Here is a 72,089-nt window from a genome sequence, read left to right as displayed (position 1 = left end):
GGAGAGGAGCGGATAGCAGGGTGGCAGGCGGAGAGGAGCGGAGAGCAGGGTGGCTGACTGAGAGGAGCGGAGAGCAGGGTGGCTGGCGGAGAGGAGCGGAGAGCAGGGTGGCAGGCGGAGAGGAGCGGAGAGCAGGGTGGCAGGCGGAGAGGAGCGGAGAGCAGGGTGGCAGGCGGAGAGGAGCGGAGAGCAGGGTGGCTGGCGGAGAGGAGCGGAGAGCAGGGTGGCTGGCGGAGCGGAGCCGATAGCAGGGTGGCTGGCGGAGAGGCGCAGCTGGTGGTGAAGATTGCAGGAGAACCCCCTGGAGAGGCATGACAATCAGGTGTCAACCTGAGCAGTGGAGCATGTAAGATGCACAACCCCACCCCCACATACCTTTCCCTGCTTCCACCCAGGCTGGGATGTAAACTCTGCAGAGGAACTTCTGAACTCTGGAGGCTGCACTGACCAAGGACAGAAACTGCGGGTGGGGGGAGACTGTTGGGTTGCTGGACTTTTAGGCCCTGACGGGGAAAGGACACTGCCAAACTTACTTGGGGGTGGGTCTTTTGCTCATGGTTTGTGTTATGAATCCTGTTTGTGGTGTTTTCTCAACATGATGCCACATTGTTTCCCTCCTTTATGAAAAGGATTTTGCTCCACTCAGACTCTGTGCTTGTGAGAGGGGAAGTCTTGCCCCTTAGGGGGGTGATACGTAATTGTCCCAGGTCACTGGGTGGGGGTCGAGCCGGTTTTACATTGTGTTATTGAAATGGAACCCCTACATACTGAACCCGGCCCTTGTTGCTGCCAACTCAGACAGGCAGAAGAGTTTCATTAGGAAGAACAACATACAATCTGGAGCCACCCCCAGGGCCTGTGCCTCACACACAGTGCTGTGCGCTGTTCAGCCAGCTCCCCTCCGGGCACTGTGAATCCTTCGCACCCTGGAGACTGAACCTTGGCTGTGTGTTCTAGAGTCGCTGGGCTGGCCCGTGGAGCACACGGCAGGCTGTGGGCAGAGGGGGGCTGTGGGCAGGGGGGGGCTCCGGCAGGGGCTGTGGGCAGGGGGGGGCTCCGGCAGGGGGGGGCTGTGGGCAGGGGGTGTGGCAGGGGCTGGGGCAGGCTGTGGCAAAGGGGGGCTGTCGCAGAGGGGGGCTGTGGCAGAGGGGGGCTGCAGGTGGCAGTGGCAGGGGCTGTGGCAGGGGGTGGCTGTGGCAGGGGCTGTGGGCAGAGGGTGGCTGTGGCAGGGGCTGGGGCAGGGGCAGAGGCTGGGGCTGTGGGCAGGAGGTGGCTGTGGCGTGGGGGGCTGCGGGCAGGGGGTGGCTGCGGGTGGCTGTGGCAGGGGCTGTGGGCAGAGGGTGGCTGTGGCAGGGGCTGCGGCAGGGGCGGGCGGGCTGTGGCAGGGGGGGCTGTGGCAGGGGGTGGCTGTGGCAGGGGCTGTGGCAGGGGCTGCGGCAGGGGCGGGCTGTGGCAGGGGGGGCTGTGGGCAGGGGGTGGCTGTGGCAGGGGCTGTGGGCAGGGGCTGTCGGCGGGGGTGGCTGTGGCAGGGGCTGTGGCAGGGGGTGGCTGTGGCAGGGGCTGTGGGCGGGGGGGGGGCTGTGGGCGGGGCTCTGGGGGGCGGGAGACACAGACACTCACACACACGGGGGGGGGGGCTGGGAGCAGCCCCTCCCCCCCCGGGGACTCACCAGGCAGCAGCAGGAGCCCCACAGCCAGAGGTCCGAGGAGCAGCAGCAGCAACCGGGTCAGGAGGCAGCCCACATGGCTCCCGCATCCCAGCACAGCGCCCCCCGGCAGCCGGGAGGAGGAATTACACCATTCTCAGCCAGAGCCTTTCAAAGCTTCCCTCGCAGGGAAGCCACTTAACAAGCGGTTCTAAAACCGCTTCTAAATTTAACAACCGGTTCATGCGAACCGGTGCGAACCTGCTCCAGCTCACCCCTGCTTCCAGGTGATGCCATGGTATCCTCTCTCACTGCAAGAGGGAATCACAGTTATTAGGAAGAGACAGGTAATCGTAATGGGGATTCGATCATTAGAAATATAGATAGCTGGGGTTGTGATGACCGGGAGAACCACATGGTGAATTGCCTGCTGAGTGCAAAGGTTGTGGATCTCTCAAGACATCTAGATAGACTTATCTGCAGTGCTGGGCAGGATCTGGTGGTCATGGTACATGACATAGGAAAAGGTAGGAGACAGGTCCTGGAGGCCAAATGTAAGCTTCTAGATAAGACATTAAAGTCCAGGACCTCCATGGTAGCATTATCTGATACGCTTCCAGTTTCATGCACAGGGCCAGTTAGAACAGGGCCTCAATGCATGGATGAGACAATGGTGCAGGGAAGAGGGGTTTAGGTTTATTAGGAACTAGGGAACTTTTCTAGAAAGGAGGGCCCTATACAGGAAGGATGGGCTCCACCTAAACAAATACAGAACGAGATTGCTGGCATGTAAAATTAAAAAGGTTGTAGAAGAGTTTTTAAACTAAGAGCTGGGGAAAAACTGACACGTGTGTAGGAGAACATAGTTCGGACAGAGACATCACGTAGGGGAGGAGCTATTAATGGGGATTCTCTATATCCTAGTAAAGAGGAGAAGTTGATAAAGTACAGGTAGAATTGAAGAGATACCATCAAATGAAAGAGTCCCATTCAATTACATCACATGAAGGCAGACAATTAAAACTTGACAAATGTTATAAGCACTTGTATACAAATACTAGAAATCTAAATAGTACGATGAGTGAACTTAACTGCCTGGTATTAAATAAAGATATTGATATAAAGGCATCACAGAAACATGATGGAATGATGACAATCAATGGGACACTGTAATACCAGGGTACAAAATATACAGGAATGACAGAACAGGTCATGCTGGTCAGGGAGTGGCACTATATATGAAAGAAAGCATAGAGTCAAAATCTTACATGAATCAAACAGTACCATGGAATCTCAATGGATAGAAATTCTATGCTTGAATAATAAGAGTATAGTAGTAGGAATATACTACTGACCCCTGACCAGGATGGTGATGGTGATTGTGAAATGCTCGGGGAGATTAGAGAGGCTATAAAAAAACTGAACAATAATGGGGAATTTCAACTATTCCCATATTGACTCAGGGTGGGATTCAGAAAATAAAGTTTCTAGGCACCATTAATGACTGGTTCTTGGAGCAGCTAGTCCTGGAACCCACAAGGGGAGAGGCAATTCTTGATTTGATCCTAAGTGGAGCACAGGATCAGGTCCAAGAGGAGAATATAGCTGAACTGCTTGGTAATAGTGACCATAATATAATTAAATTTAACATCATTGTGGGAGGCGGGAGGGAAATACCAGAGAAGCCCACCACAGTAGCATTTAACTTCAGAAAGGGGAACTACACAAAAATGAGGAAGCTAGTTAGAAGAAAATTAAAAGGAACAGTCACAAAAGTGAAATGCCTGCAGACAACATAGAAACTTTTTTAAAACACCACAATAAAGGATCAAATTAAATGTATACCCCAAATTAAAAAGAACAATAGAAGAACCAAAAAAATGCCACCGTGCCGAACAGCAGAGTAAAAGAAGTGGTTAAAGGCAAATATGCACCCCTTACAAATTGGAAGTCAAATCCTAGTGAGGAAAATTGAAAGGAGCATAAACCCTGAGACATCAAGTATGAAAGTATAAGAAGGCAGGCCAAGAACAAATTCGAAGAAAAAAATTACCTAAGAACACAACAACTAGCAGCAAATTTATTGTAAGTACATCAGAAGCAGGAACAATCAGTGGGGTCACTGGACAATCAAGGTGCTAAAGGAGCACTCAAGGAAGACAAGGCCATTGCAGAGAAGCTAAATGAATTCTTTGCATTGGTCTTCACTGCAGAGAATATGAGGGAGATTCCCACACCTGAGGTGACAAATATGAGGAACTGTCCCAGGCTGAGGTGTCAATAGAGAAGATGCACAACTGGATGCACACCCAGTTAAGCACAACTGGAAATGGGCCAGTGTTCCTAAAGTGCTATATAAGTACCACTGAGTTTGAGTTCCACCAGATAGTGACAGAAGTGGGCATACAACTCTGATCCTCCTGACTCCCAGCCTAGTGCCTAATCTACACAAAAGGAAGTTTTATTTAGTAGAACCTCATCCTCCTCCACCAGCTGTTTCAAAGTTCAGAAATGTGAATTTCCTAGAGAAAATGGCTTTGAGATTTTTCACATTCTTCCAGAGAGTGACACGTGTGTTTCTCTCGATGTTGTCACCATTCATAGTACTTAGTGCCAGAATGGACCATCATGATCATCTACTCTGGCCTCCTGTCTAACATGGGCCACAGAATTTCCCCTAATTACTCCTACATCTAACCTAAAAATTCTGGCTGAGCTAAAATGTATCTTTCAGAAAGAAATATCCAGTCTTGTTTTAAAGACTCCAAGTGATGGGGAATCCACCACATCCTGTGGTAAATTGTTCCAATGGTTAACTACCCTCACTGTTTAAAAAAAATGCCTTATATCTATCCTGAAGTTATGTAGCTTCAGCTTTCAACTATTGCATCTTCTTATTCCTCTGTCTGCTAAATTAAAGAGCCCTCATATATCAGAAATCTTCTCCCCATAAAGACCTTGTAGACCATGATCACATCACCTCTGAGTCTTTTCTTTGATAATCTAAATAGATTGAGCTTCCTAAATCTTTCACTGTAAAGACAGGTTTTCCAGACTTCAAATCATTCCTGTAGCTCTTTTCTGAACCCTTTCTAATTTTTCAACTTCTTTTTTGAAATGCAAACACAACAACTAGACACAATAGTCTAGGAATGGTTTTACTTGTGCTTTTTACAGCAGTAATACCACCGCACTGCTCTTACTCAATATTTTCCTGTTTATACTTTCAATGATCACAGTAGCTTTCTTAGCCACCATATCACACTGGGAGTTCATATTCAATCAGTTATCCTCCTGACCACTAAATCCTTTCCAGAGTCATTCCTTTCCAGGATATAATTCCAACCAGATCATTTGACCAAGATGCATTTTAATACAACCAAGTGCAAGGCCATACATCTAGAAACTGTAGGTCACATTTACATACTTCAACATTTTGTAAATTTGCTCCCTTTACACAGAAGTTTTCTGATCTCTAACACAGGCAGATTCAATCAGGAAAAAAACTTTTTGCAAGAAATATCATGTCCACTAATGTGGCACAGCCTTTCTGGAGCAGGCTGTTTTTATAGTGGCGTAAGCTTTTTGCTAGTGTCAGTTGTGAGTCCACATTACCCTGTGTAATTATGTTTGTGCTCACGGTTTAATCAGTTTATTTGTGTCTTGCTCCATTATTTATGTTTATTCAAAGCTAACTAAAAAGAAATATTAAGAGGCAGCTATTTCCCAACAACACCTATCAGGGCTGCCGATGTCGTTTGAAAAAGGGACAGGATCTCCTTTTTGGGTCTCTTCAGCATTGTACAACCAAACCCACTGACACCTTCATGAGAGACAGGGATGTCTTCTGGGCATTTGCTCCACTTGGGCTCACCGGGTTCCCAATAATAAATTGTTTTATAACATTGGGTTAAATTTTCCCCACCCAAGACGTAGATCCTCTTTTCCCAACGGACCACTGCAGCATTAGCAATCCCCTTTGGCAGTTTTGGAACAATCACCGCCTCATTCATGCTGCCATCACCAGAGATAAAGAAACACTTTCTAGTGCAGTGACGGTTTTCTGGTATGAGACCACCCTCAACCCACTCTCTGGTTCTCTTTTCAGCATACCCACCTATAACGTATATCCCATTATTCATGGCAACCGCACCCGCTGAAAAGAACCCATTGTTCAGAGACACCTGAGTCCACGTGTCCGTGCTAACTTCATAGATCAGAAGCCCTCTATGAAATTGCCAAGAGCCAGTCAGGCCTGTTGCTCCCCCTAGTAAGTATAGTTTCTTCTTGAGCACTACGGAGGCAGAACGGCTCAGAGCAAAAGGCATCCTAGATATGGGAGTCCATATCTGCTCTGCTATGTCAAAGCATTCTGCAGAATTGAGGAACTCATGAAACCCACGCCAGCCTCCCATAGCATACAGCCTCTGGTTACAGATTAGGAATCCATGTGTAGCACGGGGCACGGACTGTGACGGAGCGATTCTGGCGGGACCCAACTGAGAGTGCCAAATCAGGACCAATTGCTTAAACAGGGCAGTTACAGCCCTAGGCTGGGGTTTTTCCACCTCTAAGGCAAACCAAACCAGCCAGACAAAAAGGACTTTGGTCTCACCCCACTGGCTAACCACAAGTCACACAAGCAATTTCCTTAGACACTCCAGTCTCCCAGTATCACCACCAGTGCACTCGTCCTGGGGATGAATGGTTATGAAAACCAACACCCCAATAAAAGAAAAAGGTTCTCTCGATCCCAAAGGACCAAGCCCCAGACCCAGGTCAATATACACATCAGATCTTACCCACAAATCACGCTGTTGCCAATCCTTTAGAATCTAAAATCTAAAGGTTTATTTACAAAGGGAAAAAGGTAGAGATGAGAGGTAGAATTGGTTAAATGGAATCAATTACATACAGTAATGGCAAAGTTCTTAGTTCAGGCTTGCAGCAGTGCTGGAGTAAACTGCAGGTTCAGATTAAGTCTCTGGAATACATCCCCCACTGGGATGGGTCGTTCAGTCCCTTGTGTAAAGCTTCAGTTTGTAGCAAAGTCCCTCCAGAGATCAGAAGCAGGATTGAAGACAAGATGGAGATGAGGCATTAGCCTTATATAGACTTTTCCAGGTGTAAGAATCCCTTTGTCTTCACTGTGGAAATTTACAGCAAAATGGAGCCTGGAGTCACATGGGCCAGTCCCTGCATACTTTGCTGAGTCACAAGGCGTGTCTGCCTTCTCTCCATGGGTCAATTGTGTAGCCGATGGCCCTTTAATGGGCCATCAAGCCAGCTATGCCGGGCTAACATCAGCTTTGTCTGGGACACTTCCCAGAGGCAGAGCATAATACAGAATACAGACATTACAGAGCCAATACTTATAACTTCAACTACAAAATGATACGCAGACATACAGACAGCATAATCATAACCAGCAACCCAGAACCTGGTCTTAGACACCTTAGATGACCCCCTTTACCCAAGGTTTGGTGCCACTACAGGACCTTAGTTGCAACCCATGTTCTATATGGTCCCCATTTATATCAATAACGTCACACCCCCAACGCAAAATTGATGCAGGAAGGGATGACAAAACATCGCTGACTGCATCCCAAGAGCCCCCTTTCCTTGGGTCTGTCTCACTACAGCTAGTGTTGGGCTAGAGGCCGTACCAGTGTATAACCGAAATGGTTTATCAAAGTCATGTTCAATAACATGAATGGATCTCTTTACAAACTTAAGGTATAACTTGGTTAGCTTTTGCAGCATGGTTCCTGTATGTTTCAGGTGATCTTGCCAAGAGCTAAAGAAAACAGCTACTTTATCCATACCAGCTTTGGCCAATGTTTTGAACCCAATTAACATTAAACCAATGTAGATATTGATGTTGTTCATAGTACAGGACTTTTGGCATTTAGCCATGAAAGCAATATGGTAGTGTGCCTCAGTTTCCCCTTTCATACAGCACATCAGGTCTGGAATGTATTTTCCCCTGTGAAAAGTTCCAACACTGTTTACAGGCATTAACTGTGAGACATCAGTATAGCAAGGCCCTTTAACATAAAGTGTGTTTTCATGTATTCCTTTCAACATGTTCAAGGGATTTTCCAAAAGATTAGGCACATTATACATTGTTACAGTTAGCATTAGCAATAACAACAAATTGATTGCAAGTGTCCATCTAGAAACATGTTTGTCATGCCACACCCTTGGCTCAATACCATTGGAGTTTGGGCCTTTTAGGGTTAACCTGTGGGTTCCCTTTGCAAAATTCAGTCTTCTCTTTCCTTCTTGTCCTTCAGAATTAAACCGGGATTTCTCTTGCTTAACAGAGATCACTGGCTGATGGGGTGGGCCCTCTGTGCTAACAGCTATTAGCAAGTCTTTCTTCTCCCTGCCAGCCAAGTAATTCGCATCAACACAGACACTAGCTTTTAACTTCTTAGCTGCTATGGATTCCACGGCTGGACTTTGTCTAACAGAGATACCACACAAATCCAAAGAGTCTGAGGGTGAGAGCTGGCTTGCTCTCCCCTGCCTCCTCAAGCATTCAGCCATAAAACTGTTCTGCTTTGAAAAACCAGTAACTGAATCTGTCCTCAGATCCTGAAGCACAGACTGCTCACTTACCGATTCAGCATGGAGACATTCCTGTCCCAACAGCATTGTCTCCCCAACAAGCTGGCTACACACAGCCAGGTGGTTATAGGGCTGCTCAACTTCCTTAACAGCTTCTACTCCACCTGAGACCTTTTCAAAGCTGCCCACACTGGATCTTTCAAAAGGAAAGTCAGTGGATCCATTCACAACAGAAAATTTCTGGCTGTTAGGAACTGAAACTTCCCTGATTAAATCACTTTTACACCCTTCAGTTGCAGTAAACTGCTTGCACAGGCTACCATGAGGATTCCTTTCCCTAGGAGCTTCTCTAAGCAGCAATTCACCCCTCACAGAAATTCTGCCCTTCCCCTCTCCACCTAGGGCTTGCTTTACAGGAACACTTCCCTGAGCAACCACAGCCGCTTTCTGGGTCTCACCTACACTTAGACTCACTTCAGGCCCCACAGGCGGATTTCTACACAATCCCCTTTTAGGCACACCTACAGACTTTCTAGATAACAGGTCAGAAGCAGTCTCCTTCCCTTGGCCATGAACAAGTTCAGGAATCTTTTCCTTCTTGCTACAAGTCGTCAAACTGTCAGTAAGTAACACACTTAAATCACTTTCATGCTCTCCTTGTGCCTTGGCTAGGGTATCTCCCTGATCAGACAGAGTTGCTGCACCCTTTTCCAACCACACATTAGCAACTGGCAAACTACAAGCACCAGAATTGTCTGTTCTCTGGGATTTTGCTATGACACTAACTGGATGCAACCTAGTCACAGTGCCATTCTCCCCAGCAGATACAAACTCAGGACTATTCCCTTCCTGGGCTTTAGCTGTATTTACAACCAACTCCGAGACAACTGAATCACCCTCAACCATCACAGGCTGAAAGGCCCCTTCTGTTTGCTCCACAGACACAGAAGAGCCGGAGACACATTCTCCTTCACCAGACACACAGCTTGGGATTTCACTTCCCTTGTCCCAGCACACAGGGCTGTTCACAGACAACTGCTTGGAGACTGGGGTAGCTTCCTTCATAGGCAAGTCAATACTCCTGACAGAGACAGGCACATTCCCTCCACTGTCACATTTCTCCACACAGGAAACAGGTAAGGGATATGGACACTCATTTTCCACTATCCCTCCCTTCCCAAACTGCTGATTAGACAAAGCCATCAGCTCACAAGGCTGCCTAGGCTCCTCCAAACTTTCCCTACCAGGCACATTGCCTCTCCCAACAGATAAGCTGCTGCTCTTTTCACTACACTGAGCTACTTTTAGCAAATCACAGTTACCCATTTCAGGTTTACTTCTACAAGCTGCACTAGCCACCAATCCATTACCCATTACAAATTTACCCACTCCTTCCTCAGTTAGGGATTTAACCTGAGATACATTTTCCTCCCCAATGAGATCTTTCTGCTCTTGATCTAACTCCAGATTTACTTCTGAAACATTAGACAGACATTCAGAAACTTCATTTACAGACACACTGCTTTCTTGCACAGACAAACAGATATTTCTCCCCAGGTTAGAACTCCCATCTCCCCAGCCATAGCAAAACTGGTTAAACATAGAAAACTGCCCAGAGTAACCCCATATATCAACACAGTTATAAACTGGATTTTCAAGAGGATACAGTTTCTGCCGTTCTTCCCTTGCTTTTTTTACTTGGAGCTGGAGTCTAGCAGTTTCTTGTTGTATTTTGTGAGTCTCCTCCTCAGCAGCCAGCACCTCCAGACGTCCCTTACGAGCTTTTTCTTCTCTCTTAGCAGCCTCTCTCTTTCTCTCGGCCGCCTCTCTCTTTCTCTCGGCCGCCTCTCTCTCCAGCTGGGCCAAGACTTGCTTCTCTTCCATTCGAATTTTTGCCAGTTCTTGCTCATAATCAAACTGCAGGCTGTCTCTCAAGGCTTGCAGTTTCCTTGCTTTTCCTGATGCTTTCTGTCTCATGGTCACTGACCTTTAACCAACCAAACTCTCAATCCCAAAGTTAAAATTTGGATAGCGTGGGGTTCTGACCCAAAGCTTAATTGACCTGGTTCTGTGGATCCAAGCACGACTACGCCACTGTGACGGAGCGATTCTGGCGGGACCCAACTGAGAGTGCCAAATCAGGACCAATTGCTTAAACAGGGCAGTTACAGCCCTAGGCTGGGGTTTTTCCACCTCTAAGGCAAACCAAACCAGCCAGACAAAAAGGACTTTGGTCTCACCCCACTGGCTAACCACAAGTCACACAAGCAATTTCCTTAGACACTCCAGTCTCCCAGTATCACCACCAGTGCACTCGTCCTGGGGATGAATGGTTATGAAAACCAACACCCCAATAAAAGAAAAAGGTTCTCTCGATCCCAAAGGACCAAGCCCCAGACCCAGGTCAATATACACATCAGATCTTACCCACAAATCACGCTGTTGCCAATCCTTTAGAATCTAAAATCTAAAGGTTTATTTACAAAGGGAAAAAGGTAGAGATGAGAGGTAGAATTGGTTAAATGGAATCAATTACATACAGTAATGGCAAAGTTCTTAGTTCAGGCTTGCAGCAGTGCTGGAGTAAACTGCAGGTTCAGATTAAGTCTCTGGAATACATCCCCCACTGGGATGGGTCGTTCAGTCCCTTGTGTAAAGCTTCAGTTTGTAGCAAAGTCCCTCCAGAGATCAGAAGCAGGATTGAAGACAAGATGGAGATGAGGCATTAGCCTTATATAGACTTTTCCAGGTGTAAGAATCCCTTTGTCTTCACTGTGGAAATTTACAGCAAAATGGAGCCTGGAGTCACATGGGCCAGTCCCTGCATACTTTGCTGAGTCACAAGGCGTGTCTGCCTTCTCTCCATGGGTCAATTGTGTAGCCGATGGCCCTTTAATGGGCCATCAAGCCAGCTATGCCGGGCTAACATCAGCTTTGTCTGGGACACTTCCCAGAGGCAGAGCATAATGCAGAATACAGACATTACAGAGCCAATACTTATAACTTCAACTACAAAATGATACGCAGACATACAGACAGCATAATCATAACCAGCAACCCAGAACCTGGTCTTAGACACCTTAGATGACCCCCTTTACCCAAGGTTTGGTGCCACTACAGGACCTTGGTTGCAACCCATGTTCTATATGGTCCCCATTTATATCAATAACGTCACACGGACATTGAAGGGAGCTGTGTCCACTGGCCTTTAAAAGAGTTGAACTCATACAAAGCATCTGAATAAGAATTCCTGCAGATGCCTCCAGATACATAGAGCTTGTCTCCAAGCGCCACACAGGCTGGATGTGTCAAAGATTTCAAGCCTGGAAGCTTTTCCCACTTTTCTGCATGAGGATCGTAAGAGCCCATCAGAAAATCTTCATTCTCCAGCTCTTGGTCCTCCCACATCTGTGAATCTACACACACTATCAGTTCATCAGACATGCCCTGTCTGAATCCCCTGCTCTCGAGCAACCTCTCTTCACTGTCCAACTGCTTCCAGTGAAGCTGAACATCCCCATACCGTTCTGAATCCAGCTGCACCTCCACAAGCTCTCTATCTGTCAGGAGGGGCAGCCGGACACACCTCATCAGCTCATTGAGAAGGGAGCGGCCTGTGGTGGGTTGAAACTGTATCCAGCGACGCACAGCCTGGTACACTTCTAACTCAGAAGCAACTGCAAGGCCATCTGAAGACAGGATGGTGATTAAACTGCTGACGTCCAGACTCAAGAAGTCGTCATCCTCACAGAACCTTCCAAAGTTTAGGGTGATGAGCTGCGTGGTAGCATAAAGGAGAGCTTGGTGGTTGTAAGCCTGAGCCAGTCTGTACAGCCCAATGCAGTTCTGTATGGAAATGGTCTTCAAAAGAAACCTGGGAGGAACAAAGGAAATAATCACTGGGAATGCATCAGCGATTGTTATCACCCCAGGACAGGTTGTCAGCAGGGTTTGAACCCAGAGACCTCAGCACCAAAGAACAGACTTCTCCTACTTGAGTTTAAAGAGGAGGACCTCCATTAGCTCATAGACTTTAAGGTCAGAAGGACCATCATGGTCATCTAATCTGACCTCTTGCACATTGCAGGCCACAGAACCTCGCCCACCCACTCCTCTAATAGACCCCTAACCTCTGGCTGAGTTGCTCAAATCATGGTTTAAAGACGTCAAGTTAGAGAGAATTCACCATTCGCACTAGTTTAAACCTGCAAGGGACCCGTACCCCATGCTAAAGAGGAAGGTGAAAAAACCCCCAGGGTCTCTCCCAACCTGACCTGGGGGGAAATTCCTTCCCAACCCCAAATAGGGTGACCACTTAGACCCTGAGCATGACAATATTAGTAATAGGTGTTACCCTCTATGTAGACTAGCCACTTGAGGGGGCCACAAGACACAATTTACAAGCAAACTACATGCGAAAACCTTCTCCTGAGTTTGACACCCCAACATGAGGGTGGCAACCTTGCTTTTATGGCTATTCAGCTGTAACTGAGTTCGTGAATTTCTTTCAGGCGAAAGGCTCCAGAATGGCAGCTCAAAAGCACAAGTACACAAAGACCCCATGCTGGCCCCCACACAAACTCCTCTCACCACAACCTCTTGCACACTTAGACCACATTTGGGGGGTGACAGGGATGTCTTCATGGCCTGTTAGAACCTCGCCTACTTAGATTGCATCGATTTTTAAGGCCAGAAAGGGCCAGTGTGATCAAGTACTCCTGTGTGTCCCAAAATGGGGGGCACCCGTGGAGGACTAGCTAGGGATGGGAACAAGCCTCTCACTCACTCTCCAGTGTCAACTTCACTTTTTTTTTAAAAAAAGTTGATGTTATGGTTATGAAGACAACTTTCAAAACATGACCCAGGCATGTGTAACTGATACCTGAGTTATAATGTCCTCTGCAGGCGTGAGCCACCACTTCCATTTCACTGGCAGTTAATTCATGTGCCAACGATGATACTTTAATGTCAACATTGTTAACTAGTTCATTGCTCATCAAAGCATCTGAGAAAGGTGAAGAAGAATCAGATTGTGAAGCTCTGCACAATCTGTGGGACTGCTCAGTGTTGTGTCAGGGAGCAGGAACAGGGCAATAACATTTGAGACATTTTAAAATACAATTTCATTTCGTTTAATTAAAATTCGGTTGACCTACCTGTAACACGATAGGTCAGAGTTGCAGAGAGGCATGATGGTTTCATTTTCCCAAAGGGAGCAGGGGGAGGACTCAGCTTACCAACAGTTTGAGAAACTCTGGTTTAGTCTGACCTCCTGCATAGTACAGGTCATAGAATTTCACCCAGTGATTCCGGCATCAAGCCTCTAACTGCTGGTTGGAATAGAGTGGGTCTTTTTGAAAGATGTCCAATCTCCATTTAAAGTCTCTGGGAAAGTCACCAAATCCCTTGCTAAATTCTGCCAATGCTTAATTACTCTCACTGTTAAACATTTGCATAGTATTTCCTGTTTCAACTTTGCTGACTTCAACTTTCAGGCACTAGATTTGCCACATTAAAGAGCCTTCAATTATCTGATATTTTGTTGTGTGGAAGCAGCAAAGAATCCTGTGGCACCTTATAGACTAACAGACGTTTTGCAGCATGAGCTTTCGTGGGTGAATACCCACTTCTTCAGATGTGTGGGTACTTCTAGACTGGAATCAAGTCACCTCTCAATCCGCTTCTGGATAAACTAGATTGAGGTCTAGATCTACAAAGGTACTTAGGTACTCTGGGGTTTAGGTACCTAAGCTCTGGTTCACTCTACAGACCCATATTATTATATTATTGAAAAATCCACACCCTGAGTGACATAGTTATACCAACCATAGGCACCGACTTATGAGTGCTCCAGCCCTGGAGCACCCACGGGGAAAAATTGGTGGGTGCTCTGCACCCACTGGCAGTCAAGTGCCCCGCCCCAGCTCACTTCTTCTCTGCCGCCTCCCCTGAGCGCGCCACAACCCCACTTCTCCCAGCGCTTGCCGCTGTGAAACAGCTGTTTTGCGGCATAACAAGCTGTGGGAGGGAGGGGGGGAGAAGCAGGAATGCGGTGCGCTCCTGGGAAGAGACGGGGCTGGGGTGGGGATTTGGGGAAGGAGTCCAGTAGGGGCAGGGAGGGGGAGGAGTTGGGGCAGGGACTTTGGAGAAGGGGTTGGAATCAGGGTGGGGCAGGGGAGGAGTTGGGGCAGAGGGGTGCCAGGAGAAGTTGGTGCCTATGATACCAACTCACCCCCTCCCTCGATTTTGCATGGGACCCCAGCCTCTGAGCATGCCTGCCAGATCAGCAGAGCTTCTCCCATCAACATAGCTACCACCTCTAGCAGAGGTGGATTAACCATGCTGATGGGAGAGCTCTCGCCCATCGGTATAGAGCGTCTTCATTAAAGCACTACAGCCGTGCATCTACATCAGTGCAGCTGTGCCAATGCAGAGATTTAAGTGTAGACTTGTCCAGTTTTAGGCTCCACTGATGTCCTCAAAACCCTGACTTGGCTGCTGCCTAAGCCCATAGGCACCTAAACTCTCTTGATCCCTAAATTTTTGCTGTAAAAGTTCCCATGACACCGAAGTTTCTGCCTCTGGACATGTGCACTGCTGTCTCACTCTCAGTGTCCGGAAGCCAATCTCCCTGCTAAGCCACAGGGTGATCCACAAACCGGGGACTGGCAAGCAGAGGAGCAGCGATAGTGCTTGCAGGGCCTGATCTGGCAGGCATGCTCAGAGGCTGGGGTCCCAGGCAAAATCTGGCTGGAGGAGCAGGTAGTGCCCAACTTATAACCCGGTGGTCAGAGCACTCACTTAGGCCAGGGTTCAGTCCCCCCTCTGTCTGAGGGGAGAAAGGGTTTGAACCAGGTCTTCCAAAGATCTCAGGCAAGTGCTAATGTGAGACGCCCTCAATCTCTTTTGTTGAAGCTGTTCCACTTTGGATTAAATCATGAAAGATTCATTGGGCCAGAGAGCGACGTTAGGTGAGACTGACTCTACAGCTTGGTGACTTGCAAAGGATAGAAGTCAGGCTAACTGGTCTATAGGTATCCAAGTCTGCTGAGACTGCTAACTTTGAGATCGCCTGATGAAAGGCTGTATATAAGAGGAAAGTATTATCATTATGGTGATTTCATCATCTTTCCCTTGAAAATCAGGCTGACGCCCACAGCTCATTTTATTCAGAATCGCTATTTACATGGTTATGACATTTCATCACAATTGCCCAGGGCTGAATTTGAACAGGCATTTTACCCTGTGAAAGTTTCTTTGATCATGTTACAAATAGTCTAAACCACCCCGAGTGTGATGAGCTGAGTTTTAAATTAATTGTATTGATGCTTGCTTTTACCTGCGTCTTAATATACAATTAACACACACATTTATTTCATTCTAATGCACACTCCTAAGACCACAGGTCCTTTCATGTTACCTGCAGCAGATCTCCACTAGGGGGAGGATCTGTAGCTTGCTGGCTGCTGCAAACAGATCTGGGGCTGTCTCTAGACTAAGTGATAGCTCTTCTGTGTAGATATATTTTAATATGCTTTGGAGGATGGAAGGAGCCATATCCTGCAGCACAACTTCTCCACCCTGGGATTCTTTGCAGGAGCTTGTGAAAATATCCTTAAAGTAAGGACTGACAGCTGCTAGCAGTACTCTGCAGGAAGAGAGGAAACAAAAGTTCCAAACAATAAAACCTGTGTTTACGGGTGTTTCTCACTGTGTACATTAAATAACTCCTTTTTAAAACAAAAACTGGAAAAACATCTATTATGTGTAATCATAAAGTTGGGAATATTCAGCAAGCAAGATTTGAACCCAGGATCTTTAAATCCCAAGCACAGAGCTCTACCACTTAAGCTAAAATGTGAACTATTAGCTAAGATGTAGACCAGCTGCTGAGGGTAGGTCAGAACATACATTTTGACAAGGAGCTAAAAAACTATTTTCTAGACACCAGTAGAATACTGGGTATCAGAGTCCCTACATTATTTCCCTGACTTTAGGAGCAAAGTATTGTCTAGTGATTAAAGTAGTGGTTACAGACAGGTACATAGAATTGGCATCTTCATAGTCAGAGGGTCTGTTACAGTAGAGACCTGGGATCTATTCTTAATTCTGCCAGAACCATGGAGAGAATAACCTTGCCTCTCTACTAGGATTGATGGGTATGGGGCCATGATCAAAAGTAAGTCCACAAAAATATAAACAACAGTGAGTGGAAAAAGTAAGATTAGACCCTATGATTTCCAGCCCAAAACACCATTCCATACACACTCCCTGATCAAAGAGTCAGTCTCTTTCCTACTTGTGAAATATTACCTTTCTTGGCAGCACTGTACAACAAGGGAGGTCAATTCACATGAAACGCAGAACATCCTGCAAAATCAAATGCACTGGAAATGTCCAAAAGGAACAACCTAGGAGTTGCAGGAAATTGTGTTGGTGATTCTCTGCGGTCTGATCTTCCTTTAGAACATAAGAATGTCCATACTGAGCCAGATCAATGGTTCACTTAGCCCAGTATACTGTCACTGAGAGTGGCTAGTGCCAGATGCTTCTGGCAGTTGGGGGTATAGGGACACCTGGAGCATGGAGTTGTGTCCCTGACAGTCTTGGCTAATTAATGTCCATTGATCATAGAATCATAGAATATCAGGACTGGAAGGGACCTCAGGAGGTCATCTAGTCCAAACCCCTGCTCAGAGCAGGACCAGTTCCCAACTAAATCATCCCAGCCAGGGCTTTGTCAAGACTGACCTTAAAAATCTCTAAGGAAGGAGATTCCACCGCCTCCCCAGGTAACCCATTCCAGTTCTTCACCACCCTACTAGTGAAAAAGTTTTCCCTAATATCCAGCCTAAACCTCCCCCACTGCAACTTGAGACCATTACTCCTTGTTCTGCCATCTGGTACCACTGAGAACAGTCTAGATCCATCCTCTTTGGAACCTTCTTTCAGGTAGTTGAAAGCAGCTATCAAATCCCCCCTCGTTCTTTTCTTCTACAGACTAAACAATCACAGTTCCCTCAGCCTCTCCTCATAAGTCATGTGCTCCAGCCCCCTAATCATTTTTGTTGCCCTCCGCTGGACTCTTTACAATTTTTCCACATCCTTCTTGTAGTGTGAGGCCCAAAACTGGACACAGTACTCCAAATGAGGCCTCACCAGTGCTGAATAGAGGGGAATGATCATGTCCCTCGATCTGCTGGCAATGCTGGCAACTACTTATACAGCCCAAAATGCCGTTAGCCTTCTTGGCAACAAAGGCACACTGTTGACTCATATCCAGCTTCTCACTGTAACCCCTAGGTACTTTTCTGCAGAACTGCTTCCTAGCCATTCGGTCCCTAGTCTGTAACAGTGCATGGGATTCTTCCGTCCTAAGTGCAGGACTCTGCACTTGTCCTTGTTGATCTGCACTTGTCCTTGTTGATGGATCTATCTCCTCCACAAAGTTCAATTTCATGAAGTTCAATATCAATTTTGAACCAAATTATACTTTTGGCCTTCATAACATCCCATGGCAACAAGTTTCTGATAGACCATGTGTTTTGTGAAGAAGTATTTCCTTTTGTTTGTTTAAACACGCTGTCTATTAATTTTATCACGTGACCCCAAGTTCTTCTGTTATTTAAAGGGATAAATAAAACTTCCTTATTCACATTCTCCACACCATTCATGATTTTTTAGACTTCTATCAAGTCATCTCTTTTCTAAACTAAACAGTCCAAGTCTTTTTAATCTCACATCTTATGGAAGCTGTTCCATCCCCCTTCTCTGTGTCTTTTCCAATTCTAATATATCTTTTTTTCAGATTGGGTGACCAGAAATGCACCAGTATTCAAGGTTTGGGCGCACCAAGGATTTATGTAGTGACATTATGGTATTTTCTGTTTTATTACCTATCCCTTTCCTAATGATTCCTAACATTCTGGTTAGCTTTTTTGATTGCCACTGCACATTGAGTAGGTGTATTCAGAGAACTATCCACAATGACTCCAAGATCTCTTTCTTGACAAGTAACAGATAAGCAGGAGCAGGAGAGCAGATAATTCAGTCCATATCATTTTGTATGTATAGCTGGGCTGATGTTTTCCAACGTGCATTACTGTGCGTTTATCAACATTGAATTTCATCTGCCATTTTGTCACCCAGTCCCTTTGTAATTCTTTACAGTCAGCTTTGGACTTATCTTTAGTAATTTTGCATCATCTGCAAAATTTGCCACCTCACTGGTCATCCCTTTTCCAGATCATAGAATCCTAGGAATGGAAGGGAACTCGAGAGGTCATCTAGTCCAGTCCCCTGCACTCATGGCAGGACTAAGTATTATCTAGACCATCCCTGACAGGTGTTTGTCTAACCTGTTCTTAAAGATTACACAACCTCCCTAGGCAATTTATTCCAGTTCCACACCCTAATTCCATTCTATACCATAATCATTTTTGTTGCCCTTTTCTGAACCTTTTCCAATTCCAATAAATCTTTTTGAGATGGGGCGACAACATCTGCACTCAGAATTCAAGATGTGGGCGTATCATGGATTTATATAGAGGCAATATGATATTTTCTGTCTTATCATGATGTTTTCCAATGTGCATTACTTTGCATTTATCAACAATGAATTTCATCTGCCATTTTATTGCCCACTCACCCAGTTTTGTGAGATCCTTTTGTAGCTCTTCGCAGTCTGCCTGGGACTTAGCTATCTTGAGTAGTTTTGTATCATCTGCAAATATTGCCACCTCACTGTTTACCCTTTTTTCCAGATCGTTTATGGATATGTTGAATAGCACTGGTCCCAGTATAGACACCTGGGGGATACCACTATTTATACAAAAGGATGGATGCTGAACACTGTGGCTAGACCTACAGGAGTGCTGGGCAGAGTTACAGTTCAGCAGTAAATCTTAGTGCTTCTGGTCATCTTCAGTGCCAGTAAATTTTCCCCAACAAACCCCTCTGATGCCCATCTTCTGCCGCTCTCTGCAAACCCACTGACTATGACAACCTCCCCACTCCGTCCTTATTCCCAGTGCAAGGTCATAAGCCCAAGTATTCACAGCCCCATACGGCTCTGGGAAACAGTGATACTGAGTCAGGTCCGGTTTGTCCTTTTCAGATGATTCCTTCCTGGCATGGTGCTCCTCCGGGCTCCTGTCCTGGGACATTCCTGGCTGGATGCTCTGTCCCTCCACACTACGGATGGCTCTCGCTGCATTGTTATGTGTGGGCCTCCTCATCTGGAGCTACAAGCACACACACCAGCACTTCCTCTCAGGGCAAGGTTTTAAAGGAGCCATGCTCTCTAAACTCCAAGCAGTAATGCCTGTTATGCCACAAAGAAAAGATCCCATATGTTTGACTGTTAAGGACAAGTAGGCACAGAAAGGGACTCTTCAGCCCACGGGTAATCTTATGCCCTCTTTCTTTGCAAGGGAGATCACACTACCGTTCATCACTGCAGCACAATATAGAGCTTTTAATTTTCTTTCTTTATTAAATTTTCTATTCTCTTGGATATGAAATCAGTACGCTGAGGATTTCAAAGAATGACTGAGCACTGGAAATAATAGCCCTATAGACGAACTCCTTACTTTAATGCAGCTAAATCAGTAGTTGTGATGTCACTTGTAGTAGTGTGCACACTGGACATTGCCTGGGGCAGAAACCTGGTGCTCAGGGTTTGCAAGGTAACTGCAACTTTTCAGAGCAGAAAACTACAGCAGATTGAGTTTCACAGGCTGCAAATGTGGAAATATCATTTATCATATGGATATGGGTACTTAGTATCTGATAATACACATTAATGTTCCATAGTACCTTTCATAGCTAAATCCCTAGCTGAATAGATATAGAAATAACAACAGAGGGAGAGAGAGAAATCAATTGACCAAGGGGGGGCTTTCAGTAGAATTTGGAAAGAGGATGGAAAGCTGATGAAGCAATTCTTATAGACACCTCCTGTGGAATTTTACAGAGGATGTTCAGCTTCCTATAGCAGCTCTGAACTATTCTAAAGAATTTAATAGATAATTGTATGCCTGCTACATTGTGTAGGATGGTTCCAAAAATGTACAGGCAAGGGCTAATTTTCTATTAAATCCTAGCAATTTTTAGAGTAATTTGTAGAGAATCCTATTCGGTGACAGATCCTCAGTCAGTATAAATTATCATAACTCCACCTCTCAGTGGTGCCAATTTACGACAGATTAGGACGCGTCCCATAGCTTTAATCCTGTTGGCTACAGTCCTATTACATTCTGTAGAGACATAGAAGGAAGCTGTTCTAGACTGCAGAGGAGAAGGGTCTCACAGCAGTGACAAGACTTGTAATAGGAGAGTGGAGGCCAGTGATCAGAAGAAGCAGGAAGATGAGGGGCCCTATTTTCTACTATGCTATGATGCTTTACCCTGCTCTGGAAGCGTAAAGGGGCAATAAAGCTAGTGTATCTAGCAAAGGGCAATATCCCTGCATAGGAGATTCTCCTGGTTGAAGACCTTGAAGTTACTTATGTTCTTCCCCAGGGTGCTGGTCTCCTCCCTGTGAGGGGCAGCCTTAGCTCTGTCTATTCAAGCTGCCCATATTGTCCAGGTGCCTATCACCATGGTATGAGCAAGGCTCATTCATAAGAGGCCGGTCACACTTCCTCCAAGCATCTCCGTGTTGGCAATGGGAGGATCCCAACAGCTGTGATGGGGAAGATGGAGCAGCCTGTATCATTGCTGTGATCAGTGCTGATATGCTAACCCAGGGGTCAGCAACTTTTCAGAAGTGGTGTGCCGAGTCTTCATTTATTCACTCTAATTTAAGGTTTTGTGTGCCAGTCATACATTTTAACGTTTTTAGAAGGTCTCTTTCTATAAGTCTATAATATATAACTAAACTATTGTTGTATGTAAAGTAAATAAAGTTTTTAAAATGTTTAAGAACTTCATTTAAAATTAAATTAAAATGCAGAGCCCCTCAGACCAGTGGCCAGGACCCAGGCAGTGTGAGTGCCACTGAAAATCAGCTCGTGTGCCACCTTCGGCACCCATGCCTTAGGTTGCCTACCCCTGTTCTAACCCCATCTCTTAAAGTCATCTCTAACTAATATCTTCCTTTGCACAGTATTTTCCATGCAAAATTATGCAATATCAGATCTCCTGCTTATATCTTGGGAAAAGATGGTTGTAAAACTGGGTGGAAGTTTACTTGTTTGGGAGAAAAGCCAGTAATTGAAAGAGATGTATGAAGTGATGTAGGGTCTTAAGGCCAAGAGAGGGTGATACAATTTTCATTTGGTATTTCATTGCTATGTAGGATTTTCCTATGTCAGTTTGCTTTATCCTCTCATCTCAGCAGCCTTTGTTGCTCCCTTGATAACACAGAATATAGAGCTCTGCTCTCCAGCATAAGCTGAGGACAGCAGATAGATAAACAGAAACCCACCTATGGCAGGAGAATTTCCTTCCTTCACACACTAACGTGGCATCACAGAGCAACTGGTGCTGGTACAGCTGCTTTAGACCTGTATGAGTTGGGAAGACAATGCCAAGGCTGCTGTTATACACCACAAGAAAACTTCTTGAAGGAAAGAAGTGAGAGCTCATTCTAAGGAGAATATCTATCTATCTAATCTCTGGAAATCTGTATGGATGATGGGATGGCTGCAGAAGGAGAGCAAAGGATGTGATCACTTGATGACTGTTTGGTGGCTTATGTCTCTGCAATGAAGGCGAGCACCAAAAGGGTGATGGAGAGTTAACTCCCCTTTCGCCTTTAACCAGTACTAAGTTTACTTCAAAAACTAAAGTTGTTTCCATCTCTGCCATTTTCTGGACGGCAGAGACAGCCCTAGGCATTCACCTTCTCTGGAGGCTCCCACAGGCTGGCCCAGAAGATTACACATACACATGAGGATCAGCTAACCTACCTTTGCTTAGCTCCAGTGACTTTGGCAGCTCCTGTTTCTCCCCTTTTTGACTGGAACTCATGACAGGCAGAATGAAGAATGCTGTAGAGAAGGAAATCCTGACTGAAAAGAGAACTAGATTCTCAACAGAGTGTGTGCACACACACACATGACTAAATACTAGAACTCTGGTATATAAAATCATGGTAGAGGGATGGCAGAAATTTCATTTTCTGGTCCCCACACATGTTGTAGTTTGGTTATGGAGCAGCAATGGCCAACTCCCCTCCCCCCTCATTCCCCACTCAGAGATTACTGCTGTATCTGGGCTCAGTAAAGGCAGGTTAGGAATGGAGGAGAAGCTGGACTCTGAACTTCCTGGGGCATTGCAGAAATCCTGCCCCCTTTCCTTTTCCCAGATGCATATATTTATTCTCTGAGTCACCAGCCCTCCCCATGCACTGCATGGACCCTCACTCTAGCTGAGACAAGTTGGATACAGTTCCCTACGGAGTCTGTTAATGTTTCTCTTAGGCTGGTTGGAGAGGGAGGGATGTGCTCATTCCAGAGTTGTGTGAACTTCTTTATCTGCCCTTAATTTCCTATGTTTGTGGCTTTAACATCACTCCTGAAGAGAACACCCTCCTTGAGGAGCATGGGAAAGAGACTGGTAGGACACTGAACAAATACGCTTGTTTCTACCATGATTCCAGGTTTCCCCACTCCACCACAGCCACCACTTCAAACAGATCCCCTCTTCAAAGCCATTTGATTAGATGCATCCCCTTTATATTCATACCTCATAACAGCCTACGATTTTGAGGAATGTCACCCATTTCACTGACAAAGTTTGCAAGTTCCCCATGTTCCACACAAATGGTGTGTCTTCTCACTTGTATTGTGTAAAAGCAGCGAAGAGTCCTGTGGCACCTTATAGACTAACAGATGTTTTGGAGCATGAGCTTTCATGGGTGAATACCCACTTCGTTGGTTGCATCCGACGAAGTGGGTATTCACCCACGAAAGCTCATGCTGCAAAACGTCTGTTAGTCTATAAGGTGCCACAGGACTCTTCGCTGCTTTTACAGATCCAGACTAACATGGCTACCCCTCTGATACTTGACTTGTATTGTGGTAAATTCTTTACATCAGAAAGAAGGAATCGTGAGACTAGGGTTAGAGACAGAATTGTTTACATTAAGGGAAGGAACCCCAGAGCATTTTGTTTCCTGCATGAATTATTATGATGTCCCTCATTTTGGATCACAAAAAAAAGTTAACCAAGGCCTGCAGGACATCACTCTGTTGAAACTGGGACCATCTTTGGGGGTGAAATTGCAGCCGAGAGCAATAGCCCCATCACACAAACACAAAACCTTCCATTTCCCTCAGACACACCTACCTGACTTGTCTATCTTCTTGGTAGCCCATCCTACACAAGCCAACAACATGTGCCTGCGCCACATACACCATCCTGCTCCCCATATTCCATGCCACACTATATACTCATGTCACAAAATTCTAACAGTGAGGTTGGAGCAAGCTACCAAGGGAACTGATGGATTTTCCCTCTCTTGATATCTTCACATCAAGATTGGGTGTCTTTTCTAGAATCATCGAACCATAGAGTTAGAAGGGACCACAAGGGTCATCTAGTCTAACCCCCTGACAAGATGTAGGCTTTGTTGTGTCTAAAACATCCAAGATAGGTGGCTATCCAGCCTCCTTTTGAAAACCTCCAATGAAGGCACTTCCACAACCTCCTTAGGCATCTGTTCCACTGTCCTGCTGTTCTTACAGTTAGGAACAGTAGGACAATATAGGACAACAGTAGGATTTCTGCTTGAGTAAAGCATATCTTCCTAGGCAGGAATAGACTGCCTTGGAATCATAGAATATCAGGGTTGGAAGGGACCTCAGGAGGTCATCTAGTCCAACCCCCTGCTCAAAGTAGGACCAATCCCCAACTAAATCATCCCAGGCAGGGCTTTATCAAGCCTGACCTTAAAAACCTCTAAGGAAGGAGATTCCACCCCATCCCTAGGTAACACATTCCAGTGCTTCACCACCCTCCTAGTGAAGATATGCTTTACTCAAGCACAAGTTATTGGGCTCAACACAGGGGTAACTGGGTGAACTTCTGCAGCCTGTACTATACAGGAGGTCAGACTAGATCAGGGGTCGGCAACCTTTCAGAAGTGGTGTGCCGAGTCTTCATTTATTCACTCTAATTTAAGGTTTCACATGCCGGTAATACATTAACATTTTTAGAAGGTCTCGTTCTATAAGTCTATAATATATAACTAAACTATTGTTGTACGTAAAGTAAATAAGGTTTTTAAAATGTTTAAGAAGCTTCATTTAAAATTAAATTAAAATGCAGAGCCCCCTGGACTGGTGTGTGAGTGAGTGCCACTGAAAATCAGCTCGCGTGCTGCCTTTGGCATGCGTGCCATAGGTTGCCTACCCCAGGACTAGATGATCTAACAGTCCCTTCTGGCTGTAAAATCTACAAATCTATGAATCATGCTAGTTCATACCCAGCTTGGACACTACTCAGGGCCATGAGGAGCTGCTCTCCCTCCTCCTGCATCAGTCACTTGTCCATTAATCTTTAAAAAATGTTATGAAAATGTAAACTGATTTATAAAATGTTTAGCATTATGAGATCACCATCTTCAGCCTCATTTGCATACTATGCACAGATTGGTCAGGTTGGGAGGAGTCTATGTCTGTTTTGCATATATTAGACTGGGAGTGTGTCCGCACTAGGGGAAGGTTGAAGAGAATGCAGATACACTGGAGGTGGGCCCATCAGAGGGGAGGAGACTGAAGAAGCTGCTATAGTGGGCCAGGAAGTGGAGAAATAAGTACTGCAGTTCATGGGACAGAGAGGGTGTTCCTGATCAGAAGGGAAGCAACACCCACTGAGATGTACTGGGGAGTCAGTCATTGTGAAGGTGGCTTCCTGGGAGGCAGGCTGGATGAGAACAAAGGGGGGAAATTCCATGGGGATGGAAGGAGAAGTTCGAGACTGAAAAGGGTGAAGAGTGTATATGTCCTGGGTGAGGTATGACCAGTAGCTCCTCTCAGACTTTGCAGGACATCAGGTACCTGACAGCTGTTTGCCAGGATGAACATCTGCGCAGATATCAGGAAAGTTATTTGCGTGAGGAGAAAGCCCCTAGATACTGTGTGGAATCAGCACCAGCTCTGAATATTGAAGTTCTCTAGCATAGGTACAGTCCACCTCACTGCCTCCAGCACTGTGTGTGGTACTGGGAATGTACCTTTAAGTGGTTCCACTTCCCAGACAGGAATTCTGTAGATGTTCTGCAGAAGCCCATGTTATGTGAAGCAGAGGCAGTTGGAACTGTGTCACTGAATAAAGAGGATCTCTTCCAAGCACCTTAGGCACTGAATGATCACTGAACACCAGATGGTACCAAGAGTAATAGTTATTTAAAAAAATAACCGGAGAGGAAAAATGGAGCATCTGGTAGCTCCACTAGAGCTGCAACTCTCTGGAAATATGGAAAGCTGGAAGAGATTTAAACAGAGCTTCACCCTACTCTAGCAACACCATCAGAGGACCCAACCATATCAGCTACACCACAGGGGCTCATTCACCTGCACATCTACCAATGTGATATATGCCATCATGTGCCAGCAATGCCCCTCTGCCATGTACATTGGCCAAACCGAACAGTCTCAACGTAAAAGAATAAATGGACACAAATCAGACATCAGGAATGGTAACATACATTGTGGATACACAATAAACCCTTCTGTTTTTACGCTGGCTGAGAGTCACTGCAGTCTAGAGATCGGGGTTGCATTGCTCCCTCTGGGTGTGGAGACCCCAGAGGTCCAGAGTGGGTGGACTCCTGGAGGGGCTAACAGAGAGAGAGGCATGCTGAAGGCTGAGATGCAGTCCCAGAAGGCAATAGAGCCAGAGGGCCTAACCCCAGAGACTGAGTGCAACCCTGGAGGAGGGCTGTCACTGGTTACTCCCAGGTAGGGTGACCAGATGTCCCAATTTTATAGGGACAGTCCCGATTTTGGGGTCTTTTTCTTATATAGGCTCCTATTACCCCCCACCCTCTGTCCCGATTTTTCACATTTGCTGTCTGGTCACCCTACTCCCAGGGTCTGTACAGAGCCAAGGGAGCACGGGTCCTGTGAGTCAGTGACAATCCCTATTCATTATTTTGTCAAACCAGCTTATCTTGTACTAGAGAGGGATGTATCTGTCCTTGCTGGAATATATTTATGTAAATATCTAGTGCCTAGTACACTAGCAACAACTTTGCCAAGTTCACATACTGGACGGTGAACTTGTGAGCAGCTGCTTTAATACATGGCCTGACTTTGGTTTACAGCCTCTCGTTCAGGCCTCAGATCTTGCACCAGGCCCAGTGCTCCAGGCTCTCTCTCTACTACAGTGACTTAAGGAACAAGGTTTGGGACTGTAGGGGCCAAAGGGTCTGTATTCTGATAAGACCAGGAATCCCAGCTCCCAGCCTCAGCCCCCAAGTGCTGCACAGGAGGTGTCTGTCTGTGCCTGGGATGGGAGGATGGGGGTCCCACTGGCCTTGGGGGAGAAGCCAGCCTTTCCTTCCCCCCCCCTCCCGTGGCAGAGCCCCCGCACAGACCTGCTGCAGTTCGGAACATTAAAGAGCTGAGGGGGTGCCGGGTGCGTCCACGTGAACTGTGCATACCTGGAAAGCACCTCGCATGGGAAGGTCTGCTAAATTGACGCATCTGCAGCTACGACCATTGCCTCTTGCCACAGCTGCAGGCTGGGATATGTGCATGCCCACAGCTGGGTAGAGCAGCAGCACCCAGAGCAGACGGGGCCAGTCGGGGCCTGTGCTCATGCTATGCATGGCTGGAAGCGGCCTGCCCTCCCCACAGGGGGGCTGGAGGCCTGTGTTCGGGGCCAAGAAATACTTGGGGCTCAGAGTAACATGGGCCTGGTCGCTCTGTGGTCAGGCAATGTGGGCTGAAGCCTGGAGAGCCATGGGCTGGGGGCAGGATGGGGCTGGGGGGCTGGGATGCAGCCCTGGATTAATTATTAAGCTAATGTCATGATTTTTGTGGGGTGAGACTCATAAGTGATGAAGGTTTGGGATGGCAGTACTGTTCTCTGAAACACAACAAAGAAAGAGAAAAGGCGACACTTCGACTGTGCGCCTGTGTGGAGCTAGGAGACTCTCTGACATGGAAGGCCAAATCAAGGCTGCTCATGGCTCAAAAAGCTCTGCCATTCAGTAACTAGCTCAAAGAGAGGAGAAATTAGTCCCTGAGATTCTCTAGCCCGTGGTTATGAAAGGATTTGTCACAAGAATCCTTAGCATTCTAGGGCCTCTCTCGCTCACCTCTTTGGCTTTACAAAGAAGCAGCTTCTTCATTAAATAATTCTAAGTAAAGCAGGGGGAACAGAGCCGGGGGCAGGGGAGGGTCACCTGCGTGCCTCTCAGCAGGAGGAACAGCGCCAGGGACGAAGGGGTTCACCCACACGCACCCCACATGCAAGGGGAACTGAGCCGGGAGCGGGGGCAAGGGTCGCCCGTGCGCCCCTGAGGCAGGGGGAACAGAGCCGGGGTTGTGGGGGCCACCCACATGCCCCTAAGGCACCGGGAACAGGGCTGGGGGAGGGACGAGCACACTCCAGAGCCAGGGGCGGGATCACTTGCACTCCCTCAGGCAGGGGGGAAAGAGCCAGAGCGGGGGAGGGGGTCGCCCTCCCCCCCCTCAGGCAGGGGGAACAGAGCTGGGAACTGGGCAAGGGTCACCCACATGCACCTCAGGCGGGGGGAACAGAGACAGGGGCAGGACTTTCACCAGCGCTCCCCTCAGGCCGGGGGAACCGAGCCGGCAGGTCACCCAGAGGGTCGTCTGCGCTTCCCCCAGGGAGGGGGAACCGAGCCAGTGGGGTTGCCTGCACTTCCCCCAGGCAGGGGGAACCGAACCAGGGGGGGTCATCCAGAGAGTCGCCCGTGAGCCCCTCAGGCAGGGGGAACTGAGCCGGCAGGTCACCTAGAGGGTCGCCTGCGCTTCCCCCAGGCAGGGGGAACTGAGCCAGTGGGGTCACCTGCGCTTCCTCCAGGCAGGGGGAACCGAACCAGGGGGTCACCCAGAGGGTCGCCTGCACTTCCCCCAGGCAGGGGGAACCGAGCCAGGGGGGTCATCCAGAGGGTCGCCCGTGAGCCCCTCAGGCAGGGGGAACTGAGCCAGCAGGTCACCCAGAGGGTCGCGTGGGTGCCTCTCAGGCAGGGGGAACTGAGCCAGGGGGTTGCCTGCACTCCCCTCAGGCCGGGGGAACTGAGCCAGGGACAGTCACCCGCGCACCCTTGAGGCAGGGGAAAACGAGCCGGGGGTTGCCCATGTGCCCCTCAGGCAGGGGGAACTGAGCCAGGGGATTTCCCATGTGCCCCTCAGGCAGGGGCAACTGTCCCGGACTCACAGATCGTGCCCACTCATGGCTCCGTGCGGCCCTTCTCGGGGGTCCACTCTCTCTCGGGGTCAGGCCCCTCCACCTGAGCCTTAGCACGTCTGCCTCTGCCATGGGCCCCCTCAGGGAGTCCATGGGCTCTGGACCCCCTGGGCCTCTTCACCCCCGAAGGGGTTGATGCAACCCTGTTCTCTAGACCAGAGTGACTCTCAGCCAGCATAAAACAGGAGGGTTTATTGAGAGTTGAACACAGCACAGGAAACTCTCAGGGCCTCAGGCCTGGCCTCCCACAATAACAGCACATCCCAGTCTCCCTGCATCCAGGTGGGCTCTGTCTGCTTCCCCTCTCCAGCCCAGAGCCCCCCCTGCTTCCCAGCTGGGCCTCTGATATCCCCGGCCTCAAGCCCCACCTCTGTCCATTGTCTTCTCTCCAGTAAACAGGGTCGTAAACAGGAAGGCCTGGGTCTCCTCTCCTCCCAGCTCTCCTCTGGCTGGAACCAGCTGGCCAGGTCACGGGGTCCTCTCTCTGCAGCCCTTTGTCCTCCCACTGGCCAGAACCGGTTGTGTCTCCTGAGCTGGGGTCCCGAGTCCCTCTCTCGTCCTCTGTAACAACAAACTCCCTCTCCCCTCACCTCGTTAAACCAGTAACATCCAGGGACATTGAGTCCCACCCCCTGTGCATGCAAACCATTGGAAAACACAGAAACCCCAAGAAAACCCCCCACTTCGTCACAGCAACCAAGCCTGGGGGCTTCCCATGCACCCCTCAGGCAGGGGGAACGGAGCCAGGGAGGGTCACCCACATGCCCTTGAGGCAGGGGCAACCAAGCCAGGGGGTTGCCCATGTGCCCCTCAGGCAGGGGGAAACAAGCAGAGGGGGTTGCCTGCGTGCCCCTGAGGTGGGGGAACCGAGGCAGGGGGGTCCCTTGCACACCCCTCAGACAGGGGAAACCGAGCCGAGGGGGTTGCCTGCACGCCCTTCAGTCAGTGGGAATGGAGCTATTGGGGTCACCCATGTTCCCCTCAGGCAAGGGTAACGGAGCCAGGGGGGTCACCCACACATCCCTCAGGCAGGGGAAACAGAGCTATTGGGGTCACCCATGCACCCTTCAGGTAGGGGGAACCGAGCCAGGAGCTTGTTATCAGTACAGCCTGTGAATTTGGCTGCATAGAGATAATCATGGAATTTCTTGGTCAGAGCCCACTTTAATGCTAAGAACTCTAGTTTGTGAACTGGCTAGTTCTTTCAATGATACTAGACTCTTACTAGCATAGGCAACTGGTCTCCATCCATCTGGATGTTCTTGGTAGAGGACTCCTCCAAGTCCTTCCATATTAGCATCATTGTGTAGTAGATATCTTCTTTTAATATTGCCAATACTAACGCACCTGGTGCGTGCTACTTTATCTATTAACATCTGAAAAGCATTCTCACAATTCAGAGTTCACCAATCTCCAAAGGATTCACTGACTTGGTAGTAGTTGGCATCTGGATGCAGAGCCTGGCCTTTTCCTATGAGGAAATACCCCAATGGTGAGTTAATTTAAGGGTCAACAAAGGTCAGTAATTCCCTCTACAAATTGCCTATAATAATTGCAGAATCCCAAGAAAAAGATGGTTACTCACCTTTGTAACTGTTGTTCTTCGAGATGTGTTGCTCATATCCATTCCAATTAGGTGTGTGCACGCCACGTGCACGTTCGTCGGAAGATTTTTACCCTAGCAACACTTGGTGGGTCAGCTGGGCGCCCCCTGGAGTGGCGCCGCTATGGCACCGGATATATACCCCTGCCGACCCATCCGCCCCTCAGTTCCTTCTTGCCGGCTACTCCGACAGTGGGGAAGGAGGGCGGGTTTGGAATGGATATGAGCAACACATCTCGAAGAACAACAGTTACAAAGGTGAGTAACCGTCTTTTCTTCTTCGAGTGCTTGCTCATATCGATTCCAATTAGGTGATTCCCAAGCCTTACCTAGGCGGTGGGGTCGGAGTGAGATGTTGCAGAGTGCAAAACTGCTGAGCCAAAGGCTGCATCATCTCTGGACTGTTGGACCAGAGCATAATGTGAAGCAAAGGTGTGGACCAAAGACCAGGTAGCTGCACGACATATCTCCTGGATAGGTACATGAACCAGGAAGGTGGCAGATGAAGCCTGAGCCCTGGTAGAGTGTGCGGTGAGGTGGCTCGAGGGTACATGAGCCAAGTCATAACAAGTACAGATACACGCAAGTACAGATATACTCCCATGATGAGACCCTCTGGGATGAGACAGGTAGACCCTTAATTCGGTCTGCCACTGCGACAAAGAGCTGGGGCATTTTACGAAATGATTTTGTCCACTCGATATAAAATGCGAGCACTCTACGGACGTCCAGGGAGTGCAATTGTCGCTCCCGTTGTGATGAGTGCAGCTTCGGGAAGAAGACCGGAAGGAAGATATCCTGGTTGACATGGAATGCCGATACCACTTTAGGGAGGAATGCCGGGTGTGGTCGTAACTGCACCTTGTCCTTGTGGAACACAGTATACGGTGGGTGCACCGTTAGAGCACGAAGCTCGGAAACTCGTCTGGCCAATGTAATGGCTACGAAAAAAGCTGTCTTCCAGGATAGGTATAGCAACGAGCATGTTGCCAATGGCTCAAATGGGGGAGACATAAGTCTGGTTAGAACCAGGTTGAGGTCCCATGTTGGGGCGGGGCGTTGTACCTGTGGGTATAGGTGCTCTAGGCCCTTAAGAAATCTAGAGACCATAGGGTGTGAGAACACGGAGCGGCCACTCCCCCCTGGATGGAAGGTAGAGATGGCCACCAAGTGCACCCGCAAGGAAGATACCGCCAGGCCCTCCTGTTTGAGAGACCAGAGGTAATCCAAGATGGTGGGATCGAGGCCTCAGCGGGGGTAACACTGTGTGTCCCGCACAAGGAGGAGAAACGCTTCCATTTGGCCAGATACGTTGACCGTGTGGAAGGCTTCCTGCTACCCAGGAGTACTTGCTGTACTGAGGCAGAGCAACGCAACTCTGACTGGTTTAGCCATGCAGCAGCCACGCCTTGAGGTGAAGGGCCTGCAGGTCTGGGTGGCGAAGTCTGCCGTGGTCCTGCGTTATGAGGTCTGGGTGGAGTGGCACGGGAATCGGGTTGGCTAGTGACAGATCAAGTAGTGTGGTGTACCAGTGCTGCCTGGGCCACCCTGGAGCAATCAAGATTAGGTGCGCTCTGTCCCTGCGGAGTTTTAGCAGGACCTTGTGAACCAGCGGGAACGGCGGGAAGGCATAAAGCAGCCGGTTCGTCCACGGCATCAGGAATGCATCCGAGATCGACCCTGGTGAGAGGCCATGGAAGGAACAGAACATCTGGCATTTCCTGTTCTCGCGGGAAGCAAACAGGTCTATGTGGGGAAATCCCCACCTCTGGAAAACCGAATGAATAACATCCGGGCGTATCGACCACTCGTGGCAGAGGAATGACCTGCTCAGTCGATCCGCCAGAGTGTTCCGAACCCCCGCGAGAAAGGACGCTACCAGGTCTATTGAGTGGGCTATACAAAACTCCCAGAGTCTGATGGTCTCCTGACAAAGGGGAGAAGATCGAGTCCCTCCCTGTTTGTTTATATAGTACATGGCTGTTGTGTTGTCTGTAAACACTGAGACACCGCGGCCTTGTAAATGTTGAAAGGAATGCCTGGCACGCTAGGCGGACTGCTCTCAGTTCTCGGACATTTATGTGCAGGTTCAGCTCCTGAGGTGACCAGAGGCCTTGCGTACGAAGGCTCCCGAGGTGCGCGCCCCAGCCGAGAGAAGACGCGTCCGTCGTCAGGGACACTGAGGGCTGAGGCGGATGGAACGGTAGCCCTGCATACACCAGGGAGGGAGTCAGCCACCAGTTTAGAGATCCTAGAGTGCTCGGGGGAATGGTGACTATTGTGTCTATTGAGTCCCTGCTCGGGCGGTATACCGAGTTGAGCCAAGTTTGTAACGGACGGAGGCAGAGCCTGGCGTGCTTGGTTACGAACGTGCATGCAGCCATGTGACCCAAGAGACCGAGACAATTGCGAACCGAGGTCGTCGGGAAATTTTGCAGACCGTGGATGATTGTTGCCATTGCTTGAAACCGCGGCTGTGGTAAGCAGGCCCTGGCGAGATTGGAGTCTAGGGTCGCTCCTATGAAGTCTAACCTCTGTGTGGGAACCAGAGAGGACTTCTCTATATTGATCACCAGGCCTAGACGAGAGAATAGGTCCCTGACGATGCCCACATGCTGAGTGACTTGTGTCTCGGAGGTCCCCCGGATGAGCCAATCGTCCAGATACGGAAACACGTGTATCCGACGTCGGCGGAGATATGCGGTGATCACGGCCATTCACTTCGTGAATACCCTTGGGGCTGTGGAAAGGCCGAAGGGCAGGACCGTGAACTGGAAGTGCTGATGGTCGGCTACAAAGCGGAGGTACCTCCTGTGCGGAGGAAAAATGGCGATATGAAAATATGCATCCTTCATATCGAGGGTAGCATACCAATCTCCAGGATCCATGGATGGGATAATGGTCCCCAGGGATACCATACGGAACTTCAACTTTACCATAAACTGGTTGAGTCCTCGCAGGTCGAGGATGGGTCTGAGACCACCCTTCGACTTGGGGATCAGGGAATAATGGGAGTAAAACCCCTTGCCCTTTTCGTTCTTTGGCACCTCCTCTATAGCTCCCATGGCGAGAAGCGACCGCACCTCTTGCAAGAGGAATTGCTCATGAGAGGGTCCCTGAAGAGGGATGGGGTGGGAGGGTGGGGTTGAAACAAATTGGAGGTGGTATCCATGTTCCACCGTGCGTAGGACCCAGAGATCTGAGGTTAACTGGAACCACGCCAGGAGGAAGTAGGAGAGACGGTTGGAGAAGGGAGGAGAAGGATCCTGGCCTGTAATTGGTACGCCGTCCTCGGGCGCACCTTCAAAAGTTAGATTTTGGTCCTGCTGGTGGTTTCAAGGGACCTTGATTTTGGCCCCTTTGGGGTCCTGATTGGCGTCTACGGCCACCTCGGCCGCGCCGCCTGTCAAAGTCCTGTCTGTTTCTAGGCACAAAGTACGGACGAGGAGGTTGGGGGCAGAAGGGTCTGCGTTGGGTCACTGGCGTGTGCATGCCTAGCAAACGCATTATGACCCTATTGTCTTTCAGGCTTTGCAGCCTAGGGTCAGTCTTCTCCGAGAAGAGGCCTTTACCATCGAACGGCAAGTCCTGGATGGTGTACTGCAGCTCGGGTGGGAGGTTGGAAACCTGAAGCCATGAGATACGCCTCATGGCAACACCTGAGGCCAGAGTCCTGGCTGCTGAGTCAGCTGCATCGAGCAAGGCTTGGAGGGAAGTTCTGGCCACCTTTTTTCCTTCCTCCAAGAAGGCTGCAAACTCCTGGCGGGAATCCTGAGGGAGTAGTTCCATAAATCTCCCCACCTCCGCCCATGTGTTGTAATTATAGCGGCTGAGGAGGGCTTGTTGATTCGCCACCCGGAGCTGTAAAGCAACCGCCGAGTACACCTTATGGCCGAGCAGGTCCTTTCACCTAGTCTCCTTCAATTTTGGGGCTGCCGCCTGCTGGCCATGGCGTTCCCTCTTAGTCTTTCTCAACCTCGGGGAGAGGGAGTGGCGTCGAGCCGGCCTCGGTGCCGGCGACGGGTGGTGCTGAGGAGCCTTGGCCATACCGGCGCGGTCCGGTGCCGAGGAGGTGCTCCTGCTTGAAGAGTGACCAGTGCTCGGTGCCGAAGGTGGAGGGGTGAGAGCCGCCTCCATGAGGAGCTGCTTTAGCCTAATGTCCCGCTCCTTTTTTGTTCTTGGCTTAAAAGCCTTGCAAATGTGGCACTTAGCTGTCAGGTGCGATTCTCCGAGGCACTTCAGACAGGAGTCGTGCGGATCTCCTGTTGGCATCGGCCTGCGGCAGGCCAAGCACGGTTTGAAACCCGGTGAACCGGGCATGGGCCCCGGCACCGGGTGCGGGGAAGGGGCTATTCCCCAAACCCCTCTTAACTATATTATACTAAATATATCACAAAGTGATAAACTAAGTTGAACTATATAAAAAGTTTTTAACTATATACACAACAAGGAACGAGAACTACGAGTAGCTAGGGAAGTGGAGGTCAGCTAAGCCGCGCTCCACTGTTCCAACGACCGACACGGGCGGTAAGAAGGAACTGAGGGGCGAATGGGTCGGCAGGGGTATATATCCGGTGCCATAGCGGTGCCACTCCAGGGGGCGCCCAGCCGACCCACCGAGTGTTGCTAGGGTAAAAATCTTCCGACGAATGTGCACGCGGCGCGCACACACCTAATTGGAATCGATATGAGCAAGCACTCAAAGAAGAACTCTTCAATTCTTTCAAGGTTTTGGGTCTTGGCCATGCCCTCAAGGCTTCCAGCTTATCCAGATCTGCAGCAGCTCCATCTCAAGAGATTATATGCCTATGTACTTTACTTTTTCCTGACAGAACTGGCATTTGTCTAAAGATAGTTTCAATCCTTGTTCCTGCAGGCAGTCCAGCACTTTCAACAAGCATTCTTCATGCTCTTCCAAAGTATGACTGAACATTATCAAGTCATCCAGATACACCAGGACTTCCAGAAGGTTCACGTCACCATCCGTCTGCTCCATTCATCTCTGGAATGTGGCCAGGACCTTAGATAGTCCCTGGAGTATTCTCAGAAATTTGTAGAATTGTAATGGACAGATGAAGCCTGTCTTTTCCCTATTAGCTGGTCCCATGAATACCTGATAGTGTCCACTTCTCAGATCCAAAATGGAAAACCAACAGCTTCCTGTCAGGCAGTCTAAGACATCATCCACTCTTGGGGGTAATATACTGGTCAGGGATTCCACAGATATTCAGAGTAGGATCATCTATGCAAATGTGTACATCCCATTATTTTTTCTGGCCACAGCAATTGGGGAGTGTGACGGAGCGATTCTGGCGGGACCCAACTGAGAGTGCCAAATCAGGACCAATTGCTCAAACAGGGCAGTCACAGCCCTAGGCTGGGGTTTTTCCACCTCTAAGGCCAACCAAACCAGCCAGACAAAAAGGACTTTGGTCTCACCCCACTGGCTAACCACAAGTCACACAAGCAATTTCCTTAGACACTCCAGTCTCCCAGCATCACCACCAGTGCACTCGTCCTGGGGATGAATGGTTATGAAAACCAACACCCCAATAAAAGAAAACGGTTCCCTCGATCCCAAAGGACCAAGCCCCAGACCCAGGTCAATATACACATCAGATCTTACCCACAAATCACGCTGTTGCCAATCCTTTAGAATCTAAAATCTAAAGGTTTATTTACAAAGGGAAAAAGGTGGAAATGAGAGGTAGAATTGGTTAAATGGAATCAATTACATACAGTAATGGCAAAGTTCTTAGTTCAGGCTTGCAGCAGTGCTGGAGTAAACTGCAGGTTCAAATTGAGTCTCTGGAACATCCCCCGCTGGGATGGGTCGTTCAGTCCCTTGTGTAAAGCTTCAGTTTGTAGCAAAGTCCTTCCAGAGGTCAGAAGCAGGATTGAAGACAAGATGGAGATGAAGCATCAGCCTTATATAGACTTTTCCAGGTGTAAGAATCTCTTTGTCTTCACTGTGGAAATTTACAGCAAGATGGAGCCTGGAGTCACATGGGCCAGTCCCTGCATACTTTGCCGAGTCACAAGGCGTGTCTGCCTTCTCTCCATGGGTCCATTGTGTCCTTAATGGTCCTTAATGGGCCATCAAACAGGCTAGGCAGAGCTAACACCAGCTTGTCTGGGAGGCTTCCCCCAGAAGCACAGCACAAACTTGAAATACAGACAGCATAGAGCCAACATTCATAACTTCAACTAAAAATGATACAGACATATAGACAGCATAATTATAATCAGCAACCCAGAACCTGGTCTTAGACACCTTATATGACCCCTTTTACTTAGGATTTGGTGCCACTACAGGACCTTGGTTGCAACCCATGTTCTATATGGTCCCCATTTATATCAATAACGTCACAGGGAGGCATAAGGACTTCTAGAGTTCCTGATGATTTCTGCGGTCTTCCAAATGTCTGCCACCTCTGCAGGTACTAGTGTCATCAATCGTTCAGGGAAAGGCCTATCATTCAACTGAATGTGATGTTCAACTCCCTTGACACAACCCACATTTCACAAGTGGAGAACACTTGGGGCCTTTGTTTCCATTTTAGTCTCTCTTTCCATGCTCAAGGAATTGGGGAGTTTCCAAAGTTCAACTTCTCTGGGTCAAATATGAGTATAATCTTTGAGCAGTATGGGCCACTGTTGCAGCCAAGTATATGTGTACTACCGCAGTTCCCTGAGGGATAGTGATTGGGTGCTCAGTTTCCTTAGCCACTGGTAGCTTTACTGACACTTTTATACAAGATGAGGTTTTGGCTATGCCTCTCTTCACCATCAATCCGCCCAGCAGCACATCTGTATCTGAAGCTTCACTCAGGATTAACTGATTGGTAGCTATCTGATCCACTTGAGCAATTCCATCCACTAGATGGGTTGTCCTAGCAGGAATAGTAACCGGAGGCCTATATCTTAGTTTGACCATTCCCACTGGGCCTTGAAATCTACACTGGTCTGGGTCTCCCCCTTTAGCTTGATATGCTTCTAAACACAGTGCATGGATCTCCAGGCTTTGTGCTTACTTAGGTCCAGAAAACTCTTTGCATAGCTGAGCCATGGCTGCATGTGTTCCTATTATACAAGGCATTTTGTCTGGATATCCAGTGGGTGGACAGATCAAAGCAAGAGTGTCTCTCTCTTTCTCAATTCCAACCATATCCTTTGGGAATTTTAATTTCACTAGCATGTATCCTAGGTATGGCTACTGGTCATCTAACCTCCAGACAGTCAACCTGATTAGGGGCTTCAGGGGCAGATGGGTCAGATGTTGCCAGTAAAAGGGTTTGAAGATGACAGTGACCTGAGAGCCACCATCTAGAACAGCTGTACACTCTATTCCCTTAATAATAACCCCAACCTCAGACTTTGGTCCACGCAGTTCTACAGGTAAGCCTGGCATAGCTGGAGGCAAAGACTCAGTCTTCATGTCTTTGAGTTGGTGAGAAGTGAAGGTGGTTACGGGACCCATGATGTTCCCTTACCTGGTCCCTCCAAAGTGTCCTGCTGCCTTAAATCATTCCTCAGCTCTCCCAGGGTTTACAGGATTCGGACATCCTCATACATAATGACCATCTTCTCCATTCCAACAACAGGAATGCATGGACTCCAAGAGGTGAGGGTTCCACCGGGCCCTATCATTTTCTTGACCCTTGCCTCTCTTGTATAGCTGTCCATCTCACCTTTGCTCTGGGAGTCGAGATACTTTCCCTCAGGTCATTTGTTGGAGAGACCACTACAAAGTGCTGATTCACTGTCAGGACAGCTACTTTCTCTTGCAACTCAGCGATCTGTTTCATCATAAGGCTACTTTCTGGAGGGGAGTTATACAGAGTGGCTTCCAAAGTATACCTCTCATTTCAGTCTCTCAGGCCTGGTCTACACTAGGACTTTAAATCGAATTTAGCAGCGTTAATTCGAACTAACCGCTCAACCGTCCACACCAGGAAGCCATTTAATTCGAACTAGAGGGCTCTTTAGTTCGAATTCGGTACTCCACCCCAACAGGTGGAGTAACGCTAAATTCGACATGGCTAGCTCGAATTAGGCTAGGTGTGGATGCAAATCGAACTTAGTAGCTCCGGGAGCTATCCCACACTGCACCACTCTGTTGACGCTCTGGACAGCAGTCGGAGCTTGGATTCTCTGACCAGCCACACAGGAAATGCCCCAGGAAAATTTGAATTCCTTTTCCTGTTTGGGCACTTTGAATCTGACGTCCTGGCTGGACATCGGGGCGAGCTCCGCAGCACCTGCAACGATGCAGAGCTCTCCAGCAGAGGAGTCCGGCCAATCCAAGAATAGAAAGAGGTCCCCAGCATGGACAGACCGGGAAGTCCTGGATCTGATCGGTATGTGGGGCGAGGAGTCTGTGCTGTCGGAGCTGCGCTCCAACAAGCGGAATGCAAAGACCTTCGAGAAGGTCTCCAAAGCAATGATAGAGAAAGGATACAGCCGGGATGCAATGCAGTGCCATGTGAAAATCAAGGACCTGAGACAAGGCTACCAAAAAGTCAGAGCGGCAAACGGACGCTCCGGAGCCCAGCCCCAGACATGCCGCTTCTACGAGGCACTGCATGCCATTCTAGGTGGGTCTGCCACCACTGCCCCACCAGTGACCGTGGACTCAGTGGATGGCATAGTGAACCTGGACAGTTCCTCCTCGATGTTCGCCGATGTGGAAGATGAGGAAGGGTCTGTGGAGGACGGCGCAGGCGACAGCCAACACAATACCGCTTTCCCTGACAGCCAGGATCTCTTCATCACCCTCACAGAGATCCCCTACCAACCCTCCCCGGCCGTTAACCCGGACTCTGAATCAGGGGAAGGATCAGGCGGTAAGTGCTATAAACATGTAAACATTTATTTTTTATAAAACAGGTATAAAAAAATAGAAATACTATATATAAAATTTTCAATGAAAAACTATATGAAAAGTAGGTCCACACATATAGGGATTGAACAATAATCCTCCAGGGACAATTCAAGAAAGGTCTCATTTAGGTCCTCGAAAAGCCTCCGCAGGAGGTTCCTGGGGAGAGGTGCCTTGTTGGGTGCTCCGTGGAAGCACACTCTTCCGCGCCAGGACATCCTTATGTAGATGGGAATCATCGCCTCCACAAGCATGGCCGCATATGGTCCTGGTCTCTGCAGGGCTTCCCTTAGCATCCGCTCTTTGTGACTCCGAGGGACCCGCATCAGGGTGATCTCATTCATGAAATGCTGCATCTAATTAGGGCAATTAGTGTATTGTTACTGTTGTGAATGGTTGACTTTTACTTTGCATAACAATGACCCTCGCTTAACAGCCACGTGTTGTAGGCCACATAGGAAAAGCATACATTGATCTTTCCCGTGCACTGGCGGGAGTGGCTGGAAAAGGGTCAGAGTATATGATTTCCAGATTGCCTTTAGCGGGAGGGCACAGCTATCCATTAACTGATAAGCAGAATGTACTGTAAGGCTTACCAGGACTGTCTGCTAGACGGATTCAGCTGTCTCTCCACACTTGTCCGCTCTCCTGTGCAATGCCGCAGCCAATGAGAGCGTATTCCGAAATCTCGAACTTGTCCTGAGATCTCGTGAGACTTGTTGCCCCGTATGGTCTTGTTCAGAGAAACTGACTAGACTGTGTTCACTGTTCGCAAACATGTATCTGTTCAAGGAAATCAGTTACTTTTCCCATCACACAGCTTCGGGTCTTTCCCGGACTGCCCCGGCATCCCCCTCGCAGAGGCTGGCGCAGATTAGGCGGCGAAAGAAAAAGACTAGGGACGAGATGTTCGCGGAACTGATGGCCTGCTCCAGAGCCGAGGCGGCAGAGCAGAGACAGTGGAGGGAGACCCTATGTCAACAGCATCGCACACACATCGAACGGGAGGATAGGTGGCGGCAGGAAGACCAGCAGGCGACTCAAACGCTGCTTGGGCTAATGAGGGAGCAAACGGACACGCTCTGGCGCCTTGTTGATGTTCTGCAGGACCGCAGGCAGGAGGACAGAGCCCCCCTGCAGTGTATCTGCAACCGCCCTCCCCCGCCAAGAAGTCCTGCCCCCCCCTCACCCAAAAGTACAAGACGGAGGGGCGGTAGGGGCCGTGAGAACTGTCACTGCACCACTGCATAGCGCTAATGTACCACACACCTCTCACGCTATAAATTTGTAGAAGTGCTTCCCTTACAGGCTCACCCAGTCCCAAATCCAAGTTTCATCCCCCCACTGTGTATTAGATTATTAAAAGTTGTTTGCTGTTATTCACTGTTTCGGTCACGTCTTTCGTGTCAGAGGATTTTTTTGTGTATGTGGGGGGGGAGGGGATTTATAATTGCAGGGTATAGCCTACATTACCAGGGTACAGACTTGGGGCCATGATCAACTGCAGGCCACACACACACTGCAGTCAGTAGGCACCAGGGTCACTCTGTGTGGTGTATGCTGCCCCGGGTCATTCTGTGATGTGTATGCTTGTCCAGGGTCCTAGCGCCTGCCACCCCCTTAATGTTAAGGCACGCTGCCCTTACCATGCACTTCCACCGTAGCAACGAGCCTCTCCGCTGCCCTGAGCCCCAACAAGAGCCCTCATCCACGGACAGATACTCACCCTTCCCCCACACCCCTCACCCCTTCCTACGCCCAAACCCGCAGCCCACTGCCGTCATCCAAACCCCTATCCAAAGAAGGCACCACTCGCCCCTTCCTGCAAACCCACCCCTTCCTGCAATCCCTCCCCTTCATGCACAACCACTTGCAACCGTCCCCCACCCCAGAGACCTATGTAGGAGCAGGAGGATGTCATTCCTCTATGGAACAAGCGGTCTGTACATCAGTGCACACCGTGCCCAGCACAGTATGCGTCCATGTTTCAACACCTGAACAGAAATGCAAAGTAAAACAAAGATTTATTAATAATGAGCGTAACAATTAATTTGCTTTAAAACGTGCTTTGGAAGTGGGGGAAACTTGGAGAACGGGGTATGTAACCGCAGATCGAAATCGACACATACAGACACAGGCCCAGGGTCAGTTTCTCTTGAAAGCAAGTGGAGAGTCATAGGTTACCCTGCTCTCCGAGGAAACTTGCTTTCAAAGCCTCCCGGATACACAGTGCTTCCCGCTGGGATATTCTCTCGGCACGGGTGTCTGGCTGAGCGTAAACTGCAGCCAGGCGATTTGCCTCAACCTCCCATCCGGACAAAAAGGTCTGCCCTTGCTCTCACAGAGATTGTGTAGCACACAGCAAGCAGCAATAACTACGGGGATATTCTTTTCGCTGATGTCCGAGCGAGTCAGTAAGCTCCGCCATCTCCCCTTGAGACGTCCGAAAGCACACTCCACCACCATTCTGCACTTGCTCAGCCGGTAGTTGAAGAGTTCCTTCTCTCTGTCCAAGGCGCCTGTATAGGGCTTCATGACCCAGGGCATTAGCGGGTAGGCTGGGTCCCCGAGGATCACTGTAGGCATCTGCACATCCCCAACCATTATTTTGTGGTCCGGGAAGAAAGTACCTGCCTGGAGGCGTTTAAACAGACCAGAGTTCCTGAACACACGCGCGTCATGAACCTTGCCCGCCCACCCAACGAAGATGTTGGTAAAACGTCCCCTATGGTCTACCAGTGCTTGCAGCACCATTGAAAAGTAGCCCTTTCGGTTAATGTACTCGCTGGCCTGGTGGGCTGGTGCCAGGATAGGGATGTGAGTCCCATCTATAGCCCCACCGCAGTTTGGGAATCCCATCGCGGCGAAGCCATCTATGATGTCCTGGACGTTTCCGAGAGTCACTAACTTTGAGAGAAGTTGCTCAACGATTGCGTGGGCTACTTCAATCACAGCAACCCCAACGGTAGATTTGCCCACGCCAAAGTGGTTCGCTACTGACCGGTAGCTGTCTGGCATTGCAAGTTTCCAGAGGGCTATGGCCACTCGCTTCTGCACACTCAGGGCTGCTCGCATCCGGGTGTCCTGGCGCTTCAGGGCAGGGGACAGCAAGTCACAGAGTTCAAGGAAAGTGCTCTTACGCATCCTGAAGTTTCGCAGCCACTGTGATTCATCCCAGACCTGCAGCACTATGCGGTCCCACCAGTCCTTGCTTGTTTCCCGGGCCCAGAATCGCCGTTCCACACCATGAACTTGACCCATTGCCACCATGATCTCCACGGCGCGGCGTACCCTGCTTTGTGAGAGGTCTGCGCCACTCTGTGAATTCCTGTCCTCACTGCGCTGCCGGAGCCTCCTCGCCCGATTTCTCAGCAGCTGACTGTGGAAGAGGTGGACGATAAGGTGCGAGGAGTTGACAATGGCCATAAGTGCAGCGATGATCGCAGCGGGCTCCATGCTCGCAGTGCTGTGGCGTACGCGCTGTAACTGACAAGAGAAGGGCGCAAACAGATTTCCCGCCGGAGCTTTCAGGGAGGGAGGGCGTGATTGACGGTTCAATGACAACAGTTACCCAAAAGCACCCTCGACACATTTTTCCCCCAGGAGGCATTGGGGGCTCTACCCAGCATTCCAATGGGCAGCGGGGACTGCGGGAACTGTGGGATAGCTTCCCACAGTGCACCGCTTCCAAAGTCGACGCCAGCCCCGTTACTGTGGACTCAGAAATTCGAATTAGTGTATTTACTGTGGATACACAAATTCGACTTCATAAGGTCGAATCCACAAATTCGACTTAAGTAGATTCGAAATAGTCTTGTAGTGTAGACAAGGCCTCAGGAAGGGTTATCTTCAGAATCCTGTCTCCCACTCCCTGACCTCTCTCATCTGTGTGGCAAAAAATGGGAGATTCCTCTTTCTGTCCTTTAATCGCAACTGGAACAGCATCAATCCAGTATGGGTAGCACCCTTTAACCCTTGCTCCAATCTGAGATAATCCAAATCACTCCCTGCAATTCCTATTTTACAGTGGGCCCTCTGCAGGAGTCATTCCATCCATGCCAGATATTGAGGTAGTTTCTCTCCAAGTTCCTGATGGGCAGTCTGGAATATTAACATAGCATGCTCTCTGTTTTCAGTGCTTTCAAAGCCCTCCAAAGATGAGAGGTATTCAGCAGCAGTTGCATCTGGATTACTGACCCTGAGGACCCTGATAGATTCAGGAGCAGGTCTTTGCAGACTTTCCACTAGTCTCTTTTTTTTTTTTTCCCTTTCACAGCATGTCCATTCCTGTTCCACCTGAAGAGCATGATCCAACCAGGCCTCAAATTCTTCCTCATGCGCAGTGATAGGTTTTATCCTTGAAAAGGTTCTTAGGCTCTACTAACTGCCTGGTTTCCTTGGCAGTCTTCAACTCCGCCATCAACTTGGGCTGCAGAACAGGTCTCCCTCTCTGCCCCAGAGACTGTGCCTGGCCAGATGGCACCAGGTTTACTGCAGTATCCACCCCCCAGCATTCATATCAGGAGCCACACATCCGTCATCACATTGGCTCAAAAGTCATGATATTTTTTAAAAATAGCTTTGGGGTCTTTGTCTTCTGGAGCTGTGCCCTTCAGGAATCACATTGGCATGTTTTTCACTGTCACCACGAGGGCTAGAAACTTACTTGTTAAAATAACGCTGAGAGTCCCATGTAATCGCATGACTCCAAGGGCTGAGACCTAATGGAAAGCACCAAAAATTGCAAGATTTTCAATAAAATCATGAGAGTAGGCAACACTGTTACTGTCCTAGCAGGGCTGAAAACTGTGCTCTATTCCCCACCACTGGGGGCTTCCTTCCTTCCCACTGCCACTGCTAGTACCCACGCTGCAGCATGCATCCCTTTCCTCTTCTCCGAGCTATGCCCTGCCATTTGGGTCACCTCTCACTGTCTAGGACAACGAGGGTAGGCAGTGTCTTTTGCTGATCAACAGCAGAATATGCTGGCTTTCAGATTATGAAGCAAAAGCTGATGGGAAAGACACTCCTCACCCAGTGCTTTACAGCTAGAGCCAGTGGTTCCCAAACTTTAACAACCTGTGAACCCCTTTCACTAAAATGTCAAGTCACGTGAACCCCCTCCTAAAAATGAGTATTTCCAGGGATTTTCTCCTTTACCTGAGTATAAATTATAAAAACAGTGATCTTGGAAATATATAATTTGTTTTTATGACATGATTATTACACACTTTATTCATTATTATTTATCATTACAGATTTTTATTACATTATGAAAACAGCAACACTCCTCCAAGATCTCACTTTTGTAGCTTGTATCACTTTTATAAGACAAGGCTCCTATGTTTCATCAAGGAGTATCAGATGTGAAACAGCACAAAGGTATTTAAGAAGCCAACTCAAAGAGTTCTTCTTACACAAGCATTCAGGTCTTGAGCAGTCCAGGCAAACATGCATGTTACAACAAAGCTTAAACTTGCTCTTCATAATAATTTTTAAAACAATATTAGCTGCCTATTTAATTTTAAAAACAGCAAAAAATATCCACCTCCCTTTCCATTTCTTAAAAGTCTTGAAGTTTAAAACTTCTCAGTGTGATAGAGACATTTGCTTTGATCTGCTTAGCTCTTGGAAATCCAGAAGCTCCGGGCTGCTAGCCCCGTGATGCCAGGAGTTCCTAGGGACAGCTCTGTCCGCCATTAGGGAATTTTTTCCCCAAGAATCCCCTGTAACATTTCACGAACCACAGTTTGGGAACCACTGAGCTAGAGGGATAGTGGCCAATGTATGCAACATCTGGCAAAAATGCAAAGGAACATGAACTGTAAATGTAACAGCAGTCAGACTGTTTGTTGTTAAAAGGCAATGTATTGTGATCATTAACCAGATGTCCTGCACATAAGATAAATGACTAAAATATAAATAGTTAACATACAGATTACAAAAATCTTTAACCTCTTGAATACAAGAACAGGAGCAATCATTTCTCACTGAACTGCAGTTTCTGATCTGATCTAGAGGAGTCAAGGAATAAATGTGCAAACCATATTTCCTTGGAGAACTGAGTTTGTGTCTCATAAATGTCAGTTTCAGACTCTTTTTCAAGAGAAAAGAGAAAGCAGAAATGGCTGTGATATGGTAGCGATGCTGCCAGAACCTCTCACTGTCTTATTACAGTGAGAAATAAGACAGGAGAATTCTGTATGGGGCATGAGCTCAAGTTGTGGCTATGACATCCAAAAAGAAATAAGTAAGTTCTGTCTAGGAAACTTGCATTGGGAAATACGGAAAGTGATTTTAAGGCTTTTTTCTGAGGAATTGCCTCACATCACCTGAAGATTTTACTCCAAGTACAGAGGTTTGACTTCCCACCACCTGCTGGGCATGTCAGTGACCAGAATGGAAGACTAAATGTGCAGTGCTAGCTGCATACACATGGCAGGGAAGCAGGTAACAGAGGAATGTGCCAGCCCCAGCTTGAACCTGGAGTTGTCACTACAGACTTCAAAACCCCTGGAAGCAGCATTTGTCTCCACTGACCCTAAACTGAAAGGAAAATCAAACTGTCCCTTCCAAAAGCTGCTGTGATAAGAGGATTGCTGCCGCCAAATGCTACATTGTTAAGAGGGTAACTGCCAAGAAAGGCCGCTGCAATCTTTGTGGACACTGCCCATGAAGGCCTCCATGGGTAACAGGGGACTGGTGTCCATTAAGGAATCACCAGTGCCACTGAGTGATACACAAGCTAAGGGAGCTGCTTCTGCTGAACCTCTAGCCCATGATGCTTTATTCCTTGAAAACCTGGGACCAGTGGCAATCCTACTGGGAGAATGTGACGGCCTTCACTTGGGGTTGGTTGGGAGGGGAGTGCCACCAGTGGTCAGGGCTTAGGGCTGTGGCATTCAGAGGGGTTGTTGGTAGGGGATCCAGGGCCCTTCTACTCCACTGGGCTCTGACCCATGGCCCTTTGTGGGCTATCAGCACAGGCACTGACTTTTTTTTTTCCCAGTGGGTGCTCCACTCCTGCTCTGCCCCGAGGCCCCGCCCCCGCTCCACCTCTTCTCATCCCTGCTTCACGTCTCCCCGAGCGCCTCCTGCTAGCCAGTCTGCTGGCAGCCTGAGGGCCGGTCAAACAGCTGATCAGTAGCCAGCCCCAGGGCCTGCCAAATAGCTGATCAGCAGCCAGCCCAGGCCTGAACCACTGTGGCTGGTGCATGCTGAGCACCCCCTATTTTTTTTCCATGGGCGCTTGAGCCCCGGAGCACCCATGGGGTTGGCATCTATGGCTACAGGGCTGACTCTAGGCACCAGCGTCCCAAGCATGTGCTTGGGGCAGCCCTTTTCAAGGGGCAGCATTCCACCCTCTCCCCCTTTTTTTTGTTTGCTTCGGCAGCGGCACTCCGCACCCCCCACTTTTTTTTTTGCTTGGGGCGGCAAAAATCCTGGAGCCGGCCCTTATGACTGTCAGTGCTCTGACAGCTCAGGATGCTTAAGGTCACTTCCTACCACCTCCCTGTAACTGTCCCATGGTCACTGTCTGGGGTAAAGCAGCATGAGGGTTGCCTGCTCACCCCAAGGCACCACCTGGCGGCTACGTGTAGTGAGGTCTTTCTCCTTTCCTCTTGGGTAGCAACTGCCTCCTCCTGGGGTATGGCCCAGTCTCCCGAGGCCAGCTCAGTCCAAGGACTTTCCCCTGCTGGGGTAGTGCAAACAGCAAATAAAGGGGATCAATCAAAGCCAGAGTTCATATGACAGGGAGAGGGGAGTGCTTCTCTCTCAGGCTGTCCCTGCAGCAGGCCTTCCCTTTCCTCAGGGAGGGACCTTTGGATGGTTGTTTAGGGGGAGATTCTGACTTCCCTCAGCTCGTCTCTCCTGGAGCTGCCGGAAGCATGTCTGCTCTCCTCCCTGGTCCGCCACAAAATGAGCTGCTCCCCTTCCTTTTACCCCCTCCTCATGTTGGTGCATTTGCCACAGATGCGGTGGGGCTGGCTAGGCCAGCGTATTTCCTTAGCCCCTTGTTGCTCAGTGTGGGGTTTGTGCACCCAATCACACAACCTTCCCCCAAGATGGAGCCAGAAGAGCTGGGGCCATCACATTGCTCCCCATGTTCCCCGGAGAAAAAGTCAGTGTTCTGGGGAGCTTTGCCTGCCCTATCTTGAACTTGGAATATGTAGGGCTGGAGAAATGGGTACCAGCGCATCAGCCGGCTGTTTGGGTCTTTCATATCATTCAACCATCTTAAGGGGTATAAGAGGTGCTGAGCTTGGCAGATGGAATAGCACCCCACTGGAGGAGATACTGGCAAATGGACAAGAGGAAAGGCGTGTCAGATATTTATGAAGAATCTTTGTAGGATCAGCACTGAGGATCTGGCTGGCTCGCTTGGGCCGGAAATAGTTACTGGCAATATTCTCACTGTCACTCCTGCTCAGCATCAGTTTGTAGCGGTCTTCTTCCTGCTGGGATCACAATATGCTGTGAGCAGCACTCCCCTCAGCTGCAGCTCGAAAGCAGCCAAGCACCATTCCATGAGCTAGGGCCAGAGACTTAGAGATAATATGAAGTGATTGAACATGTGATCCAATCTGGGCAACAGTAACACTGCAGAACACACAGTCTTGGGTATAATTTGGACAGTCATTGGGCTACATCCTGCCATACCCATCCCCAATACCTGTAAGCAAAGTCCAAAATGTAATGACACAAGTGCAATTCTGCTACACTGGACAGAGTGGGTGCAGGACTCTATGTGCTGCACAGAATGGCTTTCTGGCAACTCTCTCCAAGGCTGCAGTAGATACATGGCCAGCAGGTTTGCAAACCATGCAAATCCACTGTCCAAAAGCCCTGCCAAGGGGTCCTGTAGGGGCCGCACAGCCACTGCAGGCAATAGGATTGGTCCCATTTACTAAGGTTTTGCATGGGTGGGAGGGGGAAATCAGCAATTGATCCATGAGGCAGGTTTCAATTATCCCCACAGAAGTTTGGGACTAAGCTTCCGTCCACACTTGCTACACTATCCTAGTCCTAGGCCCCTGTGTCCTGGGCAGAGAGGCAAAGCAAAGGAGCGTTTTGTGGTTGTCAAAGAACTAGGATGGCACCAATTAACCAGGACTTGAGCCCAGTTCCTTCTAGTCTCGGAACTGCTCTAGGGCTGTGTTGTCTATCATTCTGGCCGGGTTGTCTCTCCTCTTCAGGGGCTGGACTCCCAGCATTCCCAGCCCCTGCTGGCCAGGCTCCTACACTCCCGACTGGCCACCGGACTGTGAGGCCAGCTCACTGCTTCACTATTTGCTCTGCTTTACACACACCCTTATTCTAATGCCAGTGATGGCTGGGTACGAGTCCCTCTGGAGCCACTCAGCCCTCTGCCTATTTCCTCCAGAAGGAAGAGCTGTGTAGCTCAGAAGGCTCCTTCAGGTCCCGGAGACGTGCAGCTTACCATCAGCAGCTCTCCGTTCTCGCCTGAGGCGCTCTTCCTGGCTGGCTTAGTCTGTGGCAGTGATGGAACTGCTGTGAGAGAACAAAGGCATTTCTTAAAAGACCAGCAGCACCGAATCAGTTCCAGATTTTCCTGACTGTCCCCCTTGTTCCCCACTGCTGCTTACAGACACCCCAGATCACTGCTTACTGAGCCATACGGGGACTAGAAGGACCCTCGCACTACACTTTTTTATCCAGTGGATGGCACATGCTATGCACCTGCCAATGCAACTACATGTGAGGCCTGCAGGTCTGTGCAGTGAATATTTCAACCTTGTAGGGAAAAATTGTTCACCTCTTTGGCTCAGACAGCTAATACACAGGTGGGAATTAAATAAAAAGCACAGGACTGGGGGTCAGACATCCTGGGTTCCAGCCCTCACTCTACTTCAGACTCACTATGGCACATTGGGAAGTCATGTCCTCCTGTGCCTCAGTTTCCCCCCTTTTAAAACCAGTCTAATACCACCTACCTGATGAGGGTTTGTGAAGCCTAATTCTTTAATATCATAAAGTGCTTCAAGGTCCTTGAAGGAAAAGAATTGGCCCAGAGATGCTTGTGGTATTTAATCAGAAACTGGTTATTCTGTTCAGTTTAGCACAAGATTCCCTGCTATCACTCAAATCAATGATGCCCCTTCAAAATAAATAGTCAGGTAGTCCCCATAAGAGATGCTTTTGTCCTCGTTTAGCTAGATCATCCAGGCTCCCACAGAAAGATGACAGCCTATTCTGTACACATGAGCCGACAACTGTGTTATAAGTGAATACTATCTGAATGCAACACACATGGCCATCCTAGTGAGCCAAGGATACACTGCGTGGATGGGAGTACAATGAAGATACCTTTCTTAACTGCAGGGAGGCTGGTTTTTTGAATGACAGGCTCCAGGAGTTTTCAGCAGCCGCTGTCCTCATCCCAGACCGACTCGTGTCTGATCTTATCTAGGTTGCTGTAGTTACTGTCATGCCACATGACGGGCTGTACCTGATCCAGAAGCTGCTGAAAGAGCAAGCAGTCCCGCTCCTTCGGCGAATGGTGGTGAGATAATCAAACTTCTCCAGCTCAAACTCGGACGGCAAGTCTTTGATTTCAGTCTCAGCAGCTTGCAGCTGGATCACCAACAGTAAAGAGTTAATTGTGTAGGGGAACTCGGAGGAGTTCTAGTACAAGGAAGAGGAGGGTGAATCCATTAGTCTTTCACCTTCAGCTCCCAGTCTATCCCAGGCCAGGAGTCTTGGCCTTCCCAGGCTCTGTGTAGGGGCACATGGGGAAAGGAGCTAGAGCCCTAATTCCCTCTGTCCTGAATAGAGCCTGGAGAAGAGGAACTAGGGCAGAGCCCTGCATGAGAACACACACACCCCAGCTGCTCCAGAACAACAAGAACGAACCACGGCCAGGCACAATCAGGCTGGAGCAGCTGTGGAACAGTTCCCTAGACCCAGGAAGCACCACCTAGCCAGGAGAAGAACTTGCCTATTGATCATCTGATTCCCAGCTCTGACTGCATCCCAGCCCAGAGCCCCTAGCTCCCACAGTCTTGCCAGAGCCAGCCCTGCCTACGCTCAGGGTCAAAGGTCACTTGTGTTAAATCCTGGAAGGTGGCTGGCGTATTGCAGCAGGCCAGTGCTGGTTTTATGGCTCTGGCTTTCTTCTGGGTGACTCTGGAGTGGATGCAGAAGCCGATGTGCTGTGGGAGGAGGAGGCAGGTCATGGTGAAAGGGCAGGCCCACATGCTGTATAAAAGACCTCCAGCGGCTAAAGACTTTGTGCTTGGTGGAAATGGCCGACTCACTGATCTCAGGGCTTGAGAAGGGATTTGCTGCACTCAGGACACTCTTTGTGACTTGCCAGTCACTGTAGATTGGGACAATATTCGGTCTTGGGGCTGGTCTCACCCTCTCTGCTCCCCTGACTCATGAACAGCTCATCAGGCAGGAGTCAGACCCCTGACCCCCTCCCTGCTCTGAAGCCCTAAGAGTCACAGAGTGAGTGGTGGTGAGGACAATCCCCCCAGGGTCTCAGTGTTCCTGGGAGAAAAGTAGCTGATTCCCCAAGGACCTTCCTGTATCTCAGGGTCTTCCTAGGAAGAAGCCAGTGACTCTTCTCTCAGGACCATCCCCTGGATCTCACTAGGGTTGAGGCTCTTGCTCCCCAAGCCAGCCTGGTATGCTGTGAATGGCTACACCACATCCAGCCAAAAGGAGGCGCTGCAGCAGCCATGCAGAGCCAGGTTCCTTCCCTCTATTCCCAGAAGGAGGACAGCATTGCAGGCACTGAGTATACTGGCCAAGCTGGCCCCATGGGATCCCAGCTAGGGGGACACCCTGGAAACATGGATCTTCCAGTCTCTCCTTTGCAGCCCCCCACATAATTCCCTGGCCCATCCCCATCATGCTCATCTCTAAGTTGTGCTGGAGCTAGTCAGTGTTGGGGGACGCTGCCAGCAGGCTCCTCAGCATTATATCCAGGTTCTCCGCCAAGGTCTTGTGCAATGCCTGCAAAGGGGAGAGAGAGACATGGGTCAGCATCATGGAACCCAGGGTACACTTGCCACAGGATGGGTACAAGGGGAGCCCTGGGGGGACCCCACACTCGGCCTGGCTTCCCCCATCCTGACCCCTCTGCATAGTTCTCAACTGTTCATGGCAGGATGACAGCTGGCTCCTCAGTCCTGGTTCTTAGTGCTTCTCTGCCCCAGGCCTGGCACACAGCACGGCATGGCATAGCCAAGCTGCCATGGATGGGAGCTGGGTATGCAGACAGACTCCAGGCTCCAAAGCACAGAACATGGAAGGAAGGAAGGGATTCCTGAAGGAGGGTAAAGGAATCTCCCATGGAGGAAGGGACCCCCCAGCCCTCTGTTACCCTCCAGCCTCTTCCCATCTCTCCCCGCCCCCTCATTTCAGCAGTTCCAGCAAACTGAGGGAGCATGGACCAGAGGCCACTCCTGCTCCTGGCACAGAGGAGTAGGGCAGGGATCTACCTGGATGTGATGGTCCTTGTCCGTGGCCACGGTGACACACTGTGCATGGTGGCCTGCAGGAGTGAGACTCCAGCTCTGGATCCTGAGCTGGCTGCAGTTCGCTGGTAGGAGAGAGGAGCCAGTATTCGACTTTCCAGGGCAGAGCTGGGCCTGGCACTAACATGGGCATGAAACTGTGAGGAACTAGGCACGGGTTGGCAAGAATTGAAACTGTTGGACCAAGCAGGGGTGTGACCTGGCTGGGGGTCAGTGAAATTTCCAGCCCGGCAAAGAGGGAGTGACCATCCCCTCCACATACCCCCGCCTCCAAAGGAGGGAACTGCCACAACTGGGAGGTGACCTGGGAGGCACAATGACTCCTGGCTCTGGGTGTGAGCTGCACCGGGGTGTGGGGAGCCGGGTGGGAGGTCTTGGTACCTGAGGTTGCACATGGCGACCATGGAGTTGGAGAGGATGGAACTGGGCACAGAGTCCAAGGGCAGCAACTCAATCAGCTCCTGCGAGACCCAAAACATTTGTGAGATTCGGGCCCCCACTAACCCCCAGGCACTCCCAGAGAGGAGGCTGCCAGCACCCTGACACAGCCAGCGGGATCTCCCCAGCACAGCTGGGCCCTGTCCTCCCATATCCCTCCCTCCTGTCAAACATACCCCCTCCCAGCCACCCCACATCTCCTCACCCTCTCCTTCAGCTGTCCACCAGCCCCATGAGTCCTCACGTGCCCCTAGTGACTATGCCCCAAATCTCCCCTTCGTTGATGCCCAGTCCTCAGCCAGGCAGGCCCTGCCCTCTTCTGCCCCTTCTAGCCCCACCGATCTGCCCCATGGCCCATGGAAGGCCCCTTCTCATTCCATGTCTCCTGCCTTCCCACCAGGTGCCCGGAGCCGTGTTTCACTCACCGCAATCCCCTCTGCCAGGGCGGCTTTGGAGCTGGGCAGCTCCAGGTTGTCCTGCCCACTCTTCCGTGTGGTGAAGCACATGCGGGGGTTGGCACAAAGGAACTGGATCTGCTCCGCCATGTCCTGAAACTAGCAGGGTGGGATGGGGACAGCCATGCAAACTGGCTCCTGGGCTCTCACGCTCTGGGGGAAGGCTGGAAACCCCTCCCCCAGCTCCCATAACCAGCTCCTCCTCCAACACAGGCAGAGTCAGGAAACAGGACAAGGCCTGTGCAGGGATGGGACCCCCGATTGTATGGGACAAACACATCCTTCTAGGGGTCCCGGATCCTAGGGGATAACCATTCCCATTGGGGCTGTGGATCATCTGGGACAAGGCCCCCCCTCCCCACCCCCGTAGGGAGCTGGGATGGGATGAGGGGCAGGAAGTACTCGGTTCCCGCTCCGCTGTGCAATGTTTGTATCTTGTCTCCACCTTGGAGATGCTCCATGACGACCCTCCAGCCAGCTTCCACCATGGTCAGATCATTGTCATCCTCTGGGGCCAACTTCTCTGACTGGTCTCTGGGGATCACTGCATCAGGGAGAGACTCCTGCTGCTGGGGGAAGGAAGGGATAGGACAGGGTACGGCAGAGAGAGATAGGTTAATGTTCCCCTCTCCCATGTATGGGCCCTGTGGCAGAGAGGGTCTCACACTGCTTCTCCCTCAGACACCTCTGCCCCAGACCTCTTCCACAGAGAGCTCTGCACTCATGTCCTCCCTGGGAGATGCCACCACCCACTTGCCAGCAGCCCCCCACCATGCCCTGCTGCAGGGGGCAGCTGTACAAATCCTGCTGGCATCAGTAGGGTCGCATGGCTCAGACCAGCCCCCTTAGCTGGGATCCCCCAACAACTCTGACAGAGCAACAAGGCACAGGGTGTGAACAGTCTCTTACTTCTCCCCATGCCCAGGGTTCTGCTCACCTGCAGTGGCCTGCAGGTAGGGAGCTGCAGCTGTCCCCTTGGGATCAACCACTCTCCTGACCTGGGGAGGCGGAGAGGTGTCCAGGGAGTGGGCAGAGTGATGCCTCCTGCTGGCCCACTGGGGCTGGGCTCCTGGGGGCTGGCCTTGAAGCAGAAGCAAACCCAGGGATGTGTTGCCTGGCTCCTGTCATGGGCTGGGTCCTGTCTGCCCAGCCAGAACTTGGGCCACCTCCATCTCTGTGTGAACGCCTCCCCCCACCCACTTCATTCACTGCTCCAGGAGCTGGTCTCCTGCTGCTCAGGAAGGCCGGGCATGTCCACCTCCTGGACTGGCCAGGAGCTGCTTCCCCATCATGGGGGACTGTAACGGGTCAACTCACCCCCGCGGCGCCTCCTGCTGGTGACTCCGGGAATTAGCTCTGTTTCCAGCACTGGAGCACCCTCTGCAGGCTGGTGATCCACCTGTCTTCAGGCCCCCTGTGTCCCTCCCTGGACCCGGTGCCCTCTTACATGGGGTGCTGCCCCCTAGCAGCAACCCCCCTTTCTCTCTGGGTCTCCCCTCCTTAGGGAACCCCCACCCTCTATCCCTACCTTGCCTCAGTTTTTGGCTACTGCCAGTCATTGTCTAGCCCCACACTCTGGGCAGACTGCAGTCTCAGCCTACTCATCCCTGGCAAGGAGGGTTTGGACCTGCTGCTTTGTCCTACCCCTGGGCCACCCTCTGCAACCCACAGTACCTATTGGCCCACTGCTAGGCCGCAGCCTGGGGCTTTCCAGGCCAGAGCTCCCCAGCTCCTTAGCCTGTCCCCAGCCCTGCTTCACTCAGGCACCTGGTCTCTATTTCCCAGCAGTTAGGCCCATCTCTCTCTATAGCTAGAGAGAGACTGTCTGGCTTCTGGCTTCCCTGGCCTTTTTATAAGGCCTGTGGCTCAGTTTGGGGCGTGGCCTCACCTGCAGCCACTTCCCCCAATCAGCCCAGCCTAGAGGCTGTTTTCTCCTGCCACAGCCCTATCCCAGGGCTGTTTTAACCCCTTCAGGGCAGGAGCAGGGTCCACCCTGCTACAGGGACAAAGGAGGCCGCTCTCCTACTGGAACCGCTGGCAGCTGCCTCTCTTTGGCTCCAGGGCCACCTGCAGAGCCTTCCTCCTCAGCATCCCTTTTTAAAGACACCATAATAGAGGCCCAACTTCAATGTATACCCCAAATTAAGAAAAACAGTAAGAGAACTAAAAAAGAGCCACCGTGGCTTAACAACCATGTAAAAGAAGCAATGAGAGATAAAAAGACTTCCTTTAAAAAGTGGAAGTCAAATCCTAGTGAGGCAAATAGAAAGGAGCACAAACACTGCCAACTTAAGTGCAAGAGTGTAATAAGAAAAGCCAAAGAGGAGTTTGAAGAACGGCTAGCCAAAAACTCCAAAGGTAATAACAAAATGTTTTTTAAGTACATCAGAAGCAGGAAGCCTGCTAAACAACCAGTGGGGCCCCTTGATGATCAAAATTCAAAAGGAGCGCTTAAAGATGATAAAGTCATTGCGGAGAAACTAAATGGATTCTTTGCTTCAGTCTTCACGGCTGAGGATGTTAGGGAGATTCCCAAACCTGAGCTGGCTTTTGTAGGTGACAAATCTGAGGAACTGTCACAGATTGAAGTGTCACTAGAGGAGGTTTTGGAATTAATTGATAAACTCAACATTAACAAGTCACCGGGACCAGATGGCATTCACCCAAGAGTTCTGAAAGAACTCAAATGTGAAGTTGCGGAACTATTAACTAAGGTTTGTAACCTGTCCTTTAAATCGGCTTCGGTACCCAATGACTGGAAGTTAGCTAATGTAACGCCAATATTTAAAAAGGGCTCTAGGGGTGATCCCGGCAATTACAGACCGGTAAGTCTAACGTCGGTACCGGGCAAATTAGTTGAAACAATAGTAAAGAATAAAATTGTCAGACACATAGAAAAACATAAACTCTTGAGCAATAGTCAACATGGTTTCTGTAAAGGGAAATCGTGTCTTACTAATCTATTAGAGTTCTTTGAAGGGGTCAACAAACATGTGGACAAGGGGGATCCGGTGGACATAGTGTACTTAGATTTCCAGAAAGCCTTTGACAAGGTCCCTCACCAAAGGCTCTTACGTAAATTAAGCTGTCATGGGATAAAAGGAAAGGTCCTTTCATGGATTGAGAACTGGTTAATGGACAGGGAACAAAGGGTAGGAATTAATGGTAAATTCTCAGAATGGAGAGGGGTAACTAGTGGTGTTCCCCAAGGGTCAGTCCTAGGACCAATCCTATTCAATTTATTCATAAATGATCTGGAGAAAGGGGTAAACAGTGAGGTGGCAAAGTTTGCAGATGATACTAAACTACTCAAGATAGTTAAGACCAAAGCAGATTGTGAAGAACTTCAAAAAGATCTCACAAAACTAAGTGATTGGGCAACAAAATGGCAAATGAAATTTAATGTGGATAAATGTAAAGTAATGCACATTGGAAAAAATAACCCCAACTATACATACAACATGACGGGGGCTAATTTAGCTACAACGAGTCAGGAAAAAGATCTTGGAGTTATCGTGGATAGTTCTCTGAAGATGTCCACGCAGTGTGCAGAGGCGGTCAAAAAAGCAAACAGGATGTTAGGAATCATTAAAAAGGGGATAGAGAATAAGACTGAGAATATATTATTGCCCTTATATAAATCCATGGTACGCCCACATCTCGAATACTGTGTACAGATGTGGTCTCCTCACCTCAAAAAAGATATTCTAGCACTAGAAAAGGTTCAGAAAAGAGCAACTAAAATGATTAGGGGTTTAGAGAGGGTCCCATATGAGGAAAGATTAAAGAGGCTAGGACTCTTCAGTTTGGAAAAGAGAAGACTAAGGGGGGACATGATAGAGGTATATAAAATCATGAGTGATGTTGAGAAAGTGGATAAGGAAAAGTTATTTACTTATTCCCATAATACAAGAACTAGGGGTCACCAAATGAAATTAATAGGCAGCAGGTTTAAAACAAATAAAAGGAAGTTCTTCTTCACGCAGCGCACAGTCAACTTGTGGAACTCCTTACCTGAGGAGGTTGTGAAGGCTAGGACTATAACAATGTTTAAAAGGGGACTGGATAAATTCATGGTGGCTAAGTCCATAAATGGCTATTAGCCAGGATGGGTAAGAATGGTGTCCCTAGCCTCTGTTCGTCAGAGGATGGAGATGGATGGCAGGAGAGAGATCACTTGATCGTTGCCTTTTAGGTTCACTCCCTCAGGGGCACCTGGCATTGGCCACTGTCGGTAGACAGATACTGGGCTAGATGGACCTTTGGTCTGACCCGGTACGGCCTTTCTTATGTTCTTATGTTCTTATGTTATCCACTTTAGTACATCCATCCTGGAACTGAGCAGGGAGCAGCTGTGAGTCTGGGGCAACACAGCCTTTTGCCAATGGGACTGTCTGCCCTCCAGGTGGGCACTGGGATCTGCACACGTGGCAGCAGCTCACAGGACAGGCTGCTCCCAAAGCTCCTCTGCACCGTCCATGGTGCTGGGACAGCAGGGGAGTCGCATCCGTTCAGAGCAGTAGGGTCAGGGACTGACACCTGCAGTTAGTCAGAACAAGCAGCTCCCTCCTCCAGCCCCAGGCCACACTCCTCCATCCCCCCAAGCCTGAGAAGGAATAGAACCCAGGAGTCCGGGCTTCACCTGGGAAACTTCCCTGGCTCCGATTCAGAAGGTCCCAGCCATGGGCTGTGGAGTGCCTGGGTTCCCATTGATTTCAGCTCCTCGCAGCGTCTGGCCCCCCAGCCTGGGGAACAGTCTCCTACAAGGGAAGGGCTGGGAGCCGTATACCTGGGACATTTCCAAACACACTGGAGCTGGCTCTGGAGCAGGGGTGGGCAAACTTTTTGGCCCGAGGGCCACATTGGGGTTCCAAAACTGTATGGAGGGCCGGGCAGGGAAGGCTGTGCCTCCCCAAACAGCCTGGCCCCCGCCCCCTATCTGCCCCCTCCCACTTCCTGCCTCCTGACTGCCTCCCTCAGAACCTCCGACCCATCCAAACCCCTCCTGCTCCTTGTCCCCTAACCGCCCCCTGGGACGCCACCCCCTATCCAGCCCCCCTGCTCCCAGTCCCGACTGCTCTGAGCCCTATCCACACCCCTGCCCCTTGACAGGCTCCCCGGGTCCCCATGCCTATCCAACCCCCTCTGTTCCCTGTCCCCATGCCCCTATTCACACGCCCGCCCCCGACAGGTCCCCCCACAGGACTCCCACGCTTATCCAACCCCCTCCTGTCCCCTATCCCCTGACCACCCCCCAGAACCTCCCCCGCATCCAACTGTGCCCTGCTCCCTGTCCCCTGACTGCCCCCAGAATCCCTCGCCCCTTGTCCAACCCCCCGGCCCCCTTAGCATGTCGCTCAGAACAGCATGTCTGGCAGCTGCGCCGCCTGGCTGGAGCAAGACACACTGCTGCTCTGCTTGGCAGGACCGCACAACCCCGCCGCCCAGAGCGCTGCCTGCGTGGCTGCAGGGGAGGGGGGACAGCGAGGGAGGGGCTGGGGGCTAGTCTCCCTGGCCGGGAGCTCAAGGCCCAGGCAGGACGGTCCCACGGGCCGGATGTGGCCCGCGGGCCGTAGTTTGCCCACCTCTGCTCTGGAGAATACCCTGCAGGAATGTTCTGCCCATGTCCCCAGTGAAAGGCTCCAGGGGGCTGTGCTTGGAAATCACTCTCTCATTGGGGGGATGCCCCCTCCCATTTCTGCCCCACCCCGGACATAAAGGGGAAGTGACTCAGGAAACGAGCCGGTGCCAGGCCTAAGCAGACTAAGCAATTGCTTAGGGCCCCAAGCAGCTCAAGGGCCCCCCCCATGTGCTTTTTATTATAAGAACTTGCCTGTTTTGGGGGGGGGGGGCAAAGACATTCCTGCTTAGGGTCGCCTGGCTAGCAATGGCTAGCACCCACTCTGAAGGACATGCTGAATGGCGCTCACTTGCTGCAGGAGATGGAGTGCTGGGGCGGATGTTCTGACGCACTCTCTGCCCCCCTCCCTTCTCCTCGCTCTCCGACCCCAGTGCGGGCTGGAGGGGGCCCTGCCCTGGGGGGTTACACTGCCTGCCAGCAGGGCGGGGTGCAGACGACAATGTCAGTGAACACAGAGCAGGGCTTATTGCCGTGGGACAGGTAAATTCAGGCCAGCAGCACGGGGCCAGAACACTGACCCCATGTGTGGGGGGACGACCCCCCCCATCTCATGAACCCCAGCACCTGACACCCATTCCTGAAGCCTCCCAACCTCTGGGCTGTAGGGAATGGGGACCCAGTCCCTCTGATGGGAAATTGTGGCCTGGGTTGGAGCAGCCACTGGCTCAGGGTCACTAGAGGAGCCAGTGACAGAGCCAGGGATGGAACCAGGAGTCCTACTTTCCAGGTCCCTGCACTAACCCCCACAGCACACTGCCTCCCAGAGCTGGGAATGGCAAGCAGCCCTTACTCCCTCTCCTCCTGGCTTAGAGTGAGGGTGGGATCTACTGTAGTGCCTGGCGCAGGGGATCGGGGGTCAGCACTCCTGGGTTCCACGCTTGGTTTCATTATTGACTTGTGGCCTCTTGGGGAACTCACTCCCTATCACTGTGGCTCAGCACCCATCTGTAAAATGGGTTCTGATACTTACCTGCTCTTGAACGAGGCTGTGAGATTCACCCAGGGGAAAGTGCTCTTGGTGCCACACCCAAACACATGGTTTTATCGGTTTTTGTAGCAAGAAGGCGCGGCCTCCCACCTGTCAGAAGGGGAGAGACCCGAAATCAGCCCCTAGTGGCCAGAAACAGGCCACTTGCGCCCCCCCTCCCCCAAAGCAGAGGGGCAGGACAGGAAGCAGGACTATAAAAGGCCAGCCTCCTAGCTCAGTAGGAAGAGAGCTGCCAGAGGAGCAGGATGTCTCTCTCTTCCTTGCTGCTGGAGCCTAGAGCTGAAGGAGATGGCTGCCCGACGAGAGGAGTTACCTGAATTGCCGGAGACCAGCAACGCCGATGAACTGCCGGGGCTGCCATTGGCTGTTTACCCAGGGGAGACCGAGGACAACCCCGGAACCCAGGTGCCCCAAACTGGGGCGGATAGGAAGGAGCCCAGGGACACTGAATAGGGTTCGATTGTGGAACTATTGTGAACTGGCTACTGTGTTGCGGGTGGATCCCCGCTGACCTAGTGGTGAACTACCCCGCCACTAATAGGGCCCTGGGCTGGGACATAGTGGAGTGGGAGGGCCTGCATCCCTTTACCCTGGGCACTCCACCTGTAAAGGGTGGCCACCTCCACACTAAAAGGCCAGGTGGCCTGAATCAGCCGGAATCGGCGCCCACTGGAGCTAGGGTGCCAGGAGCATTTGCTGTCGCTCCCGATTGGGAGCTAATTCCCCACCCTGAATTGCTGGGCCATATTGCACGGACTCAGCCTGAAACGCCCTGATTGAGGGACTGGGGCAGAAAGACTAATTAAGGCCTGGGCTGATTGCTGGCCAGGCCTGCTAACTGCCTTGATTGAGGGACTTGGCAGGACTAACTGTTACTTGGACTAATCACCAGGTGGACTCACTGGCTGTGAGCTGTGCCCTGCTTGCGAAGCGGCGAGGAGGTGCAGCCTCCTGCCCTGTCAGAAGGGGAGAGACACGTGCACCTCCTTACAGCTTTGGATGGCGACCAGCAGGAAACCAGTCGGGACTCTTGCCCCAGAGAACAGCCATCTGCTGTCCTTCTGAGCTCAGGGGATTTAACGGATCTGATCCAGGCTGGAATAGCAGGAGCTGCTTCAGATCTCAGCGATATTGGTGGAGTAGGAACTGGGCTGGTGACCTGCACTCTTGCTCCCTTCACATTATGCCTGGCTCAGGTAAGAGCATTTGCCTTTGTGCAGGGAAAACTGTTTGACTTGATGTGACCAGTGCCCGTTTGGTCTGCGGCCAGAGAGAACTGTTGATGTAAACGTGATAAAACAGTGAAGAGAAGCAGCTCAGATGACAATAAAGTTCAGGTTGAGTGGCAGTATCCCAGGCAACTGATACAGGTTGAGGGCTAGAGACGTTGTTTCTGCCCCTGCCACCACCTGCCAGCTTGGCCTACCAACAAGGTGCGTGACCTTCTAGTACAGGATACTGCTGCTAAACTAATATTTTAGTGTTTATTCACATAGACGCCAACTCCACGGGTGCTCCGGGGCTGGAGCAGAAAAAAAATAGTGGGTGGTCAGCACCCACCAGTCTCAGCTGTTTGGCAGCTGGAGGAAAGGTTTGGGGAGGGCAGAGAGCAGCAGGTGGGTGGGGGCCTTGGGGAGGGGGCGGAGAGGGGGCAGGAAGAGGCAGAGCAAGGGTGGGGCCTCGGGGGGATGGGGCAAAGTGGAGGTGGGGCCTTCGGCCAAGCAAAGGTGGAGCACCCCCAGGGACAAATAAAATAAAAGTCAGCACCAATGTTAATTTGTCTAGGCCACTTCTCTCCCTTGTTTCATCAGTTTCAGATCACAGTTTGCCCATGACAGTGCCCATTGTAACACTGCAAATGTGCTAGCAGAGACTTTCACAGCATACTGGGTCCTGGGGAAGCTGGCTGGAAGGACTCCGCCTGGGGGACTGTCAGAGAAGCCATGAGGCTGAAGAAGCCATGTTGCAAGCAGCCACAATAAAGCTGGAGTTTGTTAGTTATCCTGGTGTCAGAGAGACATCGTATATGGCAGATGATCTAGACACAGCAAAGCATTACACATGGTGCCAGTGGTAATAAAATCCTGGACAGCAGGACAGACCATTCAGAGCTGCACTTCACAGAGCAGAATACTTCTGCGAGTACACATTTTGTTTCACAAGACAAGACTGGGGTAACAGAAGATAGAGGGGCTGAAGCCTCCAGGGACATTCATCCGGCAAGCTAAGACTTTAATTCCAGCATGGAAGAGCTGGAATGAGGAATTTAACCTTAATGTTACCTGACTGGAGAAAGCTGGAGAGAGATAAGTGAGACTCTGCATGGAAATTCCCAAGCTCAATGCACCATAGAAGCAGTTTTGATACACAAGCCTGTTTTGATACTCCTGTAACTCCAGGAAGAATGAAAGAATGGAAAGATGTAATTTCTTTCCTTGGTATCAAGCAGCTGCAGAGGATGTAGACAAGTACAGCACCAATTGAAAAGTGCCAGCAGCCGGCTGCAGTTTTGGAAATTTTTAAGATTCAATTATAAGAGACAGAGTCCTGTGGCACCTTACAGACTAACAGATGTATTGGAGCATGAGCTTTCGTGGGTGAATACCCACTTCGTCAGACGCATTATAAGAGACTAGATAGCATGCAGGCTATGAGACTCATGAGTATAAGAACAGTTGCTGATGGAAGCTGGCTTAACTTAGAGGAAAAACTTGGTGATATGCAGGGCAGCAGAGCTATCCACAGAGAAGATTAGAACCCTGGCAGGGCAGTCCGCAGAAACTATCCATGTAATATATAAGAAAGGGAAAACAAAATCAGATACGTCAGCAGAAAACAACAGTAGAGACACATGCAAATACTGTAGGAGAAAACATGCAAAACAGAAAGAAGTGTCTGGCTTATGGGGAAAAAATGTTGTATCTGTGCCAATTTTAATAGTTTTGCAGCCAAGTGTTTGTGCAGAGAGAAGAAAAACAAACCCAAGGTATACACAGTAACTGAAAAGAGCACTAATGAGTATGAAAACAATTATGTGGGTGACCAAACTGCTGGTAAACACAGTGCAAGAAGACTCTAGAAAGCACCAGTAACTGTGGTCACAGACGATGAGACAGCAGTACCTCTTCTGGGAATCTAGGCCACCTAAGCCATGAACCTGATGAAAGCGCATTTCCAGAACTAATGAAAGTGGATAGTAGAGTGACTGGAGATACCTTGGATTGTATTACCTGAGTCCAGAAGATGATACAGAGGAAGTATAGAGACATGTTTCCGGGTGATGGATGGCTAGACAGTGATTATAAAATATAGATTGACACCAGGGTGAAGTCCGTTAAATTGCCATAAAGAAAAGTAGCCATTGCATTACTACAGGCACTGAAGGATGAACAGTGGAACCCACAGAATCGTGGAAGTATATAGTCTGTAGAGAAGAGCACCGACTGGATAAGAAGACCTGTGGTGGTAAGAAAGCCATCTAGAAAAATAAGAATATTCATAGAGCCAAAGCCTTTAAACAAAGCTTTAGAATGGAACCATTTTCCTCTGCCTACAATTGTGGACATATTACCAGATTTGTCTAAAGTGAGACTTTTTTCAATATGTGATGTAAAAACATTCTGGAACATCAAACTGGATGAAGAATCCACTTAGATGACAACCTTTGCAACTCCATTTGGGATGTACCGATGCTTAAGGATGCCAATGGGAATCAGTCTGGCACCAGAGGTATTCCAGAGCAGACTGACCCAAGCATTGGAGGGCCTGATGGGACTCTGGACAATAACAGACAATGTGCTGACAGTGGGAGAAGGTGACGATCCAGAACAAGCATAGCAAGATAATGACTACAAATTAAGCAGAGAAACATTACATTGAATTTAGGGAAGCTCAGGTTGAGAGTAACCAAGTTGCCATATTTTGGACATTTGTTGACCCCAAAACCCTGAACGTACACCCAGGAAAAGTGAGGGCAATTAGAGAAATACCAAAACCCAGGGATGTTAATGGAGTCCAGAGATTTCTGGGAATGGTCAATTATTTCGCTAAATTTTGCAACCATCTCTCTGAGAGATTCATGATCCTGAGACAGCTGTCACATCAGGACTCCTTATGAGAGTGGACAGACCAACATGAGCAAGTATTCTGGAAAGTAAAAGAGATATTGGGAAGGCTCCCATTCTGAAATATTACAGAATATTACAGAAATATTACAACTCATAGGAACCCCAGCAGCTTCATCCAAGATGGGTCTAGGGGATACCTTGCTGCCAAGGGGAAAACCTGTTGCATTTGCAAGGAGAACATCGTCCATGATGGAGAAGAGATCTGCTCAAACTGAAAAAGAATTGTTAGCAATACTCTTGGAATGGAAAAATACACCAATGCCCTTACGGGACATACAATCTGACCACAGACCTCTCAAAACCATTTGAAGAAAGCCATTACCCAGTGCATGAAAGTGCTTACAACAGATGATGTGGTGTCTGCAGAGGTACAGTGTACACATCAAGTATTGCCCAGGCAGAGAGTTGGTATTGGCAGACATGTAGAGTCAGGCTTACCTGTCAGAAGCCAACAGGAGGGATCCGTAGAGGCCAAGACGGAGAGAATACAGATGAACTTTTATCTATTTGAGAAGAACGACTGAGAGAGATACAGAGAGGTGCAGAGAGAGACAGAATGTTGCAGACCCTGAAATTCCCCTTGCCCCCCAATAAATTGTTAATACATCTTGGAATACTGGTGAAATTCCAGAGGAGTGGTAAGGTGGCAATATTAAAAAAGGCAGCAGCAGCCAGAGCCCCGGGCCCTTTAAAATCGCCGCCAGAGCCCCAGGCGGCATGGGCCAGGCAGCACTGAAGGGCTGGCTGGGGGAGGCTGACCCCCCCAGCCCCGCCCCTTCTGCCAGGCCCCCATATCGGTAAGAGTTTTAAGTTACTTTCACCCCGAGTGATGCCATGCTGTACTTAAAACTCACAAGCAAAACAAACAACCATGGGGTTTCTTACAAGGGCAGGATGGTGCTGAGGCTCCCTGCTTTGGAGTCCAATGGACAATTGGGCTGGCTCTCAGTAGCTGGAGCAGGAGTCACACCTTCTATTAGTCTCTAGGCTGCTGGTCTGTGCTGAGCTGACACACGTCAGTGAGACCCAGTAGCCCGCACCAGAGATCAATGGGAAGTTGAATGGGCACCTCCCAGGCTGCAATGCTTCTCCCTCCGTTCCGCTCCACCAGCAGCCAGCAACCAGCAAAACGTAGCCAAATGCTTTGTCTCTGAGTTCTGGCTTCTGATTGGCTGTGGTAGTAGCTTCCAGTGTGTTCTATCGCCGCCCTGCGTTCCAGGCAGGGGTGACAGAGTCCTCCTAATAGTGGGGGGGGGGCCACGAGCCCCTGTCCCCTCCATGGCCCTGCCCCTGCCCTGCCTCTTCCCCTGAGGCCCCGTCCCCCAGAAGCTGGAGCCAGGAAGGGGAGCCCAGGCCTTCCATCTGCCCCGGGCAGGGGGCCACCCAAGAGCAGTCACCAGCCCATGTCCCCACCCCCCGGACTCCCAGCTCAGGGCAGGCGGAGGGTTCACGGCTCCCCACAGCTGCCCAGGCTCCCTGGGCCACTCTTACCCCGGCCAGGCTCCAGCTTATGCTTTTGGCCTGGCCAGGGGGCAGAGCCTCAGGAGTAAAAGGAGGGGCAGGGGGCGGGCCCATGGCAAAAAGTGGATGGGCCATGGCCCCTTGGCCTGTTCTGTTGCCCCTGATTCCAGGCATTCTAGGAAGCGGCATCCTGAGCCTCTGCAGCCACTGCTGCTGTAGTCCAAAGGTGAGTCCTCTCCAGGCTTAGAGTAACATGTCAAGGACAACCAGGTCCCAAAGTGTTACATGTAGGACCTAGGCAGAAACTCCAATCCAAGGGTCAGATTCTTTCCCCCATTGGAAGGCGCAGGGGAGAAAAGTAATGTCTCTGAAGCTGCAGCAGCATGTGATGGCTTTGCAATGTGCTCCCCCAGAACCTTCAAGCCTCCCATCTCTGATCTGCCGCATTCAAATGGCAGAATCTAGATTGGAGCAGGGGAACATCTGTATTCCACCAAGTCCACCCATCAGTTCCTGAGAATTACCTCTGCGAAATCCATGTAAAAATTAATGTTGCTCCAAAGAGAGATGCCAAGTGATGTGCAGCTTCTTGCGACGCTGGACAAAATAAACAGCTGGCAAATATGCATAAAACCAATATGCATAAACCAATTGCCCTAGGTGGGTCCCCCTATTTGTTATGGGGAGGCAGGACCTCGTTCCTTCCCTCCCTCGCCCCAGGGCAATGGGAGAGCTTGGAGAGAACCAGAGGCAGCTTTGTAGAGGGGAAACATGGGTGAACCACAGGAATCTAAGGGGTGTGGCTTATGGCAAGAGAAGCCAGCTGGTTGTTGGGGTGACCAAGGGGGCTGTCTGTTTCCATCTTGCCTCGGCATCACCCCAACATGGCTGTGGAAAAAGTACACTCCTGCCCTTACCCCACTGCTGCTCCGTGTGGGCAGGGCCGCCCAGAGGGGGGGGCAAAGGGGGCAATTTGCCCCGGGCCCCGGGCTCCGCAGGGGCCCCCAAGAGAAGAGCGGAGGCTCCTGCCTCCGCCCCTCTCCTAGAGCCTCAGCGTCTCCAGCGGGGCCCCTGAGCCCCGCCCCGCTCAGAGCGGCGTGGGGAGGGGGCGGGGCAGCTGCCTCCGCTCGGCGTGGACCTCACAGCCCCGCCCCCTCACCACGCGGCTCTGAGCGGGACGGAGCTCAGGCCCCGCCGGAGACACGCTCGGTAAGAGGCTGAGGCTGGGGCCGGGGCCGGGACCGGGACCGGGACCGGGACCTGGGGGAGCGGGACCCGCCGCCGCCAAAGCCGAAGCGCAGCCCGGTCTTCGGCGGCGGGGGGCCCCTTCTGTTCCGGGACCCGCCGCCTAAGGGCCCGGAAGGCCCGCGGCGGGGACCCCTCCCCCCGCCCCCTAATTACCCCCCGACGACCGGGCTGCGCTTCGGCGGCGGTCCCGCTTCGGCGGTAATTCGGCGGCGGGGGGCTCCTGCCGCGGGTCTTTGGGGCACTTTGGCGGCGGGTTCCAGAACGGAAGAGCCCCCCCGCCGCCGAAGACCCCGGGCCCCCGGAATCCTCTGGGCGGCCCTGCGTGTGGGCTGGAAACCAGTGAGCGGAGTGGAGACATTGCCTGTTCAGCAGGTGCACAGGAAAGAATATTGGGAGGGTATGTGGTATACAAAAGTTAAGAAACTGATCTTATAACTCCCAAGAGGGCTGACTTGTTGGGCACATAGCAGTTACATGCTCCATTGGCCATAGGGTTATAACTTTTGGAAGTTCTGAGAATTTACAAACATAGTTGACACAGGAAGAAATATTTTTTTTTAATTCATAACCCCTGTCAGAGCTACCAACATAAAGGATTATGCCTTTGAAATATTGTTTAATTGAGAACCCGGCCTTTGTGCATTTGGCCTTTGCATAAGCGCTCAGTCAGGATTACTTCAGAACAATATGAACTTTGCACCACACACCATTCTTTATTCATGAGTGGGCAAATTATTAGAACACTGATGAAAAATTCAGTCTTTCAGTGAATATCAGTTTCAATTAAATTCAGTCTTTCCAAAGAAATTCTTTTGGAACTAACACTAAGTAGGGAAAATGTCAGCCCCAAAGGAACCTTTCTGTGAAAGTGCAAAGAGAATATGAAAAACAGCTTTGAATGGAAGCCACCTTTCAGGGTTAACTATGGAGTCACTGCCCAAGATTTCATAAGACATGGCTTTCATGTCAGCTTCTCAGTGATGCACAGTTGATCTGACAGCCAGACATTGCATGGTACAGACCCATGGACACTGCTGACAAAAATCTCTGATCAAGAGTGCACAGGGACGCGCACAAGTGGAGGTGGAGCACCCTATGGACAAAACATCTTGAAGAACTCCAAGTTACTGTACAGGTAAGTAACCTCCCCTTCTTCAAAGTGGGTGGCCAAACTTGGCTCCTCTTGACCAGATCTCAAAAGGAGCTTGCTCAGCTGCTATGAAGGTACTTTCCTTCTGACAGGAAGGATGGCCCAGTGCTGATGGTATTAACCTGGATCTCCCAAGTCCCAGGCTTAATTTCTCGCTTGCCCACAGGTTTCTTTTGTGACCTTGGGCAAGTCACTTAATGTCTCTGTGGCTCAGTTCCTCATCAGTAAAACGGGGACAATAGTACTGCTCTACTGCACAGGCATTTCATAAAGATAAATATATTAAAAATTAAGAGGTGCTTACATGCTATGGTAATGGATGGACCATATACAATGAGGACTCAGGTTTCCTCAAAACCTACCTATTAGTGTTACGGGGAAGCTGAGCTCTGTTCAGCATCTGGCCCCAAATGTGAGGGCTGAGCCCAAGAAAAATCTGGCCCTGAGTTCTTATGAAAATCTGGCTTTATCTTCCAACTGGTCTAAGTAACTGCACAGTTTCCCTGGATTTGTTTTAATACAGGCCCATTAGATACTTGCTACCTTCATTGTGCAGTAGCACTAAATAAAGACCTTAAATGTGGAGTTTCTCGCTATCTCCCTAATCCTTGTTTCACTTAGTATTAGCTACAGTTAAATCTGCCTTAAAATGCTAATCTTTTTTTAATCCTTTTTTTAATTGCTTCATTTGCTGGAGAATAGCTCTGGTGAACTGGGACCTACAGTGTTCTGAGGGCCAGCTGCATAAGCTATTGCTTGCAGGCAGCACTCCTCAAGGTACCAAGTCCAGCGTTGGCTAACTCTCTTTCCTGACATTTGGGCTTGGGAAAGCACACTGGCCGACTGGTGCCCGTCAAGAAGATGGGTCTAGTGGGAAACTGGTTTAATAATGAGATCAGGGCTCTGTACCAAAGGGTGGCGGGATGATGGAATTTGTCTTTATTTTTCTATTGGTAAGAACGAGAGCTGAAGCGTGTTTGGAGAAGCATCAGACCATGGCCCGTGCATGTGCTTCAGCAGGGCAAAGGACAGCCTGCTCTATAGTCCTAGTCTACTATAATACACCAGCTCCTTCTAGTACAGCCTGTCAGGGTGACCAGATAGCAAGTGTGAAAACTCAGGACAGGGGCTGGGGGGTAATAGGAGCCCATATAAAAAAAAGCCCCAAATATCAGGACTGTCCCTATAAAATCGGGACATCTGGTCACCCTACTGCCTGTTCAGTTCCACTCCTGCAGTGTCTCTGCTGCCTGGGGCTCCCTATTTTATTTTATTTTTTGATGCTCTATGGGTTGCACTGTGAATCTCAACCATTACCATTACACTGTAACTGTGCCTGTGCCCTGTCTCCCTGGCTACTTTTTTGTGTGCCCAATGAGTCTGCACTTCCCAAAGCCCCATTCTTCCCCGCTGTTCTGTATGGCACAGACCTGTAGGATTGCTTCCCTGTGCTCTGCTTTAACTTAGGCCTGATCTACACCTAAGGCTGACCTAGCTACAACACTCAGGGTTGTGAAAAAAACCTAGTGTCTACCTAGTATGACCTAGTGTCTACATTACCGTGCTACACCCATGTTGGTACAGCTGTAGCACTTACAGTGCAGATATTCCCAAGTAAGAGTGTGATAGCAGCCAGAGGCTCCAGGCAGGGTGGGTGCCGTGCTAGGGTTCTGTCTATGCTACCACATAGAACCTTTTTCTGAAAGTGCAAAGAGAATATGAAAAACAGCTTTGAATGGAAGCCACCTTTCAGGGTTAACTATGGAGTCACTGCCCAAGATTTCATAAGACATGGCTTTCATGTCAGCTTCTCAGTGATACACAGCTGATCTGACAGCCAGACATTGCATGGTACGGACCCATGGCCACTGCTGACAAAAATCTCTGTTCAGGAGTGCACGGGGACATGCACATGTGGAGGTGGAGCACCCTATGGACAAAACATCTTGGAGAACTCCAAGTTACTGTACAGGTAAGTAACCTCCCCTTCTTCAAAGTGGGTGGCCAAACTTGGCTCCTCTTGACCAGATCTCAAAAGGAGCTTGCTCAGCTGCCATGAAGGTACTTTCCTTCAGACAAGAAGGTCTATAAATGACTGGACTCTGCACCACATGCCCTTCAGCATGTAGAGGGAAGGTTCCCTCTGTGCCACCACAGCAGGAGTGTGGCTAAAGTGTGGCCCATATGACAGCTCGCCAGGCCCTCGCTGGTGCAGAGGGTGCTCGCTCCCTGGGCGCTGGAGTGCTGACTGCTCCCAGCAGGGCAGGAGTAGGGTGACCAGATGTCCCAATTTTATAGGGACAGTCCCGATTTTTGGGTCTTCTTCTTATATAGGCTCCTATTACCCCCCACCCCATCCCGATTTTTCACACTTGCTGTCTGGGCACCCTAGGCTGGAGGGAAGTGGCCTGGGCTATCCCTGCAGCTCTTTAATTGGAGTTGTGGCCTCCTAGCCCCCAAATAACCTAGACAAGCCAGACTTCACCCAGCATCCTGAGGGGGTGCTGCGCCGCGCCTGCCCCTTGCGCTGGCCACTGCCACCCTGTGCCCTGCTGCACCCCACAGCTGGAGGCTGCGACATTCCCTGGAGAAGCCCCTCGCCCCCACCCACTCCCCGTAGAGCCCAGGGGGCGGCTCTGCTCAGCCAGACCAGGGGCCTGCCGCGGCATTTCGGCAGAGAGCGGGGATGGGAATTGGGTGACGCTCCCTCGCCCGGCCCCTTGGGAGCGGGGAGCCTTGCGGCAGAGAGTGCGGCGCGCCGTTGCGCGACGCTCCCTGGGCCCCTTGGTAACGGCGAACGCCGCGGCGGGGGCGGGGAGCGGAGCTCGGCGCTGCTGCCCCGGCCCGGCGCTGGCCTGGTCGAGATCGACTCCGCCCGGTTCCCTCCTCCCACCGGCAGCCCTGGGGCCATCGCGCGGGCTGCCCCGCCCCCCAGTCCGGTCCCGTCACAGCGCCTGGCGCCCCCTAGCGGGCGGGGCCCGGGCAGGCTCCGTGGTGAGCTGCTCCCTGCCCGCCCGCTGCTTGGCGCCCTCGAGCCCTGTGCCAGGCTCGCCCCAGCTCGCCAATGCCCTTCCCACACTCCTGCCAGTGCCGCCCCACTGCCCTGAGCGAGGCTTTCTCCCCATGCCAGGCTCTCTCCAGCCCCTGCCCTTCTGACACTGCCTCCCCACTGGGGCGAGCTGGGATCGTGCCCCCTGAGCCGGGCTCGCTCCAGCCGTCCCGCGCCGTTGGAAGCGCCTCTGCAGACGGCAAGGTTGTCCGGTGATTTCGGACATGGCCTCGGAGGCGGTGAAGGTCATAGTGCGCTGCCGGCCCATGAACGAGCGAGAGAAGGCGCTTAGCTGCCAGGCCGTGGTCGGCATGGACAGCCCCCGGGGCCAGTGCTTTATCCAGAACCCGGGGGCCACTGACGAGCCCCCGAAGCAGTTCACCTTCGACGGGGCGTACTATGAGAGCCACAACACTGAACAGATCTACAATGAAATTGCCTACCCGCTGGTAGAGGTGAGTGAGGCCAAAAGTGATCTATGAGCCACAGAGATTCTCCATGGAGAATGGGTGGCTTGGGAGATTGGCAATGGCCGGCAAGGCCTTTCCATCAATTACTGCAGAGTTAAGGGCCGGCCCTAGGTTTTTCGCCACCCCAAGCAATTGCCAAAGCAAAAAAAAAAAGGTCTGGAATGCCATCCCTGAAATTGTGCTGACCCAAGCACGTGCTTGGTTTGCTGGTGCCTAGAGCCAGCCCTGGCAGAGTTTAAACTTTCATTAAAAAATCCTACAAAGTTTTAATCTTTATGGTTCTGAAGAAAACCCACTGAATGTGACCTCATGCTGCACTGTCTCCTTGATTCATAGATTTGAAAGCCAGAAAGGACCATTGGGATCATCTAGTCTGACCATCTATATAACAAAAGCCATGAAACTTCCCCAAAATAATTCCTATAGCAGATTTTTTAGAAAAAAAATCAATCTTGATTTGAAAATTGTCAGCGACCCTTGTAAATTGTTTGATGGTTATTTACTCTCATTGTGAAAAATGTACATCTTATTTCCAATCTGAATTTGTCTAACTTCGACTTCCAGTCATTGGGTTGTATTATATCTTTCTCTGCTAGACTGAACAGCCAATTATAAATATTTGTTCCCTATGTAGGTCATTACAAACTGTAACCAATCACCCCTTAACCTTCTCTTTGTTACACTAAATAGATTGAGCTCCTTGCATCTACAGTAGAACCTCAGAGTTACGAACTGGCCGGTGAACCCCACACCTCATTTGGAACGAGAAGTATGCAATCAGGCAGCAGCAGAGACAAAAAAAAAAAAAGCAAATACAGAACTGTGTAAACATAAACTTCTAAAAATAAAGTCAACATTAGAGGTCCTTTGCACTCTTCTGACAACTTGCAGCCAAAAGGGCTATCTGGACCCGCTGATCTTAAAATGTCTCTTTAGTAGCTGCTGTTCAACATCCTCCTGAGAGATCTAGTAGTGGAATGGAAAGTGTGTAATAATCATCATATGATGAGACTACATCATCTGTTTTTTCCCAAGTACTGAACAGAAATATTTATTGGTAATTTCTACATTATTATTGATAATTCTACCATTTGAATTTATACCATTTAAATTCTACCATTTAATTTATACCAATGAATGAATACCATGGTCAAGATTCTTTTATGCTTCTAATATACTCAAAAAACTCATTCTAACTTTGCTTAAATATACTTGCCATAGATTTCTCTGTGTGTCCCTTTTCTTAACTTCTGGTTTATATATATTACTATCAACTTCCCCCTTCTTTAATTTATTATGTATTATTTTTTTCATTTTTTATAGCTGCTTTCACTTCCCCTCTAAACCAGGTCAGTTTTTTTAATCAGTACGATCTTCTTCCTTAATTGTGGCTTTTGGGGCATCTAATAAAGTATTCTTAAACAATTCCAAAATATGATCGATCATATTTTTCTAATTAAAT

General features: G+C 50.0%; 1 protein-coding gene and 1 pseudogene across 1 annotated transcript in view; one reads left to right on the top strand and one right to left on the bottom strand.

Moving 5' to 3' along the window:
• Positions 1–33,548: 33,548 nt before the first annotated feature.
• On the bottom strand, positions 33,549–52,583 carry LOC123354511 (annotated as a pseudogene).
• Positions 52,584–70,244: 17,661 nt separating this feature from the next.
• The window catches only part of LOC123354510 (kinesin-like protein KIF17), a 5,493-nt gene continuing 3,648 nt past the window's right edge, over positions 70,245–72,089 (top strand). Inside the window, exon 1 of the mRNA XM_044996628.1 lies at positions 70,245–70,612. Within this exon, the coding sequence (XP_044852563.1) occupies positions 70,382–70,612 (231 nt within the window). The 5' untranslated portion in view covers positions 70,245–70,381. The remainder of the gene's footprint in view (positions 70,613–72,089) is intronic.

This window comes from Mauremys mutica, chromosome 21, assembly GCF_020497125.1.
Source record: "Mauremys mutica isolate MM-2020 ecotype Southern chromosome 21, ASM2049712v1, whole genome shotgun sequence".
Lineage (NCBI taxonomy): Eukaryota > Metazoa > Chordata > Testudines > Geoemydidae > Mauremys > Mauremys mutica.
Note: the sequence above shows the minus strand (reverse complement) of the source record. Positions and strands in the feature narration are given on the sequence as shown.